Source organism: Phyllostomus discolor, chromosome 5, assembly GCF_004126475.2.
Source record: "Phyllostomus discolor isolate MPI-MPIP mPhyDis1 chromosome 5, mPhyDis1.pri.v3, whole genome shotgun sequence".
NCBI classification, from domain to species: domain Eukaryota; kingdom Metazoa; phylum Chordata; class Mammalia; order Chiroptera; family Phyllostomidae; genus Phyllostomus; species Phyllostomus discolor.
This window is the reverse complement of record NC_040907.2, coordinates 78,308,936-78,369,883: the sequence shown is the minus strand read 5'-3', so window position 1 is coordinate 78,369,883 and position 60,948 is coordinate 78,308,936. Positions and strand designations below refer to the sequence as shown.

At 39.2% G+C, this 60,948-nt stretch overlaps 1 pseudogene; it reads right to left on the bottom strand.

Annotated features, from left to right (window-relative positions):
• Positions 1-16,711: 16,711 nt before the first annotated feature.
• Positions 16,712-17,602, bottom strand: LOC118500708 (annotated as a pseudogene).
• Between the last annotated feature and the right edge of the window lie 43,346 nt (positions 17,603-60,948).

Genomic DNA, 60,948 nt, shown 5'->3' with positions numbered 1-60,948 from the left:
TGGATGGCATTTTATTTTACATATTTGATAATTAAGGAAGATCTTGTTAATAGATGATATTTGAAAAGAGATATTAAGTAAATGAGAGCAGTGAAGACTGGACATATCCTGAAGAATTCTGTGAAGTATGGAATGTGGGGCATGAGAGAGAAATTAATAATGGCTTTAGATTTTTGGTTCAATAACCAGAAGAACCAAGCAGCTATTTGCTGAGATGAGGAAGACCTCAGGAGTTAGGGAGGGGATACAGGGCTTTGTGGGGGGGGGGGGGGCAGGGATAAATGATGAAGAAGGGGATCAGCTCTTTTGTTTCAGATATGTAAAGCTTGAGATTTCTGTTAGCCTTTAAATGGAGATCCAGAATAGTCAGCTGGATGTAAAAGTCTGGCATTCAGAAGAAGAAGCTCTAGCTCAAGATATAAATTTTGCAGTTGTCAACATGTAGATGGTATCTAAAATTCTGAGACTGGATGAGATCACTATAAGAGTGAACACTGGTATAGATAATGAAAGGGTCAAGATTATACCTTGGAGCTGTTCAACCCTTAGAGGACCAGGAGAGGAAGAAGAACCAGCAAAAGGGAGGAGAAGGAGCAACTGTAGCCAGTAAAGTGGGAAGAGAATCAAGTGAAAGTTGGATCTTAGAAGCCTGATGGATAACACTACCTGAAAATGTCGTCATCTTCCCCAGTAAAACACTAAATTCCTTATTGCTGCAGGGGACTCTCCTATGCATCATGATATTCTCAGTACCTGAAACAGAGCCAAACACATAGTAAGTGGTCAGTGGTATTTGCCAAATGAATGCAAACTGACTCTTATTAAACTCTCATGATGATTCAGACCATTTTTTTTTTATTGAGATGGTATATTAGGTAGAACAGGTTATTTCAGCAAAAGATTGTTTAACAGCAATTCAACAGGTTTTTGTTTTGTTTTGTTTTGTTTTGTTTTGTTTGTTAAACAGCCAAAGTTTATTTCTTACTCTGTAAAGCTACCTGTTGGTTGGGGCAACTCCCCAGGGCTTCCATTCATATGGTTTATATCTCTAGGCTACTTTGATCTGATAGATCCACTATCTCAACACAAGTCCTTGGTGTTCATGGTGGTAGGGCAAGACTGCAAAAGAACTCATTCCTGCTCTTCTGTGATTCTGCCCCATTCTCCAGTGGTCACATCAGTTCTCTCACTGCAAAGACTCCAAGAAATAGGGGGCACATGTGGAGTAGTTGGCGAGCATTTCTGTCTCTGCACAGAAGGGGCCAATAATTGCAACCAGATAAAAGGTACAATTGGAGTGAACAGGGAATGTGCCTGAAAATATGTTAGTTTTATTTTTGAAATACAGGGTGGGGCAAAAGTAGGTTTATAGTTATTTGTATGGAAAATAATACAATAATAAATAATAAACAATAAACTGTGTTTCACACACTCACAACTGTAAATCTACTTTTGCCCCACCCTATACTAAAGCCCCGATTCTTAATGTTTTCTCATTTTGCCTTGAGTTTTTATATGAACTGTATACCTATATCTGCCTTTCTTATACACATATCTAGCCCTCACATAGACATGTCTATCCTTCCCAGACTATAAGCTTCATGGATAGAGACAAAGTGCATGCTATTTATTCTCTCCCAGTACTCGGCACAGTGCCTAACACAGTAAATACCTTAAACATATTTGTTTAATTGAAATGCATCCCCTTTTGGTTCTTAGACAGTGGCTTGAGTCTGTTGTCTGGCTGCTAGTTAAAGACCTTCCAGCAATATCAACTCAGTAAATGAATATGGCTTGAATTAGCTGAGGACAGATTCTTATTTAAACCTGGTCATAAATATAAACATAGTAACACATTTGGTTCTTGTAAAAACAAGATATCATACTCTATTTTGGTAGAAAGAATTAGCCGAAGTACACAATTTAGTAATTTGAGATTAGGTTTGAAAATATGTGAATACAAAACTATCCAGTTGGTTGATAAACTGGATATTCTATCTGACAATGGCTAGGGAGGACTATTTAAGTTGAGCAATAGGAGCAAGTGAGAGAAATGGTGGTAAAACTTGTAAAAGTTGAATAACAAAGGATAAAATGTTACCAATTAGAGAAGTATAGAGCTCTGGTATTGTTTCTTTTTTATTTTATTTATTTTTATGTTTAGAGAGAGGGAAAGGGAGGGAGTAAGAGGGAGAGAAGCATCAATGTGAGAAAGAAACATGAGTTGCCCCTCACATGTCCCCAACTGGAGACCTGGATTGCAATCCAGGCAGGTGCGCTTACCGAGGATCTAACTGGCAACCTTTCGGGTTGCTGACTGACACTCAATCCATTGAGCCACACCAGCTGGGGCTCTTTTGTTCTTTGTAAACTATAATAAGATAATCTCTTTCAAAGGGGCCTTTGCTGCTTATGGACTAACTTTCAGTGCTTGTTTTAGGTTATATTTAATGCCATCACTATTGGCTGAATCAGAATATCTGAGGCAATAACAGTGTTTTCCACTGCTGTTTGGCTAGAAGTCCTCAACATATTCACAAGATTATCAAAATGGGATGTTATCTTAGAAAATAGAGTGTCCAGATCATACCCATGTTTAGCAGTCTCAATTAACTCCCCACTAACATAGGATAGAATTTAAACCTGCAACAAGCTGTATAACAACCTGAACCCTAGCTTACTTGTCTAGCTTCATCACCTACTCTTCCTTGCTATTCATACAGTCAACCTATTTTTTCTGTTTTTTTTTTGGTTTTGGTTTACAATTTATTGAGGTATGATTAGCATGACATAAAGTGCATGCAATGAAAACATACTATCTGATAAGTCTGACATATGTATACAGCATGGAACCTTGGCCACAATCTAGATAAGGAACATACCCATCACCTCCAGAGGTTTTCTTAGTGTGTGCCCTTTGTTCTCCTGCCCTCGCACCTGTCCAATACAAAGCCCTGGATAATGACTAATAGTATTCTTTCTGCCACTCTAGGGAAAAAATATGTCTAACTCTAAAATATTTTAATAAATCTTATTTTGAGTCAAGATTTTTAGAAATAAAATATTCTTATAACTTATTCTTTAAGTAAACTAGGGAAGGTTTGGGTAGATATTTGTTCCATAGGCAAGTTGGGCTTTAAAAATTAAATTTAGAAGAAACAGATGTTTGCAAGTTAGGAAAAGAAGATTTTAAAAAGTGATGCTACATCCTAAATACACACACACACACACACACACACATTTGTGTATCTCCCATCTACATCTCAGTTTAATGCAGTTGTTGTCAAGTGTGTGGGGGGGAGCATTTTGCCCCCCAGGGACATTTGATTCTATTTGGAGAAATTTTCATTTGTTACAACTTGGGGAAGGTGCTACTGGAATCTAGTGGGCAGAGGATGCTGATAAACATTCTGTAATGCACAGGATATCCCCCACAACAAAGAATTGTTTGGTTCCAAGTATTATTAGTGCTGAGGTTTGTAAATACTGATAGAATGCAATGCGCTCTCTTTTTATAGCGTTCCACTAAAATTGGTCTCATAAAGGCCAGCAATGATCTCCTATGGAATTTAAAGGCTTCTTTTGAATATTCTTACAATATTACTTAGTTTCTTAGCAGTGTTTGGCAAGATTTACCATCCCCTTCTTTCAAAAAGTTTTTTCTTGGCATGCATGACATTCCTTTCTCTTTGTCTGCCCCCACCCCCCATTGGCTATCCCGTCTTTGTCTTTTGGCCTTGCAAATGTTGGTGTTTTTCAGAGATCCACCTATGCCTTTGGTTCTTTCCTTACACATTATTTCCCTGGGTGATCTCATGCACACCCATGGGATCAATGACCTCTAGATTTTAAAAAATCTAAGTCAATATATTTAACAATTTACTTCCTTCTTGAGTATCATACTCTTGTTAACTGCCCATTAGATTTCTTCACTCTGTATCCCACCAATATCTGAAATTCAACGTATCAAAAACTAAGCTCGTGATCTTCTTCAGCAAATCTTTCCTCTTTTTACTGATTTATTTAATCACTTTGTCCACCTTGTTGTTCCAGCTTGATTATTTGAAGTCATCTTTGGTGTCTCCCTCTTCACAGCCCCATATCAAATCCTCTCAATTCTAAACTTGTGTCTCTCATAAATATCTCCTGTCTTTCAGGCCATGTGAGCTCTCTCCTTAACTGTTGTAATAGCCTTCTTACTGGTCTCTCGCTGAAGCCTTGTCATTACTGAAAAACTGGGCCATCAAACTGGGAATAATCTTGCAAATCCTATAGTCTAGCTAGTATGTTTGCCTGGCAAACATAGATTAATTTTTTTTTCTTTTTTCAACCATTTCCTCATGAAGAAGGGATTCTTTTTTTTCTTCTTTTTTTCTCAATATATTTTATTGATTATGCTATTACAGTTGTCCCATTACCCCCTTCATTCCCCTCCACCCTGCACATTGCCCCCCACCCACATTGCCCCCCTTTAGTTCATCTCCATGTGTCATAAGTTCTTTAGCTTCTATATTTCCCATACTCTTCTTGTCCTCCCCCTGTCTATTTTCTACCCACCATCTATGCTACTTATTCTCCATACCTTTTCTCCTCTCTCCTCCTCCCACTCCCCTGTTGCTAACCCTCCATGTGATATCCATTTCTGTGGTTCTGTTCCTGTTCTAGTTGTTTGCTTAGTTTGTTTTTGTTTTTGTTTTAGGTGTGGCTGTTAATTGTGAGTTTGCTGTCATTTCACTATATTGTTTTTTATCTTCTTTAACTTAGATAAGTCTCTTTAACATTTCATAAAATAAGGGCTTGGTGATGATGAACTCCTTTAACTTGACCTTATCTGAGAATCACTTTATCTGCCCTTCCATTCTAAATGAAAGCTTTGCTGGATAGAGCAATCTCGGATGTAGGTCCTTGCCTTTCATGACTTTGAGCACATCTTTCCAGCCCCCTCTTGCCTGCAAGGTCTGTTTTGAGAAATCAGCTGACAGTCTGATGGGAACTCCTTTGTAGGTAACAGCCTCCTTATCTCTTGCTGCTTCTAGGATTCTCTCCTTCATTTTTACCTTGGCTAATGTAATTATGATGTACCTTGGTGTGTTCCTCCATGGGTCCAACTTCTTTGGGACTCTCTGAGCTTCTGGACTTCCTGGAAGTCTATATCCTTTGCCGGATTGGGGAAGTTTTCCTTTATTATTTGTTCAAATAAGTTTTCCATTTGTTGCTCTTCCTCTTCCCCTTCCAGTACCCCTATAATGCGGATGTTGGAACATTTAAAGAATGTCCTGGAGGTTCCTAAGCCTCTCCTCATTTTTTTGACTTCTTATTTCTTCATTCTTTTCCTATTGTATGTTGTTTTCTTCCTTCTGGTCTACTCCATTGACATGAGACCCAGCTTTCTTTCCATCACTATTAGTTCCCTGTGCATTTTTCTTCATTTCACTTATTGTAGCCTTCATTTTTTCATCTAATTTGCAACCAAAGTGAACCAATTCTGTGAGCATCCTGATCACCAGTATTTTGAACTGTGCATCTGATAGGTTGGCTATCTCTCAGTCGCTTAAAAGTATTGGTTCTAGGGCTTTCATTTGTTCTTCTGTTTGAGCCATCTTTTTTTTTTTTTTTGTCTTGTCGTGCCTGTTACATATGAGAGGCGGAGGCTTAGGTGTTCACCAGGGCGGGGCAACCCAGTGTCCGGGTTGTGACACTGTATGTGGTGGTGGAGTCTGAGAGGGAACAATGGTGCTTGCTCCACTCTTTGTGGGACTTCAGTCCCTTCTGCTGCTTCCCCCAAGCAAAGTGGGCCTTTCTGGTGCCAATTCCCATGTGGGTGGGCTTGTGCAACCTGTGGGTCTTTCCAGCAACCTCTCCTGGGAGGCTGGAAGTCTCTCCCTGTGCGTCAACCCCCACAGGTGTTTTCAGTCAGTGTCCCAAGGGTCTATTTCCCTGCGCTGGGACCCTGGGACCACCCAGTCAGCCAGCTGCCTAGTGCACAGTGCCTTGCTTCACAATCTCTGCCTCCCTGTGTCTGCCAGTTGCCACCCCTCGGCCCGGGTCTGTCAGTTGCCACTTGTGCACCCAGGGTCTGCCCACTGCGGTCTTGCATGCCAGGGATGCCTTACACCGGTCCCAATGCTCTTCGTTCCGCATCCTCTCTCCTTGTTCCTCGACCTGTCTCTTTTCGGCTACTCAGTTCCGCCCCTCCTACTGGTCTGGATGAATGTGTCTATTTGAACTCCTTGGTTGTCCTACTTCCATACATTTCAATATGTTGTCAGTTCTGGTTGTTATTCTGTTTCTAAATTGTTGTTGGCCCTATCTTGGTTATGTGAGGAGGCACAGTGTGTCTACCTATGCCTCCATCTTGGCCGAAAGTCCTGTAGATTAATTTTTTAAGAACTCAAACCATTGCCTTCTCCATGAAGCATTCCTTGTTACTCTGAAGTTGAGACTCCTCCCCCTTGCACTATGTTCCTTTACTACTTTGTTCATATCTTTATTATTTATAAAATTATAATATAATTATTCATTGACATGTCCACTGTTTTAGTAAACATGTTGTCTGCCTAGAATACTCTTCCTGAAGAGCTGCCTTCCTCCCAACCTCCTGAAATACCTTCCATCCTCATCCCCAATCCTATGTTAGCCACCATCCATATAATTACATGAAGAGTTCTTGTTTTTATGTCATCACCAGGACACCCTGTCCTTCTTGACTAGGCATCTGAATCAGGTAAGGCCAGTTAGTCTCCTCCCTGTGAACTCGAGACTGAGATAGATTGAAGATGAAAGTGAATTAGAATAAGGGAAGAACAGAGATTCAAGATTGAATTTAATTTCTAGTTCCAGATTGTTGAGGAAGACTGTGTCCATTCTTTGGGCTTCCAGGTGGCAACCCTGTTACCTATTAAATAATCCCCCCCACAAGTTATCTTGATTACATTTCTATCACTTATAACCATAGAGTTCATACATCCACTATGAATTCAAGGGTAAGGACCTTGCCTTGGCCATCTTTGTATATACAGCACTTACCCTAGTGACATAGCAGTACTATATAGATACAAAATAGATACTAGATACAAAAATATTTGTGGAATTAATCAATGAATAAAGGATGAAAGGAAGAAAAGAAAGTAGGAAAAAGTGATGAGAGGTTTAAAATGAGAGAAGAGAAACCGAAATAAATTTTTAAAAATTGAGGCAAATAGAACTGGACTGAGAGAGACAGAGGCAGCAAATGATCTTGAAACAGCAACAAAAGAATAATGAAGAGCATGATAAGAGCATGAAAATGTTTGGCTGCCTTGCTTTGGCTCTGCTTTCCTAAGCTTGTCCAACCCTTCCCCCTGGCTTTCACTTTTGCGCATTTGTCTCAGAGTCGGGTGGGAGGGTCCAGCAGGGAGCCCCGGTATCTCAGAGTACCCTTGCCTAGGCACTCACTGTTTCCATGAGGTCTTCTGAATATAGCCCACATAGTTACAACAAAATAATTCAGCTCCCAGTGGCAGCCATAGATGTCTAGAACTAAGTGAATCTAGAAAACATGCCCTAAAAGAAGTAGCACGAACAGATGGATCCAGACTGAAGAAGGTTATAAAAAAAATTAGATGGGAGAAGTGAAAGATAGTAAGAATAACTCTCAAAAGCAGAGGGAAGCTGTGGTAAGAGCACGCTGTTACACAGTAGGAAGTTTGGGATATATATATATATCAGAGTAATTCCTATGTGTCAAGTTTTCTATTAACTACTACTAGTCCACTGCTCAGTTACAAACCAACATTCTCTTTACCCTTGAACTGTATGACATAGAGTTACTGTGTAAATAAAGTGTTTCATTGAAAAACCCCAAACATACCATTTTCTATCTCTAATTTCCATTTGCTTCTATTATTTCCCAGTTGTTTACCACCATGGACTCTCCTCCATCCACCCTCCTTCAGGAAAAGTTTATCTCTCTAGGGACTTGTCATAGGATTGAACTTTGATTTCACAGAGGTAGTAGGATCTATACTCTGGTATTCACCGATATTGTGCAGCTTCTGGAGCTCTTTTCCCTGATTCCCTCTCATCCCTAACCCCATCTTCTTTTGAGAAGGGCTACTACTGGAGCCAGTAATCCTTCTCAAGCAAAAACCTGATCTCGCCATTACCTTGCCTATAACATTTCAATGTTTTCCCATTGTCTGTGGAATAAAGTGCAATTTTGAAAACACGGCCTAGAAAGCTCTCCATGATCTGGCATCTGCTTATCTCTGTAGCCTTGTCTCTCTATTCTTCCAGCCACTCACACTGCCATCCCCAAGAAAAAATCCTCCAGCCATAATGAGCTTCAAATTCTTTGAATTGACATGTTCCTTCTTACTTTTGGCTTTGTCTCTATGTTATACCTCCTGCTGGAGAATTCTTTCTCCTCCTAGTCTCCTGTTCCAGGCCAAATTACACTCATTCTTCAGGTTTCAGTGTAAGGGTCGCTTCCTCTGGGCTTGGCGTACACTGCCTTCCATGTGTGCTGCCTTCCATCTGAGCATCTAGTTTTAGCAGCCTGTTTGCTTGTCTGTCCCCCTGCTCAGCTTGGTGAGGTTGAGGATGTTGACTTTCTGATTAACTCTTGAGTCTCTAGCACCTAGTGGTGTCTTGAACTAACAAGCCTTCAATAAATATTGGCAGAATGAATAAGAAGGCCAGAGTCTTTGTACTAACCTCCCTTTACTCCTCTTTCTATGTCATCTAAGCTGGTCCTTGCAATAATTTGTTTGATGAGTTTATCTTCTAGTACCCACTTCCTGCCCAATAGAGAAACCTGACAATTCTAGTAGGTACTCTTCCCCCTGCCCCCCAACAGATTAGGGGCTGTCTGATCAATCTTTTACAGGTATTTTCATGATCAGGGCTGTGTAGTAAATCGGTTGCTTCCCATGTGAATTCCTAACATCCTTTATGCCTCTAACCTACTCCATAAATATATAGTGTATGGATAGGTGAATGAATGAGTGGAATGCCATTTAAGTAGTCACCTTTCACATTCCCAGTAGGGATTATGCCACTCCAGCTCCTGCATATTAGTGATACAGCAACGTTTTCACGGATCCTCTTGCATCATTATGTTTAAATTACTCAGTATGCTTTGCCCATTGCTGGTTCGCTCACCATTAGAACTTTCTGAGTACATCCACCTGTTTCTTTCCAGAAATTCGGCTTGGGAGCTGCGTCTCTCCTAAGTGAGAACGGAGGCTCAGAGCATGCTCAGTAACCAAAGCCCGGTGTAATGAACTGTTCTGGCCCTGACTGGGAGCTCTGACAGGTGGCAGGTATCGACAATGCTGGCAAAAGGGACTTGTCCTGCCTTGTACAGCTGAACATGTTTCCCCCCTGAGGCCAGTCTAACGTCCTGGCAACCTAAGTGTAAACACTGGGGACATCTTCGTTTTAAAAACAATAAAACAGAAGGAGTTATTGTGAAAAATTAAAATGACTGGCAGGAGATTCTCAGAGCACAATCTACATGAATGTTAAGTGTTAAAGTGATGCTGTGGTTAAAACAAATGCTGACGGAGGCGGGGATGAATGGAAGTACCTTGAACCTCATTGGGCATATCAAGAGTTTTAAAAGGATTTTCTGAGATTGCCCAGCCCCAGAATTTCAAGGACCTGAGTCGCTGCCTCCTTGCTGAGAGCCTCTCTGGGGGAGGTGTGTGCGTGTTCGAGCCAGCGGAGGGCAGGCTCGGAGAGGGGCCAACGCTCTCCTGAATCAACAGCAGGGGGAGAAGGGAGCGCGGCGAAAGGCCGCGGGAGGGGAGAGGAGTCCAGCTGCAGGGGCAGGGCCGGAGGAGGGGGCCGAGACACGCTCAGGGGCTGGCTGCTGGAGACCCGAAAGCCTGGGAGAAGCCGGAGCGGCTGCCGGGCGGGGCTGACAGCAGACCTGGGGCGACGCACGCCCGCCGGAGCCCAGCGCTCCCGGGTCCCCAGCTCCGCACGCCGACCTCGCGCTCAAGGTAAGGAGGGGCGCGGGGTGCAGCCTTCTCCCAGCGCGCAGGGCCGGCGTACCAGGTGGGGTTCGGCCTCCCTCGCCCCTCCCGGGTCTCCTCGGCGCCCAGGATTCCTGGTCGGTTGCCCACAGAAACTCGCGACCCTCACCATCCCCGCTTTTACTTAGCTGCGCTTAGGACCCCCGTCTCCTCCCTGCTCTTACTTCCCTCCCCCTTGGGGCAGCTCCCGGAACCCCGCACCCCGGTCTCTGGGGGAGGAGGCGGAAGGTCTTCCACCCTCACCAGGTGTGGGGCGTAAACACTGGCACCGGCTTCCGCCCCCCACCTTCCCTAGTCTGCAATGATTTCCAGGTTGAATTCGCACCGCTCCTCTCCTTCCAAAACATACCTGTCCCTGCCTTCTGTTACCATGCTAACTTTGGTAGGTATAGCGTCTTATCTTTTGTATCTGCACCAAACAATAAGTTGAGGGTCTTTGGGAATTAATTTACTGAAAATCAAATACTGTGATGTTTCTAAGGTTTTCTGGTTGACTGTGGTGCTACAACTTTAGCTTAGAGCAATAGCTCCTAGTCCAGCGCTGAGATCCTGATTCAGAAATGTGTGTGTGTGTGTGTTCGCAGGTTTCTGTGTACTTGTAAGCACTCTACGTGATTGAGATGCACTCTCTCTTTATAGTCACTTGAAAGCATCTGTCGGATCCGCATAGGAGGGGGGCGCCCGACTGTTTTGTAAGCCTCACCTGGAAATAGTGTGAATAGAGGAAAACAAAAACAAAAACAAAAACGAGTGAAAGCTGGTTCCCTTTACGTTGGTGAATTTGGTGGAGTGCCATTAGTTCAGAGATGAGAGTTTCGGGAAGGAGGTGTTAAAGTTCATTTGAAACTCAGATATAGAGTGGAGAGAAATACCACTCCTAAGAGCCCTTATTAAAGAGTTAGCTTTTAAACATCAATTTTAAAAACGTAAGAATTCCTTCACAAGTATTTTGGCTATTAGAAAGAATGAGGCCTATGCTGGTGGGAATCGGAAAATCTTTCACATGCTTGCATTGATTGACTTTATGTCAGTGACCACTGGCATTTTTGCATGTTGGTTGCTTTAAGGCTAGAGACCCAAATGGACTCTTATCTCTAGGAACAGAAGGAATGATCATGTAAATTGATTTGGATCCTGTTTACTTACACTCCTAATTTTTTAAATCAAGCTCTTCTACCATGAATTGGTTGAGTGTCTATAAATTATATTGTATTTGAATTTACACAAAGAACTGTTTCTCCATCTTGCACTTTGTCATAGATGTACATCTGTACATTTGCTTTCTATGTGTATCTGTATATGTACCTGAACCATTCTAAGCACACTCTCTGAGTGTAACTGCCAGGGAAAAAAAGATTTTTATTTGTCTTTTGGAAAATTGAAGTGAAGGATTAACTTTGAAAAGTACCATGAAGTGGGTATAATATTAAGCCATACATAAAATGAGATGCTTGTTATGAAATGGGGATGATATTTGGTACCTGCTTTCAGGGATTTTAAGTACAAGTAAGAGACTTTCTGTAAAGCATTTTTAACTTTAGGAGTCACTGTCTAGGTATTGAGCCAATGTGCTTGTTTGCCTGGCAAACTTTCTTCTTTATAAAATTAACTTTCCCTTAGGAAAAGTAGTGCAGATGCACACAATTCAGCTAACCAGGTCCAGAAAATACGGTTTGAATTTTAAAAGTGACCTTAATTCATCCATATAGATCTAATGTTTGTAACATGTGCCACAAAATATGCAGAAATATTCATTGCTTGCTGACCTTTTCAAAGTATTGGCTTAATGAGGGGAGTTATGGACAGAATACAAATTATATCATGAATTTTGTTGGCTTAGGCAACACTATTATTATTTTTTCCTAAGGTTTTTGTGTATGTGTGTGTATACTGGGTCTGAGACTTACATAATTATGTACATATATGTAACACATGTTTTTAATAGGAACAAAAACCCGCAATATTTTTCTTTGTGGCAGAACACTGTAAACATTAGGTTTTGATTACTTTTTAATGGAAATTTTAATATAACAGAACTAAAAAAACTTCAAGGAAATAATTCCATAAAGATCTATTTGGAACTGAAAGGTTTTTTAATGAAACACGTTTGAAGCCCTTAGTCTGTGGGCTTCAGATATGTAGAGCAGTCCTTTGTGAGTGGGTAAGGGTGGTAGATCCAATTCTGGCAGCTTCAGACAGTGGATGATTAGACCCTGCCACTCTTCTCCAGACCTTTAATTTGGTCTGTAACTTGATGCTTCACTGACCCCACACTCTCCCTGCCACGCCAGCTCACAGAGGAATTGCTGGCACTCCGGATTGAATTTTTTTCTTCCCATCAATTAGAACATGTTTGCATTGGTTGCAGAATGTAGTTACATTTTTAGCTCAGCATTCTAAGAAATAACCTTTAGTTATGAAGAGAACAGTCGGAGTGTGGCCTAAATCACAAATTGCCTTATTTAATTGCCATGTTAATTTCCCAATGATTCAACTATGTAGGGATAATAGTCATAGAGTATTAAAATTGGAAGGCACTTTAGAAGTCATCTAGATTCTAATCATTTGTTTCTACAGATTAATATGGAAACACTCATAGTCACAATCCATACTTTGACAATACCCATTAAATTTTATATTCTTTCCAGTTCTTGTAGTAATGAGGATTTTGCTAATTTTAAATGGAGTTATATACTCTTTACTGTTCTTGGAGTAATGCAGATTTTGTTAACTTTAAATGGATTTATGTACAAGTTCAATAATGTAGAAATGGCCGCAAAATATGTTGCAAATCTCAGCTAGATTTCCAGTGAAACTTGAAGTATGATGTTAAAGGCAGTATGAGCCATTCATAAAAGTGGTGAACTATTCTAAACTAGCATCCTGGGTTTTTCATTACAGTAGGCAGCAGGGGTGGGGGTGGGGGGACTTCTTCAACTAGCTGACAGAAGTAAAGGAGTGCACTAAGAAAGATGAGTATAAACAAAAGAGTAAGGTGGTGAGGTTTGTGAAAAGCATAACCTACTAGATCGGCAAATCCTTCAGGAATGGTTGGCCTTTAGACCCCTTCCCAGAGATTTTAATCTGAAATAATGCCAACAATCACTGGAGTTTCTAGTCCTCACTCAACACCCAACTGAGTTAAGGCTTGATTTCAGAAGTCCCACTTGATGTTTCTGTCTTTCAAGATCCTCTGCAGTACAAGATCTCTTTGCTCATCATCCTAGTGTTGAAACAGTTTTCTTTTGTCACCAGTTGTAAAATAATTTATTCTAGTATGTAGGCACCAGAAAAATTGCATCTAATCTTAAGAAAGTACATAGAGGCCTGGCCAGTGTGGCTCAGTTGGTTGGAGCATTGTCCTGTAAACCAAAAGGTTACCGGTTTGATTCCTGATCAGGGCACATGTGAAGGTTTTGGATTCAGGAGCACGTACAAGAGGCAACTGATTTACGTTTTTCTCTTACATCAATGTTTCTCTCCCCCTCAACCCCGAACTCAATGGGCATGTCCTCTGGTGAGAATTAAAAAAAAAAAAAAGAAACCATAAACTCCTCAAAGCCCCAACAGGTAGCCATTATTATCCCCTTCACATAGATCTGTGATTCAGAGAAGTTAAGCATTGTGACCAAGGTCTCAAAGCATCACTACCAAGGACTCATATCACTTTCAACACCCCATACTGCTTCCCTAACTAGTGCAAGCTGTTGATTGAATCTGTAGATGACAGTATGCTTATTTTGGGGTATCTGACAAATTTCCTAATTCTGAAAGGACTTTATAAAGTCTTCATAAGTGTTTATATTTCAGTTTAAGTGCATTCAGTGTGTGGAGCTTAATATTCTGACATTGATTTATTGATTAAATATATTTAATCCTTAACAGGGATGTCTTTAAAAATATCTGTTCTTAAGCCCTGGCTGGCATAGCTCAGTGGATTGAGCTCGGGCTGTGAACCAAAGTGTCGCAGGTTCGATCCCAGTCAGGGTACATGCCTGGGTTGCAGGCCATGACCCCCAGCAACCGCACATTGATGTTTCTCTCTCTCTTTCTCCCTACCTTCCCTTTCTAAAAAATAAATAAATAAAATCTTAAAAAATATATATTTTCTTTATATTGCCATGACATTTTGGTGATCCACAAGACATCTATCTCTATTATGACTAGTTTGACACACTCTCCATTGCTCTCTACAAGTGATTCTCCAATGTATGCTACCAATTCATTCAAGACTTCTTAGAAACTGTATTGTAGAGTCATCCTGCCAGAGCAAGTGCAAGTTAAAATGTGTATTACTTTGTTAAATTTAGTGTCTTTTATGTTTCCTTTACATTATAGTTAGGATGTTATATTTGTTTGGTTTAGAAAGTATGTATGTAATTAGGCTATATTCTCCTGTGAATTTCATTTCAAGATAGTAAAGGGATAACTTCAAAATACTCATTAAAATGGGTATTAGTCTGATAGGGTAGAGAGTCATTGCCCTAGAAAGAATATTGCTGAATCTGTCACAAATATAACTATGTGGCAGTGAAAGTTTTTCCTTTAGTGTCATGAATTTATACATTTTTATTAGCTTCTTTTGGCTTTGGATTAGCATTGAGCCTTACATCAAAAAGTGAAGAATTGTCTCCTTAAAGTCTAATCTTGAAGCTTCTACCCCAAGAGACAGTCCTTCTACCTGCAGAGGGCTTTCTTCCTCTTTCACTGCCATTCTTCCATTGCAGTGGCTATTCTCTGAATAGTTGGTTCATAGAAAATCTTTGTAAGCTCTTTGAAGGGCTCCACTGCCAGGTCTAGTGTGTACAACAGTTGGACAATGGGCCACACATTGGCAAAGTCCACCTTCCCAGTCTGCAGTTTGGGAATGTCATTGTGAGCAACTCAGAGAGAGAGAGTTTGCCACACCCTTCCTCACATCTGTCCCCTCCAGGAGAGGGTAGTAGTGCCCCATGAAATTCTGCTTTGTAAATGAACAAAGCAGAAACAGACTCACAGATACAGAAAACAGGCTGAAGGTTGCTGGGGGTAGGGGAAGGGATTTGGGACTGGGTGAAAAAGGTGAAGGGATTGAGAAATTACAAAATAGTCATGGGGATATAAACTATAGCATAGGAAATACAGTCAATAATGTTGTAATGACAGTTGGGTACTGGAAATATCACAGGCAACACTTGATAAAGCATATGATTGTCTAATCAGTATGTGGTACACCTGGAACTAATACAAAACAATGTTGAATGAAAACTGTAATTGAAAAAATTTTTTTAAAGAAAAACATTTTCAATGACCATAACTTAGTATTTTTCCATAATATTTAATTAGTCCAGGTTTAAAAAAAGTCATATTCTCCATTTGCCCTGGCTGGTGTGGCTCAGTTGGTTGGAACATTGGGAGTTCCATTCACAGTGAAGGCACATAGTACCTAGGTTGTGGGTTCCATCCCTGGTCGGGATGCATATGGGAGGTAATCAAATGATGTTCCTCTCTCACATCAATGTTTTTTTCTCTCTCTCTCTCTCTCTCTCTTCTTCCCTCCCTCCCTCTTTCCCTTTCCCTTCCTCTAAAATCAATACACATTTTAAAAAATATTAAAAGAATTATACTCTCTATTGGTATACTTCAGGACTTGATCACTATTTAAATGTTTTCTGAGAAACCATGTGAGTAGAAAGAGGTTAGACTATTTGGACTATCATATTTAAATTTGTATATAAATATTTAAGTTTATAAGAAGGTTTATGAAAATATTAAAGAGCATGTATGACAATTGAATAATTTTATATTTTGGTTTTGGAAAATATAGAGGTGTATAAAGAGTATCAATATCACCTCTAATCTTATCATCCAACAACATCTGACATTTTAGCCTAAGTTTTCCAGTTTTTAACTATGCATTTGGGCATTTACCTGTATGAATGTTGTTGTTACAAAATGAAGACTTTTTCTATGTATTCTTTTTCTTAAAAAAAAAAAAAAACTGCCCTAGCTGGTGTGGCTCAGTGGATTGAGTGGTGACCTGAGAGACAAAGGGTCGCCAGTTCGATTCCCAGTCAGGGCACATGCCTGTGTTGTGCAGGCCAGGTTCCTGGTAGGGGATGTGTGAGAGGCAACTACACATTGATGTTTCTCTCCCTCTCTCTCACCCTTCCCCTCTCTAAAATAAATAAATAAAATCTTAAAAACCCAAATCAAAACAAAAACCCTTAACAATGTCATAAGAATTGTCCATGCTATTGAACATTTTTCTTAGCTATCTGCACTATATTTTATTTGCTCATGTTTCTTTTGATAGATTGAAAGGTGTGAATTATATCTTTAAAATCCAACTATGCTGCCTTAAGGGTTGTGTGTGTCTGTATAGATATGCTTGATTTCCCTAATGAATGCTAGGAAGAAATGGTATTTACTACTTTTCCTACTATAAGATGAGAAATTTAACATTTACTACTTCTCTTTCTCTAACTCCTCTATTTTCTAGTTTTTTGTTGGTTTAATCTAGGATTATTAAAATCAATTTTATTATTAATATTAAGTGATGAAATAATTTATATTCTATTTAAAGAGTTACTTTTGATATTGTATTTAAGGTTTATGCCCATATTGACCAAGTTTATTTAGACTTAACTCAGTTCGAGTTGTTTTGCTTATATCAGCAAAACAACTTAATATTATTACAGTATATTATATTACAGTTCCTCTGTCCTTAAATTCATATCACAATACTTTTCAGTATATATTCAATTCAGAGGTCATGTGTAGCTGAGAATGTTTTTAAAGAAATTTGTTTATTGAGGGCAAGAGGATGTAAGCAATGTAAAAATCAGAAGCTTATTTGGCTTTAATTGGCTTTTCTTTCTCTTGTCAAAGACGGGCTTGGGATTTTATCTGTACATTTTCTAAGGGTCCAAATCTGCTCATGAAATCCTTTTGCAGGGGGAAGGAAGCTGTGGGACAGAGATTCCTTAAGTGACTCATTGGGAGAACAAACTCTTGATTCGGGAGGAAGTGGCTGCTCAGTGGCCTACTCCTTTCCCTCTGCTTCAGTGTACTACAAAACAGCCATTGCACGTGATGGTGAGCCCAGCAATTAGCAAAAAGAAGCTCAGGGAGCCCGCTCTGCCCTCTGGGCACTGGTCCAGGTCCTTCATTATTTTGCGTATGGCCAGAGGGTCTTTTCGATTTTCCAGAAGTCCAGGGAACTTTTTTTTTCCATGGATACCATTAGGTCTTCCTTTGTTAAGTACCTGTTGTCCCCAGCAAATTTGTGAAAGGTGAGCATCACTGTTTCCATGATGCATTCCATCTGAGAAGGCATTTTGGTGCAGTCTTAGCACCAGGTGCTGCAGATCCTGGGTGGGCTGGAACCTGCGGCCAGTGAGCAGAGTGCCGCCAGCCCTGAGCATGTGTTTAGGGAGTTGTTTTCAGAAAGCCAGCAGAGATGAGAATACTTTTCTGCTTTTCTTGCTGTATATAAAATGCTTGGGTCACAGTCTTTACCTCAATACTCTAGATATTGCTTGATTGAATTCTAGCATTAGGGTTGCAGAAATGAAGTTAGTTTTGTAGGCAATCTGTTTTTCTATCTCGATGCTTAAAACATTGTTTTCTCTATTTTTTAAACCAGACTATATCATGGTGATAATCTGTTTTATTAATTTTTCCTGGCACTTTTGAGTAGTTTTGATCTGAAGACAAATCTTTTCATATCTCAATATTCAATAATTTCTTCTGGTTATTTTTCATTGATTTTTTTTTTGGTGTGCAATTATGCGTACATTTGTGAATTCATCTCCCATACCATCTTTTATTTAATAAATTTAGTCTTTTTGCCTCTGCTCTAAATATTAGCAGAATTTCTCAAGCTTATCATCTACTTTGATCAGATTTTTAGTCATTTCTAATATGTTACTACCTCCACTGCAACTTTTTATTTGGAAATGGTATTTTTTTAGTATCCAAGTTGTCCTTCCTAATCTCAGATCCTTCCTGTTTTATAATTATCTACTTTAAGTTCATAGTGATGAAGTTCTTTTGCTTTTTGTTGAATCCACTAAATAGAAAATATATAAAAGTTGCTACTGTGCAGCACCTTTAGTTTAGTAGAAATAATTACCATCTATGGTAATTCATCAGAAGTGTCTCCTTTTGAAATACAGTGTCTTCATATAAATAGTATTCTTTGTTTGTCTGTTCTACGTTAGAGAAGTAATCCCTATTAGTACAAAACCAGGAGTTCCGATGTACCTATGTGTGGGCGCTTGGCTGAACCCATGGTCAGTGAAAGGGAGAAGGAAAAAGTCAAAATATGATGTGGTTTACTTAACTACTTCAGGGAGAAGGAAGAGTGCAAGGAGCGGGTGGCACTAAAGAAGGGAACTTTGGCTCTTTACAAAATGTTCTTTATTATACAATGCCAGAAATTAATTAAAATAGAAACCTTTATCTCAGTTTTCACATACTTTTATACATTACCTTATTTTACCCCTAACACTGTTGCTTTAGAGTCACAGAGTCGTGGCCTTCGGATTCAGCAAGTTGTGGGTTAAATGAGTTCCTTACTACCAATAATGAAAACTTTGCAAATTACTTTAGTTTTCTTAGCCTCCCTTCCTTCACCTGGAAAAGGTAATATTGACCACATAGAGGGACACAGATTTCATCACATAATTATGTAGGAATTGTCAGAACATGGATGGTAGAAGGCATGGATGAGATGGCCCTTGGAGAGTGTGGAGCCAGGCCTTCAACAATGAAACCCTGAGGACACAGGAAAAGCCAATACAAGGAGACTGAGAAGGAGTAGCCAGAGCGGAGACAAAGATCAGGAGAGAGTGACATAGGCAATCAAAGGGAATTTAGAAATTTAAGATGAAAGGAATTCTTACTTTCATCATGAGGACAAAGACGTTATCATTGTGTTTGGCAATTAGATTGGTGTGACATCAGCCACAGGCAGTTTCAGAAGAAATATACAGCTAGAAGGAAGGTTGCAGTGGAATGATTAATGAGAGTAAGGAAGATTGGAAAGTGTAAATGGCTGATAAAAAAGTTCTTACCTTAGGAAAAAGGGAAAAGATAGGAGAGGAGAGAGATAAGTTAGTAGCTAGATAGATACTGAAGATTGCAGAATTGGATTTGGACTGGAAGAAATAGCAATATTTCAAAAAAAAATTAGAGACTGAAAATTTGCCAAGTTTAATTTTTTTCAAACAAGGACATTAAAAATACTACTATCTGCCCTAGCTGATGTGGCTTAGTGGATTGAGCGCTGGCCTGCAAACTGAAGGATCGCAGGTTCGATTCCCTGTTGGGGCACATGCCTGAGTTGCAGGCTAGGTCCCCAGTGGGGGCGTGTGAGAGGTAACCACACATAGATGTTTCTTTCCGTTTCTCTCCCCCCTCCCCTCTCTAAAAAGAAATAAATAAAATCTTCAAAAAAATAAAATAAAAATACCACCATCTAATTTTAACTTGTTTCAGAAAAGGAAGAAAGTATTAGCATTAAAAAACTGAGCAAATTTAGCTTTATGAGAAAGTCAGTGTCAGATAGCAGAGCTTTTGTTTTCCTGCCCAAGATTTATCTTTCTCTCTGGGTTTAAGTTTCCATCTCTCCTCCTTTAAGGGTCTGGCTTCACCAGAGGTCTTCTCTCTCAAATATTTTCAATCTCCTTCTCTATGGACTCTTTTCCATTAGCTTGTAAGGATGTTTTCCTCTCCTATCTTAAATACATAGGTAAGAGATAATGACCTAAGTGAAAACAGTGGCAGAGGAGGTGGGAGGAGGGGCTAGATACAAGGACGTTTTATAAATAGCATTAGTAGGACTTGGTGACTGATTGGATCTGGCAGGTGAGAGAGGGGAGGAATCTAAGATAACTCCCTGGCTGACTGTGCTAGGTGGTGCTGTCACAGAGCAGGAGCGGGGCTGGGAGAAAAAACACTCATGGGCTCTGTTCAGTGTGCAGTAGGTTTTATGGGTTGGGAGCTTGGACTGTGTCTTTGACCCTAGCTCTTGTGTGCCTCTAACTAGGCCCCCACTGCACGCCAACACCCCACCTCAGCCACTGTCATTTCATTCTTCTTGGTTGGTGTTTAAACCTCAGTTTCTGTAGTTATTTAACCCTTGGGAGTTCAAACCCTTGGAGAAGTTTGTGAACCAACCGAATCTGTAGATTTTCTATTAGAAAAAATAAAAATGAACCAATTGATAGAAATATGAGTACACATGTAACAGGATGTTAAAATGGAACCGTCTTAGTTTTCAGTTTTAGCTGCAGCTGGACCTAATAGAGACCATGTTCCAAAGTCAGGTATAATTGCATAACGCAGACTGAAAAAGACGTACAGGGGAACCAGTTGGGCATTGTTTGCCGTTAGCTCATCTGCCACCCCCCAGCTGATAAAACAGGCTGTAGAGACCAAGAAAATAATAATTAGAAGACAGTGTTTAGACAGAGTTGGTGGTAGGTTTGAGTGCCCCCTCCTGGCCACCGTGAGAGAGGGGTGTGAGGTTCTTGTCCCTTCACCTGAAGTCTGGAGGAAGGGGTGCTGTGCAGACCATTTGGAGTGTCTAATGTGTATGCCTTACAGATTCAGAGGTACAATGGGTCAGAGATTCATGCTTGAGAAATCTGAAGGACAAGACTGGCTGGGTAGGTGTTCTACTGGTGGATCAAAAAAGATACAGCTATATTGTTTCAGCGTTGGATAGAATGCAGGTTTGTTCTCCAAGGACCAAATGTAGACCACACTGGAGAGTGAGCTAGCCAGAGGTCATCTCAGGTCATGTGTGAAGGGCCACCTGGACCCCAGCAGGGTAAACTAGGGAAGAACCTTAAGTAACCATCCGAGAAAAGGATCTGTAGGGGAAAGGGCCCCAGTGATGAGGGTGGAGTGGAGGCTCTCCACCTTTCCACCCCCTGTTCTCCTTATCGCCACTCCACCCTTGGCTCAAGAGAAAAAGTAAGATTTAAATGTCCATGAAGTTCATAGACCACCAGCATTAGGTCATTATATATGTATTAGCCATGCAAGAATATTGCTGCTGCCTTTTCTTCTTCCCACCTCATCCCTGCTTTTGTATTAGAAAGTGGGGTAACCTATATTAGCAGTTTGGCTACAGAGAAGAATCTTTCCCTGTCCCCCCTGCCCAGTACCAGTGGCCAGTGCTCAGCAGCCCATAGCTGCAGGAGGGGAGAAGTTTAACTTTACCTGAGGATGAAAGAGTTTGAGGGCTATATGAGATTGAATACATTAATTACAGAACTGTGATTGAGTTTTAGACTTAGAGTGATTTGCAAGTGTTTTTATTATTTGCGAGTGACTGGGAAAGTCATGACAACTGCTCTGAATTTTATCCAAGGATAAGGGAAGAACCAGCCCCATACAATAAATGTAAAGAGGCAATGGAGGAAACATATAAAGTAAATTTCTGATTAGAGCCCATAAGTCCTGCTTGTCCATTATATGGGCCATACATGTAAAATCATCTATAGTTTTGCAGTGACATAATTGTGTGTGTGTGTGTGTGTGTGTATATATATATATATATATATATATATATATATATAGTTCAGTGATACATAGTTTTCACATACAATTGACAAGAGGGTAGAAGGGAAGGGCAGAAATGGTTATTACAGGAATTAAACTTATTCTATTCACAGAAATGTCATGATAACTATTTTTATATCTTCAAATGATGCTAGCAGAATTTAATTAATCAATGAAAATATACATTAGGTAATTTTAAAATGAGGTTTGCAATCTGTTCCACAGCTGGGGAAATGAGCTGAGATATTGCCTTTGTGTGATAAGCACCTAAGACATTTTCCCCCTTCTGTTTCCAGAGAATCACAGAAGCAAAAACAGTTAAGATTGTTTACCATTTGTATTCTGTCATTGATCAATTAAAAAAAGGCATGTGTATTCCTGTAAACAATAAAGATGATGCCTATAAGCCCATAAACTCTAGAATAAACAGAATGCTAATGATTTCTCTTTTTAGCTTTGGGGAATTTTAAAAGGGCTTTAAATTATTAGCTTCCATATTATCTTTCTTGAATTTGCAATGTTCGTTCAATCAAAGTCTTTTAATAGTAAAGTAGTGACAAGGGGACTATCTAAATAATGTCTCTATTAAAGTGTTCTGGAAGTTGAAAAGACAACTTGAAAAATACATGTGAGACACTCGTAAAGGATGTACATTGACAGAGAACAAGTGCAGTTTATTCCAAAGAAGTGGAATTTTGGATCCAGGGGGAGGATATTAGATTGACCTGAAAGGTGGACTAAAGCTGATGACCCGGCATGAGGTCTCCAGTCAGTCTTCTGTAGCTCTAGAGGAAATCCTGCTGTGCCCTTAGGATGCTGAGGCATCCATGCTAAAGCAACAATGCTGTGTTGCTTTAGTGCCCTGCTCAAAATACCTTGTGGACTGCCGTTAGAGTAGTGGTGAGAGCCAAAGTGGTAGAAGTGGTGTGACCTGGGGCACATCTCCTAATTGTGCTTTTTCCCTATGGTAGTCTAAATTGTAGGATGTCCCCAAGATTCTGCCCCCTGGTGTACACCCCTGTAAATTCCTTCTCCTTCAGTTGGCTAGAGGCTGTGAAGATGATAGAGTAAGTTATTCCCATGATGATGTTACATTACATAAGACTGGAGAGAGATTCGCCTGCAGGTGTTGAAGAAGCAAGCTGCCATGTTGTGAGAGAGCCATGCGACTAGGATCCTAAAGAAGCTGCTAGATTAGTGGTTAAATTATTTCACGACTACAGAAAACATACATTACCCATTTTTGCTGTTCGATACTCTCAGAGTTACTAAAGCATATGCTGTTAATTCTTATTCTATCCTCATGTCTGTTAACTGCATATGTTTCCCATTAAATTTGTTTCTCTATATTGTGTCCTGGGCTTCCTTCAGATTTATCCATAGCTTCACTAATTCTTTCTTCAGCTGGTTTCATTGACCAGCTTTTGCTCTGATAACACAGTGTAACAAACAACTTAAAAACCTCAGTGGCTTGGGTATCTCTTTCTCACATTGCACGTCAGTGGCTGCAGGTGGGTGCAGTGTCTCTGCTCCAGGTGGTGGGTCAAGTTCATTCAACAGGAAGAGAGCAAGCGGCCCCTGTCTGGGACCTGAGGTTTGGGTGGTGTACCAGAGGGCTGCCTGAGACTGGGAATGCTTCCTAAAGCCTCTGCTCATAACTGGCAGTCAGCAGGCAAGCCCGACATCAATGGCACGGCGAACTAGACTCTTCGCTAGTGGAAGATGAGAAGAAAAATTTTAAACAACAATATGATATATTAAATTGTTCTATTTTTTTATTAACAATATTTTAATTCTGTTCTTAAAAATATTACAATGACAGAAAACTTGACATATACCTTTGAGGAGCCTGCAACTAGACTAATTGGAAATAAACACACACCTCCCACCACTGCTACATACAAATATGTACAAGTTGTATAAGCAAACATTTAAAAAACAAATTGGAAAAGAGGGATGAACATACCCATATGTATATATGTGTGCAGTTTTCCTTAAAAATGTATACATGGTTGTCCTTCGTTTTACCTGACTCAAAGAAATTCTCCATCTAAAGCTATTTTATGTGTATGTCTAATGCTATACTCAGGCAATATCATGAAGCAAAAGTGGTTCTTTCTGAAATTTCCTTGTTCTTTTGTAATGTCTTAGTCTTGATATATATGTTCTATTCCATCTTTTATCTTGTCAAATATTTTACAAACATTAAAATTCTTAGAATGCTGTATTTGCTGTGCTTTTGGTGGAGTAAATTGTCCTTTTTGATTCACCCGCTAATTTCATCTTTCTCATGGCAATTTGCTTGCTCATGGGCCTTATCATTTGAGTTTCATGTATCCTAGGCAGTGGCGGAGTTCCTATGAGGCAGTTTTCAATTTCATTTGTTGAGGTCTGCATGCTTCCACAGTTTGGGATCTGGTTTCCAATCCTGTGTAGTTAGAGTACATTTGAACTCCTTCCTGTGCCTTAAACAGACTTCAGTCTCTAATTTCTCACGGGTGTCTCCTTTTGCATCTCCAGCCCAGAGCCAGTGGCACGCTTTTGTGCTACATCCCTTCTGAGAGAGTGGCGTTTTCTGGTCCACCCCCTCTCCTGACTTTATGTAAGGTGCTTATTTCCAGCTCCACACTGTGGATAAACTCCACCTACTCTCCAAGGTGAATATCCTATTCTTAGGTTCCTACTAGGTCTTCAATTCCTAATTACCATTGTGGGTTTAGAGTTTCTTTTGTGTTTCTGGGAGATTTCCCTTTCTTGCTTTCATCCCAGATGTATTTAAAAACAATTTCTTATATTTTGTGTAGAGCTTATTTGTTAGCAGAGCAGGGTATAGGACGGGGTAGCAAGGGGTGGGAATGGAGTGGGCTTCCCAACTCAGCTCAACATTCTTTACTGACTGACTAGAAGTCCATAAATTCATTTTGTAACTTTTCCACCCCCAAATTTAATTTTTTTATTGGAAGTACAGTGAATATATAGATTAATTTGGAGAGAATTTATATACTCATGATAGAGAATCTTTCTATGAATTATACCATTTATTTGAGACTTCTTTTTAATGTTCTAATACAACTATTTTCAACTGTTGTGCCACAGATTTTTTAAAACATGCAATACCTGTCTATTTAGTCAGGGGCACTGACCTCTTTTTCCTTAGATTGTCAAATAAAAAAGTGACAATCGTCAACACAACAATAGCTGTCTGGTGGGAATGAATCAAAATTATTCCTACTTTTTTGTCAGATTGGCAAAAAATAATATATTTTTTGGTGTGCCGTGTAATTTTAGTAATTAGTTTAGTGCCCTGAGATGAAAAACTTGAAAATCACTCTTCTACTGAAATTCAACAATGAAAAAAATAGGTACTATATACTTATTGTTAAATTTAGTTGTAGGTTTTATACTTTATTCCTAGATTTCCTGGCTTGTTGAATAACCATGAGCAAATTAATCATAGTTTTAATTTGGTTGATCTGTTTAATTACTATATTTAACTCAATTACTTAGTGACTATAAAGTGACAAACTTACTGGAAAACAATTCAGTTTTTAACATTTTCATATGAGCTTAGTCATAATATATTATACTTCCAAAATATAAAATATGCATTTATCAAAATTACTCAACATGCACATAAGTAAAACTTTGTGAAGCATAAGTAAAAATAGAAATTACTGGCAGCCGTAAATTAAATTAAATGTGTGATTTTATTACTTGGTGCATGCCAGAATCAGAATTTGTAAAATCATTGGTTGAAAGGAGGGGCTGTGGAACCTAGGTCTGTTGCTAGACTGGGGAGCTCAGCTTCAGGCACAAACCTTAAGTGAGCTGAATGACCTTCATTGTTAGCATGTGGTGAAAGCTCAGATACAACAGAAGTGATAAGCTCCTGAAGAGGTTTTGTAGAGGCTTCATTGGAGATTGTGGCACCGCACCCTCTGTTGGCAACATACTATCTGTCTGATGTGGTTTTATGCACCTTTGGTTTTAAAGAATTTTGCAAGATTACAGTGAAAATATATTATTTCTTTTAATTAAAAAATAGATGTATGGCATGATGCATCAGGTGATACAGCATCTAAGGCGGTATGCCCAAACCAGCCAAACCTAAATGGGCAAATCTTAAAATATATTAGGGTTTTTTGGGCTACAGTATTCTCTGTTATCTATAGTTATTCAGGTATGCTTAGCCCCCTATATTAAATATATGAAATGCCCCCTATATTAAAATTTGCTCATTTTAGAAAATTTCACCTTTGCTATTTATTTTTCTTATTGTTTTCCAATTATTGGAAAACACTTAAAATATAAAGTGCTACATACATGTATTTAATTGTAACTGGAGGTTGTAGGAAAAAAGCCTGAGCATGTGATTTACTAAAGTGAAATGCATAGATGACAGACAAATAGGATATCTGTTATTGAGGTTGGACTCATAAATGATATTGTGGTTACAAATCAACTTATTCATGAGGTAAATATACGTTCTTCGCATTTGGTTGGTTTTGTTTTTGTTTTTACCATCTCAATATATGGGAATGAAGAAAGAAAATGAGAGTTAAAGGAAGTCAAATTTGTCACATCTGAGAAGCATGGTGAAAGGCCAAGAGTTTCTATATAATCACCCCACTTTATATTTGCATGATATTAAACATGCATTAAATAAACTTGATATACATTCTCATTTGGATCTCACAACAACCCATGAAGCAGGTGGCAAAGTGTTGAAGACAGTAGCATTCCTACTTTACACAATGAAGGCTCACAAGATAAAGTGACTTGTCCAGGGCCTTATACAAGTCAGTCCTCACTTAACATTCTCCATAGGTTCTGCAACTTAAAGAAACCAATTTTACCCTGGCTGGTGTGGCTCAGTGGATTGAGTGCCAGCCTATGAACCAAAGGGTCACTGGTTTGATTCCCAGTCAGGGCACATGCCAGCTTGAGTTGTAGGCCAGGTCATTTGGGGGTGTGCAAAAGGCAACCACACATTGATGTTTTTCTACCTTTCTCCCTCCCTTCCCCTTTCTTTAAAAATAAATAAAATAAAATCTTTTAAAAAATTAAAAAAAAGAGAAACCAATTTTACCATAGGTGATTGGTATAAACAAGAGTTAAGTTTTTATGGCAATTCATCAACATTACAATGAAATAGTGTTGAAAGATGTTGTTCCAGGGCCTGCTGTGTTTGGAAAAGTGGGGGATTTATCCTGGAGATAAGAAATGACTGAAGTGAGGTGTGTGGCTTAGGGAACAGTACTTAATAAATTGATTATTTGAGTATACTGTTTCATCTATCTGTAACATACCCTTGCATCATTGGCATAAATAATTAAGACTTCACAGTTCTCTTTTTAAATCAAAATGTTTTATTGGTTCTAAAATGAGAACAGCCTTTTAAAACACAGGAAAAGACTTATCTTGAGAGAAATGAGGGGTCAGTAGGGTAAGTTTGAAAGTAACATTTACCCAGCACCTATTTTATGTCAAGGTTAGCACAAGGCACTGTGAGCAGGTGACAGAGGGACTTTTATTCTCATTTTATGCATACCAAAATGGAGGCTCCAAAGATTTAAGTTTAGTAAGTAGTAGCAGGTTTGGTTACCCAGCTACTAATGAAGAAGCAATAATTTGAACTTGAGCCAATGCATATTCATCTCTCTTCTCTATGCAAGACTATCTGTAAAATGCAAAGCTAACGTTAAAGCCGTCTCGACGGCTGCACTACAAGATGGAGACCATGTGCAGTTCTTTCACTATGATGCCACCATGTGATCCATAAATCATTATTGCTTGTAGAACTCTTTTCTCATTGGCTCCATTTATTAACATAGCACTTAGAACCAGAAAGGCCTTCAGAGATTAGAATTTACAAACTAAAGGTATATAACAGAATGCTTTTGTGGAATATTTTAAAAATATACATAAAGCCTTCTGATTTAGTAGGTTTGGGGTGTGGGTGGGTATGTGTGTTTGGAAAAGTTTCCTAGGTGACCTAGTGTGGTTTTCTGGTTAAGAATCATTTCTCTAGCCTAACTTCTTAAGATTGAATGGATGAAAGAGTTTTCTTGAAAGGAAGAAAAATGCCTCCAATTTAAGATTGCCTTGGTTAACTTGGGTAGTTAGAAAATTAAACCTTAATGATTCTGTTTCTTCAGTTCTTTCTGAGCTCATATTTCACCACCATAACTTGCAGTTTAGTTTCTGATTTAATGACTTGGGGCTTTAGGTAGCTCTTTATTTTCAAAACAAATCTGTTTTTTAAAAAATATAATGTAGATGAATGAACAATGCTCTGCACTGTGTCTGGGGTTCAGAAATTGTGAGGAGCTCTTTAATGATAATTCGAGTTAGTTGCAAACAGCTGCAGCAGGGAGAGAGCAGACAGAGCTGCTTGGTTCAGTGCTGAAGCCATACTGAAGTTTTTGTACAGTGTCTGTGGGACTGAGACTTAGCTCTAGGTTGGAAAATAACTTTTTAAAACCCACTAAGGCCCGGGCTGGTGAGGCTTAGTAGACTGAGTGCTGGCCTGCAAACTGAGAGATTGCAGGTTTGTGTCCCAGTCAGGGGCACGTGCCTGGGTTACAGGCCAGATCCCCTGTTGGGGGAGAGTGAGAGGCAACAGATCCATGTTTCTCTTGCATATTCATGTTTCTCACTCTCTCTTTCTCCCTCCCTTCCCCTCTCTCTAAAATTAAATAAATAAAGTTAAAAAATTAAACCCACTAAGTTTATTTTACATTCATATATTTCTGAAGTGATTTATAACCTGACATTATCTCCCACTCTGGTCATGTTTAATTACTTTGAAACATGATTTTGCCATTCTTAAGGTTTATATAAATATAAAAGCTTACTTTTTCAGATGGGTAAATCAGGCTCCTGGAGACATCAGGAAGCAAGAGTATCTTTTCCTTACGTTAGACAATTGGAAAAGAAACCCAAGAAGAAATCTATCATTTGTGGAAGAGAAAAGAGCACAGTTAATTTTAACCATAGTTGAGTCCATCCACTATAGTTGTTGACCAGTAGCTAAGCAGGACTCTCTTTTCATTCATTAGCTCCCTGCCCCCACATTTATCTTCCTTAGCAGCACAGATCAAGATATTTCATAACATAGAATCCAGATAAAATATTTGGGGTTCAAGTGACTTGATTTATGATCTCTACTTTTTATTAAAACAAATTCACTTTTTAAAGGGAGCCATATTTTTAGTTTCACATTTTCCTTACTCAAAGAGAAGCTTATACTGTTTTTCCCATGTTATGTCAAACACATTTTTTTTTCAAATTTTTTAAATTAAGATTACTCTTAATGATTGGGAGTAAATAAGAGTGTCCATATCTCCTCAACTGGTTAAACAAAATGACTTAGTTCAGGTAAAATGTCATGGGTTGATCCCTTTAAGGAAAAATATAATGCTACATTATTACCTTGTAGAATTCTCAAGCCTATAAGAGAAGAGAGAAATATAAGCAGAGAGAAATAAACAAAAAGATTGTACATCTAAGCATAGGAAAGCCTACTCAGGTCCAGAATGAACTGAAGACTTTTTCTTTGGTTAGAGGAACTACTAGATCAGGGGTGTCAAATTCATTTTCACTGGGAGCCAAATCAGCCTTGCGGTTGCCTTCAAAGGGCTGAATGTAATTTTAGGACTGTATAAATGTAACTACTCCTTAACTAGGGGCAAGGAGCCCGGCGCTGCCGCTGGGTAGAAACAAGGTGCTGGGCCAGATAAAACAAGGTGTAGGGTGGGATTTGTCCCGAAGGCCTTGTGTGCCACCTGTATAGTAGATATTGGCATGGGATTCTTTGGAACAGGCCATATGCTACCTGTCATTAATTCCTTGAACAAAATAAGTTTTTCTACTTCTGTGAGTATTTGGAAAAATAAAACAAACAAAAAGCACAAACAACAACAACCACCAAGTAATCACCATTTTTATGTTTTTTGGGGAGTAGGAAGGACTTCCATATTTGAATGTTGCATTTGCAAGAGAATATATCAGTATTTTATCATTGCTAATGCAACCAGTGAGAAGACCTCTTGTATATACTCAGAAACTCAGTAAGTTAGGATTGTTGATCTTATAAGGCTAGATGGGACCTTTGAACTAGTTGTCTTTTTTCACCTGTTATACACAAGTGAGAAATGTGATGTGGCTTGTCATTGGTTACCTGGGGGTTGAAGAAAAGCTATTGGTGAATATTTTTGATTTTTAGTGATATTCTTTTTGTTTTTTTTTCTGCTTATGATAAAAAATTAAGTAGTTAAACTTGCATATTCAATCAAAGAAGGTCAATATCTGGTTTTTCATGTTTCAGAAATATGGGGTATGTAGTAATACTGTTCTCCATATATTTCTGGCTTTCTGCCTTCCATATTGTGTTTCCTAACCCTCATGTAGTTGGATGGCACCACATGACCATTTTTAACCAATACATTTTGAGCAGAATTGTGTGTCATTTCTGAGGAAGAGTGATTAATCCATGATCCTAGACCCTCTGGGGATCTGTGCAAGGTACTCCATTGGCCTGTGTCCCTGAACCATAATGATATGCAGCGCCCCCTGCTGAACTGGAATAGCCATAGCATGAGAAAGAAAAACCTTTTTGTTTTGAGCCACTGAAGTTTGCGGCTTATCTGTAACCTCAGTTTAAGAACCTACTAACAAGGCGTTTTCTTCTAAGCAAGAAAATGTTTCTAATTTAGGCTGTAGCATTGAGGGGAAAAGAAGAATTTAGATAACACATTTGACAATTTAGGGCAAAAAGAATGATATGAATTTTTTTGCTTATTGACAGACTCGGAGTATCTTTGGGGGGAATGTTTCTGTATCATTATCTTTACCCTCCATTTTGGTGATTTTTTACCACCCATGGTAGCAAACTATGCATGGAATGACTGCTGCGACCAATCTCAACATTTTTGGAACTATTGTCATTTTAAATCACAACCGAGATTCTGTAAATTAAACTGGGAATCAGAGAATCAGGGTTGCAGTTTGCATGTTGCCACTGCATGACCTTCATGCTGTCTGAGTCTCGGGACACGCATCTATAAATAGGTGTTGAAACAAATCATCCTGAATATCTTTCTAGTTCTGTCGATCTGTAATTCCAGGAAATCAGAGCAACATACTGCTAGCTATTTTGGGCTGGGAATCTTAAACACAGTTTTAAAATATAAGAACCAGATTGAAGTATATCTTGATATAACAGTTCAAGGAGTAAATGATATGTAAGTCATCTAAAACTTGAACTGTCCCCAAACATGATATATTATACTTTCAGAGTGCTGTTTCATTTGTAAGTGCTATCCATGATTTAAAAATATTTTCCAGGTTATCTGATATTTAAGTGTATTTTCCTTGTACTTAAGATTTTTTTTTTACTCTGCTATTCTGAAAAAGTTTCCCAAGGGTGTGGTGGAACTGTGTTGTTCTATTTAACTTGCTTTTTCAGTCTCTCCAATTTCTTGCAGAGATGAGGATGCCAAGATTTTTAAAACTTTTTCATGAGATTTATCAGCTTCTACATTTGCCATATCTTTCCTGAGTTCTAAGGAAAGAGGGATTGAGCAAAAAAGAAAAAAAGAAAAAACACTGTGCAGGGTGGGGTGGATAGTGATTGAAGGAGACTTGACTTGGGGTGGTGAACACACAATACAGTGCACTACTGATGATGTGCTGTGGAATTGTGGACTTGAAATCTGTATAATTTCGTTAAACATTGTCATCCCAATAAATTTAATAAAAAGGAAGAAAAGATCTGGGGAAAGTATTGTCAGGCTCAGCATTGCCCTCTCCTTTTGGTGGAAGGGCAAGCAAGGGTGGCTGCACTTAAAGCTTCAGCTATCAAATCCTTAGAATGGTTTGTCTGCAGTCAGTTGGGATGGGAGGCTCAAGTTACAAAGTCTTTAGGATCAATTGTCCTGTGCCCATTTAATGGTGGATGCAGTGTCACTGGTTTCTTGCTCTAGCTTTTGACCTCTGCTTTCTCAGAGCCAAAAGTAAGCTGTTCACAGACCTGTAGTCTCTCCCTGGGAAGTGCCCACTAAAGGTGTATTAATATTATTGCTATCCTAATGGATCAGTAAAGTAAGTAAGTGATTTATGAAAGCCAGTTTAATTGTTTGCTTTTATGCAGATGATGTTCAGAATTGTTCATGTTCACTTATTATTTTTGTATTGCAGTTTAATATAGTTAGTATTGTAGCATGTATTCTTATATCTTAGAACTATATTAATGATGGAGAATGTTGCCCATAATGGTTGCCATTCTTATTGGTTGTAAACTCTACATCCAAGAGTCAGAAACTGCCTAAAAATACAAGCTAATGGCACGGGAGCTGGCAGCACCTTGTGTTAATTCAGTGGCAAATAAAATGCTTTTTACATAAAACTTGATTTTTTAGAAAGCAGACATGTGACATTTTGAGTACTGTTGCTTATTTTGCATTCCTAAAACATTTTCTGCTTTCATCTGAATCTTAAATTTAAAGACAGTTTTTGTGCATTGACCCAAGGAAATGAAAATAACACAAATACAAACATTACTCAGTTCCAAGAATTTTTAGAGCTTCAAGTCCTGTGTACAAAAGCACCATTCAGTGTTTCAAAAAGCTGGAAGAGGGTGATCTTAGCAGCACAGTCTTATCATCTTCTACCAGTCATCTTACCGGAACTTAAATGTAGGCTACTCGTGGTGGAGTGCAGTGTTAGAGAAGGCGACACGGTGCCTCCAGATGTCAGTTAGCTCTGAGGAATGCATAAGCCCCCCAGGCTGAGGTAATGCACTGTAAGCTTTCTGTATATTTGTGAGCCACAGTCTTGGGGTCTCTGGATAGGTATGAGAGGTATGCAGAGTGAGGTATTTTATTGAGCCCTCTATGCCACCAGGCTCACAGCACTCAAATGAGCTAAGCCAGATTCCACATGTCACAACTTGGGTGGCTTAATTGGTGAGGAGTGTGAACTGAATGGAATGTAGTCACACAGAGGATGTCCTGAAATGTGTTCAGATTTTATGGTTGGAGAGTGATGTGCATTTTACATGATTCTTTTCAGTGGAACAGTTGCTATTTTAGATATCCTTTCTTAACCTTTAATGTAATTTTACTAACCAGTGTCACCCCAATAAATTCAATTAAAAAGATAAAAAAAAGCAAAAAAGGAAAGAGAGCAAGTTCAGCTCCAACAGTGGATGTCTGTTCTCCATGTCCAGTGGATGCAATTGGCCTTTACATGCACTCCACTTGTTATACAGCAGAGGGACCCTAGTCCCTTCCTCTTAGAGTCTGACGTGCAGAAATCTGGGGTGTGCCCGAGGGCTATTGACACACACTGCAGCAGAACGAAGGAGTACACACGGAGCTTGAAACAGGGATGAAACAGGGAAGGATAGTCCCACACAAGGTGATAAGTCCTGCGCAGGCTGTGCAGGCTCTTCATTTCTTGGTAAGGAAGTTCCAGGCCCATTCTTGTGGTGAGCAGAGGTTGAAAAACTGTGCCCAGGAGATTGCTTTTCCCCTCCACATGCCATGAAGAATTTCCTGACTTCTAGATTATGTATGTTGCTCCTGTCCTTGTTTCTGCTTCTAGGTCTTTTAATTTTTTAAACCTCACCTGAGAATATATATATCCATTGATTTTAGAGAGAGAGGAAGGAAGAGAGAAACATTGACCTGAGAGAGAACATTGATCCACCAATTGGTCACCTCCTGTACGCTGCCCAACCAGAGATTGAACCCTCAACCAGGTATGTGTCCTGTCCAGGGATTGAACATGCATCATTTTGGTGCACAAGATGATGCTCCAAACAACTGAGTCACCCAGCCAGGGCTGCTTCTAGGTCTTTGTGCTTAAATATAGTTGTGTCTTTGAAAAAACAAAGCAAAATAAAAACAAGTAGTGTTGTTTGCTTGATCTGTTATCATGGGCATTTCTTCAAGTCCAGTGGATAATATATTGAGAAAATCCTAATAATTACATTACTCTGTGCTTTCATGTAAAAGCCCCATAAGATTCCTCTTAGCTCAGCAACTGTTCACAAAAGCTATATTCTTACATACTTGACATTTGAGGTAAGTGCAGATTTTTTTCATTTGCACTTGAGAGATTTCATAACACACTTAAGTAACTGTACTTAACATACCCTAAGGGGATGTTGACAAGAATGGGTTTGACATTTGGAAAAAAAAATCTTGAGCACATCAAATTAAAAGCAAATTAAAGAGCAAGGAGGCACTAATTGTTGCATAAATGTTCTGCTAACCTGTCTCTTTTGAGCTCTGAGGGCAAGAGTATGCCATTTCTCCCTGGGTAGTATTGGGTACCCAGCTTGCATCAGCTGCTGCTGCTAAGGGTCAGTTATGTGGGACCTCTCACCCCTTTCCACTTTCAGAACAAGAATAGAACTCATTGTAGCATGAGGATGCAGTGCATTCCAAAATATATTTATTCTGAAGCAGTAATCTCTTCCATATCCAGTAAAGCAACCAAGGACATATTTTTGTCACTTAGAATTTTTTTGACATTGGATTTGAAACTAATGTGCTGAAAAAAAAATAGTACAAATAATCCTTTGGTATATAGTTCTGTGTATTGGTTTAATATTATTTCAAACCCACTTGTTTATGACTTAAGTTGTTTTAATTCACTTATTTAGGAAAAAATTGTATTGATATAAGTGTAAAGTAAGGATGTTATCATTCTACCTCTGCTATTGTTGATAAGCAGTCAACAGCATATTGCTAGAGAACAGGTGGAGAAGCAGCTATGGCAGGGGGATATTTAAATTACAAATATTGAGAGTTTGAGGACTATTGGAAAGTTTTGGTTTGGGTGAGGTGACTACTACTCTAAAAACTCTCTGGATGCCCTTGGAACATTTGCTCCTGTGTTGGCACGTCAGTCCTTGTAGACAGTGGTGACAAACCACACAGTGGCCCTGTGAAAGAGATCAGACCTCCTATCAACATTAGAGTTTATGTTCCCTAGCAACATGCTCTAGCAACAAGGGACTTTTACTTCTGCCATGGCAGTTGGAAATCAGCTCTTGGTAATGATCGATTTCTCCTGAGTACCTGCTTGGGTAAAAGGTATTAAATTTGGACTTTATTTCTCTCATCTCCTCTTGCCTGAAACAATAGTGTGATTAATATGTCATTTATTTGGAGTATATTATTTCTTTTTAAAATATAGTTTGTTGATTATGCTATTACAGTTGTCCCATTGATTTCTCCCCTTTTTTCTCCTCACCCTGCACCCTTCCTCCCACCAGCATCCCCCTCCTTAGTTCATGTTCATAGGTCATACATATAAGTTATTTGGCTTCTCCATTTCCTATACTATTCCTAACCTCCCCCTGTCTATTTTGTACCTACTATTTATGCTTCTCATTTGCAATTCCCTTTCTCTATTTCTCCCCGCTCCTTGGTGATAACCCTCCATGTGATCTCCATTTCTGTGGTTCTGTTCCTTCTCCAGTTGTTTGCTTAGTTTGTTTTTGTTTTTGCTTTTATAGGTTTCGTTGTTGATAGTTGTGACTTTGTTGTCATTTTACTGTTCATAGTTTTGATCATCTTTTTCTTAGATAAGTACCTTTAACATTTCATATAATAAGGGCTTGGTGTTGGTGAACTCCTTTATCTTGACCTTATTTGGGAAGCACTTTATTTGCCTTTTCATTCTAAATGATAAATTTGCTGGATAGAATAAACTTGGCTGTAGGTCCTTGCCTTCATGAATTTGAATACTTCTTTCCAGACCCTTCTTGCCTGCAAAATTTCATTTGAGAAATCAGCCGAGAGTCCTATGGGAACTCCTTTGAGGTAACTATCTCCTTTTCTCTTGCTGCTTTTAAGATTCTCTCCTTATCTTTAATTTTGGGTAACTTAATTATGATGTGCCTTGCTATGTGCTTTCTTGGGTTCAACTTCTTTGGAACTCTGAGTTTCCTGGACTTCCTGGAAGTCTGTTTCCTCTGCCAGATTGGGGAAGTTCTCCTTCATTATTTGTTCAAATAAGTTTTCTATTTCTTGCTCTTCCTCATCTCCTTCTGACACCACTATGATTCAGATGTTGGAACATTTAAAGTTATCCTGGAGTTTCCTATGCCTCTCTTCATATTTTTGAATTCTTGTTTCTTCATTCTGTTCTGGTTGAATGTTTATTGATTTTTTCTGGTCCAAATCGTTTATTTGAGTCCCAGTTTCCTTCCCTTCACTGTTGGTTCCCTGTATATTTCACTTTATTTCACTTTGCACATATATTTTATACAGCCTTCACTTCTTCCTCTATTTTATGACCATACTCGGCCATTTCTGTAAGCATCCTGATTGTCATTGTTTTGAACTGTGCATCTGATAGGTTGGCTATCTCTTCGTCACTTAGTTCTGTTTTGGGGGCTTTGGTCTGTTCTTTCATTTGGGCCATATTTTTTTTTGTCTCATGTGGTACTGGTGGTATAGAGGTGAGCATAGCTGCCTTCTATATTTTTTTGTCTCAGCACACCTGTTATGTAGTAAGGGGCAGAGCCTTAGGTATTTGCTAGGGTGGGACAACCCAGGTCCCTGTGTTGTGACACTGTGTGGCGGGGAGGGGTCCAAACAGGAGCTCTGTGGCTTGCTTGGCTCTGGGCCGGCTTTCAGTCATTCCCCTGCTACCACAAACAAATTGGGCTCTTCTGGTGCTGATTCTCAGGTGTGTGGGGTTATGTATATTCTAAGACCCTGTGGGTCTCTCCAGTGAACTCTCCTATGAGGCTGAAAGTTTCTCCCACCACCTCAATTCCCACAGATTTTTACAGCCAGAGATTTTGAGGCTTTATTTCCCTGTGCTGGAGCCCTGGGTTGTGCAGTCTATCTTGCTCCCCAGTTGTTTTTCCCAGTTTATCTGCACACAAATGTGGGATTGCCTGGTCCGCCAGCTGCCACCTTGACCACCCAGTCCTCCAGCTGTTGCCTTGCCACATGTTCTCTCTGCTCCTCCTAACAGTCTGGATGAATGTTTCTTCCTTAACTCCTTGGGCTTTGGACTTCCACACAGTTCAATTTTGTGGTAGTTCTGATTATTTTTTGTTTTTAAATTTGTTGTTTTTCTTTTTGTTGTGCAAAGAAGCAAAATGTATCTACCTATGCCTCTGTCTTGGCTGGAAGTCTCTGGAGTATGTTATTTCTTTATTTGACTTAGAAAGAGACACTATCTTCTATGCTACTGGCCTGTGAAGTTATTATAATTTCCACCATGAACCTCTGCTACATAAATTGATGGCAAAGACACACTCGGTTTTTGAGTATAACTTTTGTTGTCTCATCCTCCCCCCCAAAAAACATAAATACAAACATTTTAAAAATGAACTCCATGAAACCATTCTATACTATATTGGCATTGTGTTGTGTTAACTTTTACTTAAAATAAGAGAACCAGTTTTAGATTGTATATTCTGACAGTGGCATTTGCTGTATGGCATTGGGTGTGCAACCACATCTAACTCTAGGTCAAATCATAAACTTGGAAGAGCTTGCATTTCTTTCCTCCCTCCCTCCCTCCCTTCCTCCCTTCCTCTTTTTTTGCCTTTAAAATTTCTCTTTTGCCCAGAAGCTCTCACCTGCATTCCAGTAAACCCCCAGTATTGGATTGAGTCCCTCCTTAACCTCAGTAAAGAATCTAATCTTCAGCAGGAACATGAAACTAATACACAGGTATCATACAAAGGCATAATTAACCAATAATAATGAGCAGAAACAGGAAACCTCTAACTTTGATGCCCCTGGACTAACTACATCTAACTATAGGGACATTTTTTTATTTATGCCTGCTGTACTCTGAGCCTAAAGGACTGTGTCCAAGCCTGGCTTAACCACTATCTTAGCCCTCTGTTTTTCTCAGCTTCATTTATACCTGTTACTTGAAAGCTGTAATGATTCATTCTATGAGATGGTGTATAGAAGCAGTCAGTAAAACATGAAGCACTTTGTAAGTGGTCTTTAAAAAATTGCTTTAAAATCATGTAAGGATTAGCCTCAGCAATCTTGAGAAAGCAGAACAAAGTAGGAGGAATCATAGTACCTGATAACAAACTATATTATAAGGCCACTGTTATCACAACAGTGTGGTACTGGCATAAGAATAGACACATAGATCTATGGAACAAAATAGAGAGCCCAGAAATAAACCCATGTCTCTGTGGTCAAAATATTTGACAGAGGGGGCAAGAACATAAATGGAATGGAAATCTGGACAGACAGGTACATGCAAAAAAATGAAACTAGACCACCAGTTTATACCATACACCAGAATAAACTCAAGATGGATAAAAGACAAACATAACCACTACACCATAAAAGTCCTAGAGGAAAACATAGTAAAATTTCAGATATCCCATGTAGCAATATATCTCCCAGGGCAAGGGAAATAAAGGAAAGAATAAACAAATAGGACTACATCAAACTAAAAAGCTTCTGCACAGCTAAAGGAAACATTAAAATGAAAAAGGAAACCAACTCTATGGGAAAACATTTGACAGTGATACCTCAGACAAAGGTTTGATCTCTAAAATATATGAAGAACTCATATGACTCAACATCAGGTAGACAAACAATCCAATTTAAAAAATGGGGAAAGAACCCGAACAGACACTTTACCAAAGAAGACATACAGAGGGCCCATAGACATATGAAAGGGTGCTCAGCATCACTAGTCATCAGGGAGATGCAAATTAAAACCACAATGAGATACCACCTGACACCAGTCAGAATGGCCATCATTAACAACTCAACAAACAACAAGTGCTGGCGAGGATGTGGAGTAAAGGGAACCATAGTGTACTGTTGGTAGGAATGCAGACTGGTGCAGCCACTGTGGAAAACAGTATAGAATTTCATCAAAAAACTACAAATGGAACTGTCTTTTGATGTAGCAGTTCCACTGCTGGGATTATACTCTAACAATCCTAAAACACCAATTCAAAAGAACCTATGCACCCCTATGTTCATGAAACCATTGTTTACAATAGCCAAGTGCTAGAGACAGCTTAAGTGCCCATCAGTAAATGAGTGGGTCAAAAATACTGTGGTACATTTACACAATGGAATACTGTGCTGCAGGGAGAATGAAGGAACTCCTACCTTTTGTGACAACATGTATAGAACTGGAGAATATTATGCTAAGTGAAATAAAGCAGGGGGCAAAAGATCTCACCTATAAGAGGAAGCTAATGAACAACAACAAAAAATGAGCAAAATAGAAACAGAGGCATGGAAACAAGGAACAGATTGACAGTGACCTGAGGGGAGGGGGATGGGGGAGAAGGGAAGAAAGAAGGGGAAGGGTTTAGTAAGGGAACATGTATAAATGACCCATGGAGATATGGCTTATGTGACTCGGTGGACTGAGCACTGGCCTGTGAATTGAAAGACTGGTGGTTTGATTCCCCTTCAGGCCACATGCCTGGGTAGTTGGCCAGGTCCCCAGTTGGGGGTGTGTGAGAGGCAACTGATCGGTGTTTTTCTCCCTCTCTTTCTCCCCTCATTCTCCCCTTTCTAAAAATTACTAAATAAAATCTTAAAAAAACAACAACAAATGAGCCATGGACATGGACAACAGGGTGGGGATTTACAGTGGGAATGGAGGTGAGGTGGGCCGGGCAATGGAGAGCAACTTGGGAAAAATTGGAACAACTGTAATAGAACAACAATAAAATAAATTAAAAAGATAAAATCATGCAAAGAATCCTAAATGGGAAGTAACGAATTCTAATCTTTGAGACATTTTAATTGTGCCGGACCTGTTTTCTTTGTCATGAAAACCTGCAGGTTGAATTCTTTGTCTCTAAAGTCCTTTTGAATTGCAGGCATTTGACAATTCCATGAAATAAGGTAATTTGCAGAGAAAACATGGTGACACCTAGGACCAGGAACACACAAGGTGTCATGAGTTTGAAGTAGGAGGTAAGTAGAGGAATAAAGGAGATGGTAGTTATGGGGATTGGGCTTAATTCCTCAGAGGGCTGCAGATAGCTTGTACAACAAGAGCAGGTGGGGTCCGTGTAGCAGGACCTCTGGAGAGTGGGGCATTGGTTTGGAGGGATTAATGGGTTTGGGGTGAAGGTTGCAGGGATGTCTGGGGGCAGAGTGAGCAGCTAAAAACTTCTTATGACTTTTGTAGGGCAGTGTTGCCAGGTGGGTAGGATCTAAGGCTGCAGGGATGGGGGGTTGGCAAACACAGGGGTGAAAGTGGCAGAAGTATTACTATTAGTACAACAAAACCCAGCTCTTCTTTTCCCCTTAATCTACTGGGCAGTAAGAGCGATCAACTTGAAATGTAAATCACATGACCTCTTCCCAGCTTAAAGTTCTTCAAGGGCTTCCATTATGTTGAGATTAAAATACAAGTTCCTTATTTCGGCTTTGGAATTGGCACATGCTTATCTCTCTAACCACCCCCTTCCCTCCCCCCTTCCCATCTACACCCCATCCTGCCTCTTTCTGAATTCCAGCCCCAGGAGTCAGTTTGAAGTCACCAAGGTTCCCTGCGTCAGGGCCTTAGCACATGCTGTTTCCTCACTCTTCCCATAGGGTTGGCCTCGATTCTTTGGGAGCTTAGTTTAAGTATTTCTTCAGACAGGCTTTCTCTGACCACTCTATGCACAGTACTGTCTGTCCCTTGTTTAAGCCCTTTATTTATTTCCATAACAACAGCCACAAGCTATAATTGTGCCTTAGCATGGTGTCTGACTAAAGACTTGTCAAATGATTAAATGAAGGAATGAGTTTACATTCTTTTTCTTCTTTTCTCTCTTTTCTTTTTGTATTTTTTCTCTTTTCCTCAATTTTTCAAAGTCAAACAGCTTATATAGTTTTCTTTGGTTATAAAAGCATATATCCATGTCACAAATTAATACTTCATTATGTAGGAAGGAAATGAAAAATCACTGAAATTCCATCATCCGGAGAAAACCAGAGCTAACATTTTGTTGTATATACTTAAAAATCTTTTTCCTAATTTTATTTTTTATTTTAAAGATTATTGACTTAAAAAATATTATCGTGCCCTGACTAGTGTGGCTTTATGGGTTGGGCATTGTCCCACAAAGCAAAAGGTTGCCAGTTCAATTCCCGGTCAGGGCACATGCCTGGGTTGTGGGCCAGCTCCTTGGTTGGGGATGTGCGAGAGGCAACCAATGGATGTTTCTCTCGCATATTGATGCTTCTCTCCCTCTCTTTCCCCCTCTCTCGGAAAATAAATAATAAAATATTCAAAAATATATATTATTAATTATATTCCCTATCCTGTACTTTACATCCACTTAACTATTCTGTAATTACCAATTTGTACTTCTTAATTACTTTAGCTTTGGTACCCAGCTGCCTAAATGCCCTCTCCTCTGACAACTATCAACATGTTCTCTGTATCTATGAGTTCATTTATTTTGTTTTTTAGATTTCACAGATAAGTAAAATAATCTGTTATTTTTTTCTGTCTGACAGTACCCTCTAGGTCCATCCATGTTGTTGCAGATGGCATGATTTAATTATTTTTTATGGCTGAGTCATATTCTATTGTATATATGTACCACTTCTTTATCCACAAAATCTTGTTCTTAATTTTAAAAAGCAATTGAGGTCAATATCCCCGTCCCCCCCCCCCCCCCCCCCCGCCAATTTAACAAAGCCAAGGTATTTTCCTTTTAAAGGGCCATTAATTAGTTGAATCTGTGCATCCCCTCCCAGAAAACTTTTCCTCCCATTGACATTGGTGCTATTCTTCCCTGCCTAGGAGTTAGTCTGATCCTTCCTTTTTCAGGCATAATCTGGTGTTTAATCTTTGGTAAAAAAAGTAACTGTTATTCTTGTCTTTCACTGCCAGCATTGCCGACTGGGCATTTAAATGCCTTTGATTGTGTATTTGTAGAAGCTAACAGCTGCATATGCTATTTCCAATAGTCTTTAATATCCACCCAGGATGTGACTATGGAATGCTTGTCATTTTTTTTGGATGGGGGGATAGATATAAAATTGGTGAGTAATATACAAAGATGAAAACTGGGTGAAACACTCTTCAACAGATTATAGGCTTTCCATCCACTGTCTAGAGAAAACTACTTTCCTTTGAGCAGCTCTTGGAATGCTCATGTGCCTAAACTTGGAGACCCTCAGATGGCCACTGCTTTGGAGACTCAAGTAAAGTCAGTATGTTTTCAAAACAAATAATATGCATCATCCAACTGGTTGAGATAATAGTCCATCTCTGGATGGACAGGAAACAATACAAGAGGACTCCAAATAAGCTTTCACCAGTCACATGAGAAACTAGTTTCACAAACATTTTATCCTGCCAATCTAAATTTAGAAGAGAGAGGACTCACAACTTCCAACTTCCACCAAACCCTGCAGACAAGAGGTCAGAGAGGCTGACAGTGTAAAATCCATACCACCTTTGCCAGCTGTGGTCACATGTCCATGATCTCCTAGCTGCAACAGTCCTGGGAGCCAGCAGTATCTCAGACAGTGAATTTTCCTGGCTGGCTCACCACACTATGGGGGCTAAAAAAAAATTAATACTTTCCCCCCCAACTTCTAAGTTCTTTTTGCTGAGCTAATAATCTAATTAACAGATTAACAGGGGAAAATCAAGTTTTAATATATGCACATGGGGAATTTATATAAGCATGAAAATTCCAAATACAGCGAGGCAGCATTGAGTATATTAAGACATTTCTGGGCAAAAAGAAAAGAGGGGAAGGGTGTTAGATTTCAGAAGTGAGAAATGGCAGCAGTGCTATATACACTACACACACACACACACACACACACAGTGGTATTCTCCAGCTGATATTTTAATCACCAAGCAACAAACAGAAAAACAAATAGAAACTGAAACTGGAGAAGTCTGCATTTGTGCTGTTAGTCACTACCAGAACCAATAAATAGAGACAAGGGTTGAATCTTTATGGGTGCTCTATTCAAATGGCTGGTTGTCTGAGGAGCCGGTGGTTTAGGCACCCTCAAAAACCATCTTAACATTTCATTTCAAGCTGACCTTTTTATAATGACAAGAAAGGGTGGGTAAGGGTTTTGGAAAAAGGTTAATTGGATAGAGGGGTAGGTAAGAAGTTTGGAAAAAGGTTAATTGGATTTTCCTAGTACTTTGTTGATGAACAGTTTGACTCAGATACAATCTCCTTGGCTTGCAGAACCTTGGAGCACAAAGGTTGAATTAATTGCTTGTTGGCCTCCTGGAGTCACGTGGTCTTGCATTTCAGTTCCTAGAATAACAGCTTTCCACATGCATTAATAACTTAAGGCTATCACCTAAGGCTAAAATCTATAACTCTCTGGTTCCCCTATCAAAAATACAATTTTTCTCTTAAGAAAATTGGATTGATTAGGGGGCCATGGTCAAGTTCTTCCCTTCTTTGAAGCATTGACATGTACAGCTGAATTGTGTTTCTAGTTGTTTATATTTAGCTCCAGCTCAATAAACCATTTGTTGGCACTGTGTTGGGATCTGATTAGGCTGAGAAATCCTTGTTATATTTTAGTAGGGTCAATTTCATAGATTTTTCTCAAAATATTCTGCAATCCAAAGCCTAATAGAAGTTTATATTACATCTTTATTTCTGTTATTTTCATATAATAATATTATTTGATGTTCTAGGAATTTTTTATTTGGGAAGGGATGTCTAAACTTAGAACTATTTTTCTTGGCTATTATTACTTAAACCTTCACTGCTAGATTGGGACTATTTGTTTTGATGTGGGAAGAGGGCAGGCAGTTAGCATGTTATTTGAATAATTACTTCATGTAAGAACATATTAATATATTTATACTATCAGTGCCCTGCCCATTGGCTTCATACTCCCCGCTTCAATTATATGGAAATTCTGTGGAATGAACAGCAACCCCTAGTACTTGGTCAGTGGCTGGTGGAAGTTAGGGTGTCATTACTCCAGCTCCATCCCTCTGTGAGTGGGGTGATTGTGTGGCCTGTGGCATTAAGTTCTGGTGATGACCTGTCAACGCAGCCTTTAGTAGCTGCCCTCCCTTTCTGGCTGCTCCCATACCAGCAATGCCTGAACCTTCCTAGTAAAGTATTTGCAATCAAATCTTTGTCTCACACCAAACCATATCCCTTTGGAGAATACCTAATTTAAAATAAGTCTCTTGCCTTCGAACAGCATTTTAATCTATTGTTGGTAGTTAAAAAAATCATTGGTTTTTATTAGTTTAGTCCCCTTAATAGGAGCAGCAGTCCTCTCTTTATTCACATGGGATTTATTCCAAGATTCCCAACAGAGGCCTGGAACCACAAATAGTACCAAACTGTCTATATGCTATGTTTTTCCTATACATTCATACCTGTGATAAAGTTTAATTTATAAGTTGGGCACAGTAAGAGATTAAAAACAACTAATAATAAAATAAAACAGCCCTGACTGATATGGCTCAGTGGGTTGGGCATTGTCCTGTAAGGTGAAAAGTTGCTGGTTTAATTCCTGGTCAGGGCACATGCCTGGGCTGCAGGCCAGGTCCCCAGCTGGGGGTGTGTGAGAGGCAACCAATCAATGTATCTCTTGCACATTGATGTTTCTCTCCCCCTTTTTCCCTCCCTTTCACTCTCCAAAAAAATAAATAAAATCTTTTGAAAAACAAGACAATTATATTGTAATAAGTTGTGTGAGTGAGGTCTCTGTCTCTGAAAATATCTTATAGTACTGTACTGATCCTTCCTCTTGTGATGTGAGATGATAAAATAAATGCCTGTGTGATGAGATGAAGTGAGGTGACTGACATGGGCATTGTGAGGTCGTGTCAGCCTGCTACTGACCTGATGATACATCAGAAGGAGGGTCATTGCTTTGAGTAATCTTGGATCATTGAGCACTATGGTGTTGATGATTAACTGTCAGGAGTGAACAATGTCCATGGTTGGGGAAATTTAATATTTTTTGGACTGTGGTTGACTTTGGATAACTGAAACCAAGGAGAGCAATATTTCAGATGAGGGACAACTACTGTACTTTGTTCAGACATACATACCTCATTTTGTTGTGCTTATGATGTTGGGTTTTTTACAAGTTGAAGGTAAGACCCTGTATTGGCAAAAAGATTACAACCTGCTTTATTGTGATACTCGCTTTATTGTGGTGGTCTGGAACTGAATCTGCAAGATCTTGGAGGCATGCCTATAGATTTTCATACTCTGACAGTACATATTGTTAATTGTCTACTAAATAATGTCCTTGTTATTGTTTTAAAGGGAAAGTTTTGTACATTGAAAACATAATTGAAACAATTAAAATATAATAAATGCATCAGAAAAGTAAGTTAAACACGATCGTGTTTTAAGAGTTTTCAGTCTCAACAGTGACATTTAAAGACAGCAGAATATTGGTTGGATTGTTGTCTCATAAACTGAAGGGTTGTGGGTTTGATCCCTAATCAGGGCATGTGCCCAGGTTGTGGATTCACTCCCCAGTTGGGGTGCATGTGAGAGGCAGCTGATTGATGTTTCTCTTTCACATCAGTGTTTCTTTCCCTTTCTTTTTCCCTTCCCCTCTCTCTAAAATCAGTGAGCATGTCTTTGGGTGAGGATTAAACAAAAAGACAGCAAAAGAAGACCAAGTGCTAAGTTTAGCGGCTAAACTTATAATTATACTTTTATTATTGCTTTTTATACCATCATCTATTATTATAGGATAGCCAGGGCCTTATAAAGAACTTGTAGTTTTGGTGAAGGTGAGGTCTGAGGTCAAATGCAGTCACGTGCCACTTAACAATGGGATATATTCTAAAAAAAAAAAACATCGTTAGGTGATTTCATCATCACTTGAACATGATAGAATGCTCTTACACAAACCTAGATGGTATAGCCCACCACACACACAGGCTGTATGGTACAGCCTGCCGCACCCAGTCCACAAATCTTTACAGCATGCTACTGCACAGAGTACTGTAGGCAGTTGTAACAATGAAAAGTATTTGTGTATCTAAACATAGAAAAGGTATACTGAAAATATGGTCTAAAAAATCTGTAGTGTGTCTTATAATGTAGGGAGAGAGGCAGCAGAATATGGTGATTGTATGCAAATCCCCACTCTGCCACTAACTGTCATCAGATAAAATGAAGATAATAATTCCTACCTTTCAGGGTATTTGTCAAGATTAAACTGATAAAGCAATTTGAGCACAGTGCCTAATAGATAGTAAACTCTTGATAAATGGTAGATGTTTGTCCAAACCAGTTACACTTTCAAAAAGGAAAGAAGGTACTGAAATGATACATATTATATAACTTATATGTTATATAATTGAAAATTTTATATATTTGCTGAAAAATTAGTTTTATTATATGGATAGTTCTATAGAATATTTATATTTAAACATTTTTAAAATGATAGTCTTTAAGAAATCCATGTACATTAAAGCAAAATAAAAAATGAAACCATTATATTGTCTTATTTGAATATTAAAAACAATAAATATGATTATTTTTGTTAAGTATTTACAGAATCAGCTTTTTAGTCATATCTGGCTCTACTAGCATTTTTGGCATTTTAATACCAAAAATGGTATTAAATGGTATTTGGCATTCTACATACATCACTGGCATTTTTATGCAAATGCCTTTTTTTCCTAATGTGGACATTATTTTTAATCTTTTCATGATATCTGCATTTGTTTTAGAAGTTGTACTTTGTTAATAAAGTTGAAATTGACACTCAAAATTAACTGTCTCCTGTAAACCATAATATTTTTACTTGAGAAAAGTAATTTCTCTACAGGAACTGAGTGAAAACTGAGTGAATTCTGCTAAATAGAGAATATTTTCAATTATAATATTTTTTTGTATTAAAATGTGTAAGTAATCAGCTAAAATATAATTCTTGATACTGGGTTTCTTTTTGGTTGTTTTTTTTTTTTTGCCTCCACTCAGAGTTTGTCTTGACAAACACTTCTAGAGGACAAAATTCATAAGATAAATTATCTCCAGATGTGATTCTTTTGATGTTTCCCCAACTGGGATGCTACAAAATCAAAAGTGCTCCTAATGTTTCTCTCCACAAGTGGATATATTCCAAACAGCACTTATGGAATTTCAGTATTAAATCTTGGGTAAGACATGAGTGTTCATTATTTAATTTATTCACTCTTTGTTATAGTTGGGGTGTTTTAGGTCTTTCTTTTTGCAAGTTTTGTTTTTCAGTAGTTGTAATTCTCCAAAAGCTTCAAAAGCCAAAGTTTTTTGGTGTTCCTTGAATTTTTGATTAAAAATTCTAACTGCTATTGGACAAATGCAACCCAAATATAGAGGACTCATTTACAAAAAGTTCAGTACCACTTATAGGACACAGTGATTTACTAAATAGTTTCAATTAATGATGGGCAGTGAAGAGAGAAGTCTAGTGTGGCCATACTGAAGTGTGTGTGTGTTTAATTTTAATTTTAATTGTTTTTAAAATTCAACATCAGCCTCTATACAAAAATTGTGTAGTTTAATATTTGGTATATTCAAAATTTTAAAATTTGGGGTGATAAATACAGCTTCTTTTTCAATTGTTATATAATGTAATTTCTTTGAGTGAAATTATAACTTTTATTTACACTTTAACCATTTTCAATTACATTTCTGCTTCATATCTTAATTTTGTTTTAATTAATTAATTAATTTTCTTGGATGCTTGTGTCCCTCCCCACCCCCATTCATCCATATCTTAATTTTGTGGTAGATGTCTCACTCCTGGCTGGGTGGCTCAATTGCTTGGAGCATTGTCATGCACACCAGAAGGTTTTGGGTTCGATTCTGGGTCAAGGCACATACCTAGGTTGTGAATTTGATCCCTGGTTGGGGCATGTGCGAGAGGCAACCAATTGATATCCTTCTCTCTCATTAATGTTTTTCTTTCTCTGTCTCTCTAAAATCATAAAAACATATCCTCAGGTGAGGATTAAAAAATAAATACATTAAATTAGATGTCTTAAGTTAGTAAAATTTTGTTTTTTTTTCCCCTGTAGCTACTGTGTTCCACCAAAATTATACAATGCTATCACAAATACTTTTAAATTAAATTTGTGGGAAGATTCACAATAATGTTAGATATTTAATCTTAAACAGAGTAAGTTTCTGGAAACATTGCTTGGATTTTATGAATTAGTTAAAAAAATCAAGCCATTTTTGGAATTAATCTTTCTAGGTGAAATTTTGATAACACTGACATAAAGTTTGCAACATGGAACTGTTTATAAAAATTCTTCTGTGTTCATTACCGTACACATTACAGCAACCCCTTGGTCCTCAGGCCATCAATCCACTGAGCTACACCAGCCAGGGCAGCACTTAATATTTTAATAAATGTAAACTTCCATTTTTGAGCTCATTGTTATTGAAAGAGCTTATTGCAAAAAATAAAGCATCACCAAATAATAGCATAGTTAGTTATTGTAGGTATACTAGTACATCATGTAAGAAATGACCAAGTCATTATGTTAAGAGTGTCTAGATTGGTCTCCATGTGCTTTTAAGGCAGCACTCTTGGCCTCTTTTCCATGAAAACATTTTGAATACCCTAACCCGTAATTTCCCACCTCTCCCACCAGCTGTGCCTTTGCAGTTCCATTCATCCTGCAGGCCTGAGCGTGGGCATGGCACACCAAGCTGGTAAGTCCCAGGGCACAGGGCAACAGGGTGTTCTCTCAGCACCACCAGAGGCTGGAGGGGTTTGCGGTCCCTGGCAGCTCTGATTTGGGTGCATTTTCTTCTGTCAGCAAATGCAGTGCTGTCCTGAAGAGGAAGTGTTGGTTCCATTGTATTTGGGAAGGACTGGGGAAAGTAGAAATGGGTCATTGCTGGTTATCGTTCGTTAGAGTGGTATCTGTGTTTGCTGCTTGTCTTAGCTCAGAGTGCTGTAGCCAAATATAGACTGGGAGGCTTAAACAACAGACATTTCTTGCAGTTCTGGAGTCTGGAATTTCAAGATCAAGGTGCTGGCAGATTCTATGTCTCGTGAGAGCTTACTCCCTGGTTTGAAGATGGCTGTCTTCTTGTTATATCCCCATATGGCCTTTCCTTGATGTGCATGTGTGTGTCTGGGTGTGTGTTTATGGGGTCAGCGGCTCTGGTTCATTTCTCTCACGAGGCCACTAATCCCATTGTGAGGATTCCATCTTCATGACCTCATCTAAGCCTAGTTACCTCCCCAAAGTCCCACCTCCAGATACCACCTACAGATACCAACTCACTGGGAATTAGGGTTTTAACACATAGGAGTTGACGGGGACACAAGCATTCAGTCCATAGCACTGCTCATGTGCTTCATGCAGTGTTGGATGAGACCATTGGGGGAGCTTGGAAATACGAAGTGTAGGGCTATTCAACCAATCCCAGTGTCACTTATTTATTTATTTATTTAAAATGATTTATTTTTAGAGAGAGGGGAAAGGAAGGAGAAAGAGAAGGAGAGAAACATCAGTGTGTGGTTGCCTCTTCCACATGCCCAACCGGGGACCTGGCCTGCAACCTAGGCATGTGCCCTGACTGGGAATTGAACCAGCAACCCTTTGGTTTGTAGGTTGGCACTCAATCCACTCAGCCACACTAGCCAGGGCCCAGTGTATTTTAATACAACTGTTAATAGTAGTTCTTCATTAAAGTGAAAATATCAAGGCAAATGTTAAACCAAACAGGATGGCAGGACAATAGGCCCAAACCTGGACTGTCTGGGGCCGAAAGGGACCCTAGCCATTATTAGAAAGGATGGCACTTTATCTGAAAAGAAGTTTTTACATAGGAACGCTAGAGGGCGCTTTAGACTGTAAGAATTTTGCTTTAATTTACAGGACACATTCAGTACAAAATTGATGTTAACAAGTTTCAAAAGTGAATAGTTTATAAATGTTTAAAATAATCATAAAATAGTAAATGGTTTATTTACTTAGGTAAATACATATTAGGTGATTTTGATATTCTAAGACTATGAAAAAATTCAATACAAATGTTTTGGTGTGTTTTCACCATTACCCCATGCTAAAGGTTATGATGATTCTATTTTTGTTTAACTTCAAATTTTAAGAAAAAGCCTTCAGGAGTGCCTTAAGGTTAAATATTGGGTTGCAGTTTGCCCTCCCTGAGATTTTGTTTTTTTCTTGGGGGGAATGGCAGGGAGGAAGTGCTCTACAGCCAATTGAAACAACTACAGCATTGTTCTTTTTTGGAGATGAACCTAATAACATTATTTTATATACATGTGGCATCCACTATTCTTATCATAAGTGTTGACAAGTACGAGTGGGTTATTAAGGCAAGTGCTCTAGTCTTTAGGGAAACACAAACAGTGGAAGGAAATGTTTGACCTGGCATCTGATCTAGGGCCTGTGGTTTTATCTCCACCTCTGTGACTTTGGGCAATTCTACAATCACTCTGGGTATGTTTTTTAATAAAATGATGGGGTTGAACTAAATGACTGCTAAGTCTTTTTTTAAGTCTAAAATTCTCTAATCTTGAGTCTTATACTTAACTTTGATTAAAGTTAAAGTCTTCAATTATATTTGCACATAGGTATCATGTCTAGAAATTACCTCCAACTCACACTGTGACGTCTGGGGCACTGTATCACCTGGATCAGACGAGAGTGGGGAGGTAGGTGATTCCTGTCAAGTTCTTTGTAATGGCTTGTTCTGCATCAGAAATAAGTAGCTTTTGTCCACTGCCAGAAAATACTCATACAGGTACTGCTGCCCAACCTCAGAGTTCCTTTGAAGCAAAAATGATGGTCAATGTTTACATTTCATTGACTTTCTGGCTAGTATTTACACTAGAATAAAAGTGAGAGGCCAAAAATCACTTGAGACTTAAAATCCAGTCTAATTAGTCTGTTTTTGATGTTAGGAAAATGAACAAGATAAACATTTCCCAGATAACTATGAGCCCCATTTGCCCTCATATAATTGGGGCCAGACTCGTTAGTGATCTGGTGTTTGATTTAATAGTGTTGCTACACAGGTGTTTAACTCCTGAAGAATGCTCTGACATTTTCAACTGAGTTTTCCTTATAAAAAATATATTGTTGAATAATGTATGCTTTACATGGAAAAGTAAAATGTTAGCAACATTCACCTCTTTTGGAAGGAAAATAATTTGGTTGGTGGAATTGTACAACTCCTGTCTATATACACACAAAAAAGTGATTCTTAGCATGTTTCTAAATTTGTAAGATTTTCAGTAACCATTTGCATGTCGTTATGTGAACATATGTCTGTGTGAGTATGTGTCTGTGTGCATGTATTTTCATTTCTTGTGTCTGCAGGTGTATCTCTATGTTCATACTTCAAGTGTACATTCATTACAGTTAGTAACTCTTGGATGATAACTTGTTTTACATCTTGAAAGTCGTTCTGTACTTCATAGTTCCCCATCTGTGATGGCGAAATCAAAATTAAGCAGATACCAAAGGGAACTTGCACATCTTGGTAATTTCTTCATGACTCATAATGTATGAACTGCGTCTTGGGAGCAGCAAGCAGAGTAGGGGAGGAAAGGACACAGAGTCTAAACGAAAAAGCAAAGTAAGGCAGGGGTCTTTTGGGTCTCAGTCCAGGGAACTTGGCCAGATGGGTGCACAACTAGTCAAGTCTGCAAGGAGACCATAAGTGGAAGCCTCCGGAGGTCAATGTCAGGAAGATTCAACCCATCTATTATTCATCAACCCTGTACTGAGGGCCTAGTTTGTGCCAGGTGCTACAATTGGTGAAATGAATGTGGAAGTTTCTTCCCTCGAGCATTTTAAGGACTAGCAGGTAAAACAGACAAAGACCATGATAAAATCATAAATGCTAAGAGGAGTGCCATGGGAACCTCAGGAGTTCAGGCTGCTGGCTGGCAGAAGACCTCACCGAAGGTGCAATGTCCGGTGTCTTTCAAGGGAAGACAAGGGTCGTGCTGGGGAGTGACAGAAGCGCCTGTCAGACATGGACCTCTCGGTTCTTTTAAGGCTTTATGAGGTCTTTGATGGACAAGCTGGCTTGAATTCAAGATAGTGAATCCCGGTTTTGTTGTTGTTCCTTAGATAATCTTCACTTATTTAAGGTGTACAGTGATTTCCTCAGTCATTTAGTGTGGCGGATACCGGCCAGCAGTATCCATCTCTGCTGTGGATGCTCGTCGAAACACGAGAAAAACATACACAGAGACAACCAGGTCCTGTGGGGAAGTAGGGATGAAATAGCCACTCTCTCTAGTGGAGAGCACCCCGTTTCCATTCCCAAGCAGATTTTTATTGAGAATCCAGACTTAGTTTGTGGATTCACAGTCTGGCAGAAAAGATCAAAAGAAGTAGGTGATTTACAAAGGTGCAGACAGAATCCCCGCTGTGATTCTGGGCAGAGAGTAGAGTTTTAACATTTGAAAGGAGTAACGGGGTTAAAAGGGCAGTTTTGGTTTCCTGTCTTTGCCTTCAAATTCTAATCTAATAACATCCTCCAGCAAGCAGATCTCACAGGATCTTGCTATATATTCTATGTCCCAGGCCTGATTACCCCAGGGGTCCGCCGAGTCTGGTCTGGACTGCACTGTCCCTGCTATTTCTGCAGGCCTGGTCAGGAAGAGGAGACAAAGGCAGCCAGAAGACTTGGATTTCTCACATCTAAGAACAAGGACTCAGGTTTTGACAAAGCCAAGGGGGCAGGGGTTGATGTCCATCACCCCTTCATTTCCACAGCCCCGAGTCTCTTCCCAGAAGCCTCCACATGATCATGCCTTTCTTAGGCATTTCCCTCCGTGGGAAATCTTACCCATCATTGGCTAACTGATCAAGCTTAGGGGGCCAGGCACAGAACAGGCAGTGTTCATGCCAGGGAAATAAGTTTTGTCTCCTTGGTGGCTTCTGGTCTGGAGGTCTCTCACTCAGCCTAAGTCATGGGGGGTTACAGCTTCCTGAGACCAGGCAGGGTGGTCCCCAACAATTTAGCTAAAAATTAATTTTATTATTTTTCATTAAAAGTATGTCAGAAACAACACAGAGGGAAGAGAGAGATCAAATGGCTGATCAATATTTCCACTATTGTTTTTAATGAAATAGTTTTCAAGATTAGCAGTCAAGACTCCTTTAGTTGACTGAGGGAGTGAAACTCCACTCCAACTAGCCTATGTGAAAAAGGGAACTTGTGGGTTCATATAATTGGGAAGTCTAGAGGGTAGACACAGGAATAGCTGGACCAGAGTTTCAAATGCTGCCCCTCATCTCATTTCTCTTCTTACAGTTTTGGATTCTATAGTTTTTAAAAACAGTATCTTTCTTGAGAATTCTAATGAGGTAGAGAATTTTGGTTGGATGAGCATGTACTAAAAAACTGAAAAAAAAGAAAAAACCCTTGTAGAATTATAAAATAAAAAAGAAAGTCATCCTCTGGGCACCCCATTGCTTAACTTTTGTGGGACAAGAGTGTCAAATGTTGAGAATAAAAAAATATCATACATCAGCCCTGAGCACTGAAGATCGAGGGTGTTAGACTGACTCATATAACGTATGTGCTAGGTATTTTTCCTAAACTTTTTATGTGTAACACATCAACGTTCATCCAGATTCGATGAGATAGGCATGAGTGTTATCTGTACTTTATGGATGAGGAAACAGAGGCACAGGGAGTTGAGACTGCCCAGGGTTACGTGCTGGTGCATAGAAGTTTGTTTTCAGTCATGTGCTCTTAACCATTATCCTGTATAATACAGTTGCATGCATAATAGTTAGTGAATAATTTCTAATGAATGGGTAACTATTGTGTTACAAAGATACTAAGCACATGGTAAAGAAGGAAAGAGGGAAAATGCTATATTTCCACTCCCAGCAGTTAGCTCGATAATTTGATGCATCCACCCAGCTCCCAAGGGTCTGGTGGAGTCCACTCAAGGTGGGGATGGGCTTACCTGGATCATATCAAGGCTTACTTGAAAACAGTGACTATGGATTCAAGGCCACAACTAATCAACCCTGGGGAGTTTGGCTCTGGGATAGCATAAAAGAGCAAGGGGAACAAGAATGGGGTCTACTTCCTGAGAGAATAGGTAAAATGCAAGGTAGGAGGAGGTAATGCTTAAACACACTCCATAGCTCTGTTCTGTAAACCAAGTATCAGGAACAGTGGAGCCCCTTTGTCTGTCTCCTCTGGGAGCCAGACCTCTTTGGGTAGAACCCTAACCAGGCAAAAAAGACACTGAGGTGCTAGGACTAAAGCTGGTTTCAGTGAGGGATGTGTGAGGCGGGGGTGTGGGAAGTATGTGTGAGGTGTCTCCCTTGGCTAATTCTTTTCTGTCTTTTTTTTTTTAAATCAGATTTTATTTATTTATTTTTAGAGAGAGGGGAATGGAGGGAGAAAGAGGAAGAGAAACATTGATATGAAGGAGAAACATTGATCAGTTGCTTCCTGCATGTATCCTGACTGGGGACCAAACCTGCAACCCAGGCATGTGCCCTGACTCCTGACTGGGAATTGAATTGGCAGACTTACACTTTGCAGGATGACGCCTAACCAACTGAGCCACCCCGGTCAGGGGCCTTTGTTGTTGTTGTTTTTGTTGTTGTTGTTTTTAGAAGTTTTAAAATTGTGGTTAAATATGCATAACATAAAATTGACGGGTTTTCAGTGTTTGCACATTGGTATATATTCACAGGGCCTATATGGGCATACTTTGTTTTGTTGCATTTCTCTTTATTGTGCATCACAGATGTTGCATTTTTTACAAATTGAAGGCAAGACCCTCCATCAGCGAAAAGATTATGAATTGCATTATTGTGGTGGTCTGGAACCAAAGCTGCAATATCTCTGAGGTATCACTGTTTTATGGAACTTTTTCATCATTTCAAAGAGAAACTACCCATTTCCCCCACTCACCTGCCCCTGGTAACCTCTATTCTAGTTTCTGCCTCAGTGAATTTGCTTATTCGAGGTACTTCATATGAGTGGAATCATACAGTATTTGTCCTTTTGTAAGTGGCTTCTTTCATTGAGCACAATGTGCTCAAGGTTCATCCATGTCGTAGCACGTGTTAGAATTTCATTTCTTTGTTAAAACTAGAAGCCCGGAGAGGTGATGGCATGAGGTGGTCTGGGCTTCCCCCCATGGGTGGCAGTGGGAGTGAGCAGAGGAGGGGTGCAGCCCTCTTGCCCATCAATAATTCTGAGTCGTTGCCCGGTGGCTTCCTTGCCATTGCGAAGGCTAGCAAGGGCTGGGATGGATGGGGCAACAGCAAAACAAATTTCTCACCCCTAACCTGTCCCCAGGTTCCTTGTCCATTTTACCTAAAATACAGGGACTAGGAGATTGACTTAACAGTGAGACAGAATGCAGATTTGAGGTGGGAAGAAGTCCTGTCAAGTATTCACACTTTACTGTGAGTTCATGTTATCAGATCATTCTCGCTTCTGCTTCTCCCACACTCCCAGCTGAACTAAGCAAATAGGAATTACAGTTGGAGTGCAGAGTAGGGTAAGGCTGAAACTTTGCAGCATATGTATGGCATCTGGCGTGGATATCACCTAAGCTCCAGGTACCTGGGGAGACGGAGAGAGTCAAGAGAAACCTGGAATCAGAGAAGGTCAGAGGAGCCAATCTTGCTCTTGCCAGTCTTAACAGGGACCTTTGTGGCTTCCCAGCAGCTGTCATTTAAAACATCTAAGGGCCCCAGACCACCTGGAGTCTTGAAAGGGAATGGGGAGAGCTGTCTTTTGCAGCCTCCTTCCCTCCCTTCTTTGGAGATTTTCCGGAGATGGGTCAAGTAGTGCAAAATAGAAGTTCTTTGTGGAGAGTTTATGTCCTTTACAGCTGTACTCACACGTTCACTTACAGCTCTAGGATCTTACAGCCATGACTCTTAAAGACTTCCGCCTGGGTTTACATACTTTGACACTCTCGTAGGAGGAGGGGCCTCCTTTCATCTCAGTGTTGTTCTTTCTTAGCCTAACATTGGGTAGACTGGAGGAAAGGTAGCCAGGACTGACTGACTGAAGTGCGGCAGAGTCTGGAGACAGGAAAGAGGTTTCTAGGTCTGTGCTGTTGACCTAATTCTGTATTATGTTTTCAGTGTTGCTGACCTAATTCTGGATTCTGTTTTCATTGAATGAGTTGATTATTTTTATATCATTTCCTGGTAAGTGAATTACCTTCACTACTTTCAGTGTTTCCATGTCCCATTTTCTAGTTCCTTACCACATTTTATATGTACTTGAAAATTCCTTGTTTAAGCTCTTTTTCCTTCTTTAAAGACAGTGGGAACAATATTGCCTGTTTATGATTTGAACAGCAGCATTGCTGCTGTTATTATAAATGCCCTGGCCTTGCACATAGTTTGTATAAGGAGTAAGTTAAAATTTATTGTCAAGTCTTTAAAGGAGCTATGTTCTTCATGTTGCACTTTAATGTTTCATGTACCAATTTAATATTTTTTTAAGATTGAAAATTTATTTGCCAGAAATGTTTTGAATTTAATAAAAATGGCAATAACCAATACATACATTAATTCAAAATATTTTCACTCAGGACCAAGTAGAACAGTGTCTGAACTTTTTATCAAAAACCTCTTTGTTTTAAAACATGCCTAAAACTTAAATCAGTTTATTTAGGGTTTTACTGAAGAAATCTAAAGTTTCCGATCATAGCTTCTAATTAGCTTGAGATGACCGGATTGACAACCTTTAAGTCATATAATGTGAGAAAAAAGAATGTTTAAAAGCATTGTTTAACTTACACCTTTCCATTGAGGGGATTCATTGGTCTCAAGCAGTGTACCATATACACACAAACAAAAATGGGTGATAAGTTCTATGTATAAAACAGGGGTGTCAAACCATTTTCATCAGGGGCCATATCAGCCTTGAGATTGCCTTCAAAGAGCCGAAATAATTTTAGGACTGTATAAATGTAACTATTCCTTAACAGTTAAGGAGTTGATATTACAACTCCAGCCCTTTGTAGGCAGCCTCAAGGCTGATGTGGCCCCCGGTGAAAATGAGTTTGACACCCCTGGTATAAAAGATCAATAATACACAACCCCTGCATATTCTGAGAAAGACAATGCCTAATTATCTAATCTTTTTGCTTTAGTCAACTTCCTTGAATGATTAAATATGTGTCACTAGATCTGGCTTGCTTTCACTCTCTCTGAAATCTGTTAAACAAGTTATTTAGTTGTGTTTTAGTTTCAATGAAAACATTTAAACAAATCAGTTTTTAAAATACATGTTCTCACTGTATTTTGATACTCCTGTTATCTTTGTTAGGTTGAACACTGGAGAGACATTCTAAGTTAATGTTCAAACTCATGGCAGCATGCCTTTCTTGTTCCTAAAACTTGTTCTGTTATGCCCTATGATCTGCTGGTGTGACATAATAAAAAGACTTTTGTCTTGTGTAAATTTGATTTTTGTATCCCTTCCCTGATATTCAGTAATTTTGAGATTCTCTTCAGTTCTAGAAATTAAATGGGAGTGGTTATTTGATTAAGCATGCTTTTAAAAATGGTTAATAACAAGGTGTCATTGCTTACACATTATTTTAATAATCAGGACATTCCAATAGGAATGAGTCTGAAGGCAGCAATCACCCCTCACTGCTACCTGTATCATAAGTGTTATTGATTTGGTGAGTGATGGGCTGCATATAGTACTGTGGTTTCATAAGATTATACGGGAGCTATCAATTCTTAATGGCTAGTGATGTCATATACATACTACTTGATAATGATAATAAGTGACTGTGTTACTAGCTTATGTACTTACTATACCATACTCTTTATCATTATTTTATAATGCATTCTTTCTACTTCTAAAAAAGTTTGCTGTAAAACAGTGTGTTGTGTTGTGTTGTGTTAGCATCACTGTTTACTGAGTCTCTTGCTGGCATCATCTTCTCTTGTGCTTGATTTAATATCATGTTGTTTTGTCCCATAATATACTGTATGGTCTTGTAGCCTAGGACAATAGCTTGGGCATGGAGTAGGCTATACTATTTAGGTTTGCGTAAATACACCCTAAGATGTTCACACAACACTGAAATCACCTAGCAATGCATTTCTCAGGATATATCCCTGTTAAATGGTGCCTGATTATTTATGTGTTTGAAACCTAGGCTAAATGTAAATAAATTCATTTAATAACTTTTTAAGGAATAATTCCTCCTCCTCCTCCATAAAAGGATACACTTATTTTATAAGAAGTAGTAAAATTACTATTTTGTAAGAAATACAATTTTCAATTTATTTTATGTCAAGAGGTTTTACACATTAACCATGCAATATAACATTTGTGTTTTCTGGACTTCTGGCCAAGATGGAGGCATAGGTAGACACACTGTGCCTCCTCGCACAGCCAAATTAAGGACAACAAAAATTTAGAAACAAAAAAACAAGCAGAACTGACAGAAAATTGAACTGTACGGAATTCTGACAACCAAGGAGTTAGACATTCATCTAGACTGGTAGGAGTGGCGGAATTGGGCTGCCGGGTGGAGTTGAGCCCCTGGCAGAGAGGGGTGGCAGTGAAAAAAAAAATGGTGGCTTTTGGACCCAGCACACAAGGCAGCAGCTGACAGACCCAGGTGCGCAGGTGGTGGCTGGCAGACCCCAGGCACGGGGTGGCAGTGGGCAGACCCAGTGAGGCGTGCAGAGTGACTGGCTGACTGGGCAGTCCCACATTCCTGTGCAGACAAACCGGGCAAAGCTGAGGAGCGAGACAGACCACGTGGCCCAGGGTCCCAGCTCCGGGAAATAAAGCCTCAAAACACCGATTGAAAACACCTGGGGGCGGGGTTGAGGCGCAGGGAGAGACTCCCAGCCTCATAGGAGAGTTCATTGGAGAGACCCACAGGGTCCTAGAATGTACACCAGCCCACCCACCCAGGAATCAGCACCTGACAGGCCCAATTTGCTTGTAAGAAGTGGTGGAAGGGAGTGAAATCTGAGAGAGAGCCGAGCAAGCACCCTTGTTCACTCTCAGACCCCTCCCTCACAGACAGCGTAAAACCCAGCAACTGGGTTGCCCTGCCCTGGTGAACACCTAAGGTTCCGCCCCTTATCCGTAACAGGTGTGACAAGACAAAAAAATGGTCCACATGGATGAACAGATCAAAGCCCCACAGTAAATATTTTTAAGCAATGAAGAGATAGTCAACCTATCAGATGCATAGTTCAAAGCACTGGTAATCACAATACTCACAGAATTGGTTGATTTTGGTAGCAAATTAGATGAAGAAATGAAGGCTATGCTAAGTGAAATAAAGGAAAATGTACAAGGAACCAACAATGAGGGGAAGGAAACCAGGACTCAAATCACAGTGTGGACCAAAAGGAAGAAAGAAATAATCAAACAAAAGAATGAAGAAATAAGAATTCAAAAAAGTGAGGAGAGGCTTAGGAACCTCCAGGACATCTTTAGACGTTCTGACATCCGAATTATAGGGGTACCAGAAGGAGAAGAGGAAGAGCAACAAGTGGAAAAGTTACTTGAACAAATAATAAAGGAGAACTTCCCCAATCTGGCAAGGGAAATAGACTTTCAGGAAGTCCAGGAAGCTCAGAGAGTCCCAAAGAAGTTGGACCCATGGAGGAACACACCAAAGCACATCATAATTATATTACCCGAGATTAAAATGGAGAGAATCCTAGAAGCAGCAAGAGATAAGGGAACAATCACCTGCAAAGGAGTTCACATGTGACTGTCAGCTGCTTTCTCAAAAGAGACCTTACAGGCAAGAAGGGGCTGGAAAGAAGTATTCCAGGTCATGAAAGGCAAGGACCTACATCCAAGATTGCTCTATCCAGCAAAGCTTTCATTTAGAATGGAAGGGCAGATAAAGTGCTTCTCAGATAAGGTCAAGTTAAAGGAGTTCATCATCACCAAGCCCTTATTTTGTGAAATGTTAAAGGGACTTATCTAGGAAAAGAAGATAAAGAAAAAAACATGTGTAGTAAAAAGACACCAAACTCACAATTATTAACAACCACACCTAAAACAAAAACAAAAACAAACTAAACAATCAACTAGAACAGGAACAGAACCACAGAAATGGATATCACATGGAGGGTTAGCACCAGGAGAGTGGGAGGAGGAGAGAGGGGGAAAAGGTACAGAGAATAAGTCACATAGATGGTAGGTAGAAAATAGACAGGGGGAGGGTAAGAATAGTATGGGAAATGTAGAAGCTAAAGAACTTATGACACATGGACATGAACTAAAGAGGGGGAATGTGGGTGGGAGGGGATGTGCAGGGTGGAGGGGAATGAAGGGGGGGAAATGGGACAACTATGATAGCATAATCAATAAAATAAAATAAAATAAAATTAAAAAAAATTTATGTTTTCTTTTTCTGTTGTCAAAGAGGAAGACAAATTCAGTAAAGAAAGCAAGAGAAAAGGTTTTAGGTCTCTGTCCTTACTATGCTGTATTATCTGTGCAGATTGCTGTAATTATACAGTTCATCTTTTCAGCAGCCTCAACTAATTCAGTTTAAAATTGGATTAAAACAAAACAAAACTTTCTTTTTCTTGTGTGTCCAAACCCATCATTTAGAGTGTTCTGAACTTTTAAGAGAATGCTTAGCTAGTTCTTTTTCCAACCACAGTTTGATTTAATTTCCTTAAAAAGCCAGAAAATTGTGCCACATTCAAAGATCCTAGATTTAGTTGTTTAGGAGCTGTTTGGGATGATGTGGGGAATTAAGGAGACCACCGTGCACTATTTTCCTTTATAAGCACAGCTGATCCTTGAGCAACATGGGAGTGAGGGACACTGACCTCCCGCACAGTCGAACATTCACATCTGACTTCTGACTCCCTAAAACCGTACTAGTGGCCTAGTGTCAAGCTTTATGGATAACACAGTTGATTAGCATATGTTTTGTATGTTATGTGTGTAATTTTACAGCAGAGAACACTAGTAGAAAGAAAACTTTATTAAGAAAATCATAAGAAAGAGAAAACATTTATTTAAAAAATCCACTTATAAATGGACCTGCATAGTTCAAACTCATATTATTCGAGGGTCAGATGTAGTGGAAGAGAATTAGGGCTGGAAAAGCAAGGGTGAGTCTTACTCAACTTACACAGTGTGACAGCTATAGTACGAGGAGGAGTTGGCAGGCAGGGATTCTCCATTTTTAACCTTAGCATTTCAGTGGTCTTTGTTTTGATGTGGACTTTTCCTCCTCCCCCCATTTCTTTTCATTTAAAAAAATTATAAGCATTTAAAAATGGTAATATTTGGATGACCTCTGAGCTTTGGGTTCAGTCCACTGGGTGCAGTTAGTTCTGTTGTGTTTTTATACTGTATTTATCAGGAAAACTTTAAGTGGAATGAAGCACATAGAGATAGGAAATGGCC